Genomic DNA, 72089 nt, shown 5'->3' on the forward strand with positions numbered 1-72089 from the left:
GCAGATGGAGGACGTCGGTCGCTGCCGTAGAATAGGTTTAGGGTCGGGTTTTTTTATTTTTCTGTCCTATAAAGTTTGAAATGTAATGAAAATCTGCCGTGTTTGCATTAATCTCGGCCATTGTATATGAACTTTCACAATAATATACATATTGTAGGAGTATTAGCAAGATGCCCGTGCGTTGCACGGAAGATCAAGATCTTGTGGAGAAAAGGACGAACGAGGGCAAGCCTTATCTGCAAGTGTGGAGAGGAGTGCGGATAAATTGTCATAGTTTCCTTCCTATCCGTTAGATATAGATTGGACGGCCTATATTGCAGGATGACAGGCACACCATCATCACCAACTCTGCTTTTTATTGAACCGAGACAAATCTAACATGCGAAGTAAAATAAACACATAGGGTCTATACATACACAAATTATCTTAGGCACTCCAATAGTACGTCTACTACACATTCACGCATTTCACATCTTTCTACATCTACGGGAACCTACGAAAGGGTTAACGTAAATTGCCTCTCTCTCTCCTCCCCTGATTTTCATGGTGGTGGGCCCCTCCCTCCCCCAATCTACAATCAACAGCTCACACGTTTCACATTACTTTAATTACGTAACTGGGATTACGTAGGTGTAGCATTACTCGTCCTAAAAAACCCAACTAAGCCAACCTCCCAGCATATCGCGCGGGAAAAGACCCGGCCGCGCCGTTTTAGTCGGGATTACTGGATTACTAGTAGTAGTATCGATGGATCGCGCGAAGCAACACATTTTTTTTAGGGGGCAGAGCACCTAGTTTAAAAGGAAAAAGGCGGTACACTCACAGCACTCCTGTCGCGGTCACATTGCACCCCACACACGTTCGGTCCTGCACACGGCTTACGCAAACGGAACGTGCTTCGGCTTGCCTCTTCACTGAGACGTGGGACTGCACTTGGAGAAACCGACCATGCGCCAAACTCCCCCCGCCCACCGCGCGAAAATCCTCCCCCCCACACCAAAAAATTTCCCCCAAATCCGATTCAACCGCCCTTCGGCCAACTAGCCAATAATATTCCCCAAACCCCCCTCCCCCCTGTCCCCCTCCACTCCATTCGCTCCGCCAAAGCCGCCCTCCCCGCCGCGCCGATACGTCGGCGCCGCGGTTCGGCGATCCTCTCGCTCTGTAACACCCCAGATGTAACTTTCCATATTTGTAACTCCAACTCATGCCATTTTCGGCTATGTGTTATGATATTCCCTTCGTGGTCGGGTTTTGTTTTTCGTTTTGCATTTTTTTCATGTCATGCATCTCATATCATGTCATCATGTGCATCTCATTTGGAAACGTGTTCGTCTCATGCATCCGAGCATTTTCCCCGTTGTCCGTTTTGCAATCCGACACTCCCACATGCACTAGCGCACCCCCTCTTGTCTCTTTTCGTGAGCGGGTGTTAAACATTCTCGGAATGGACCGAGTCTGGCCAAGTGGCCTTGGTATACCACCTGTCAAGTTTCGTTCCATTTCGAGGTCGTTTGATGCTCCAACGGTTAACCGGGTAACCGCAAAGTCCTTTTGTGTGTTGTAGAAAAAGCCCTTCAAACAGCCCAATAACCCACCTAAGTCCCCTCCATGCTCTCGGTCGTTCGATAACGATCGTGTGGGCGAAAACCGCACTCCATTTGGAGTCTCCTAGCTCCCTCTAGCTATAAATAAGTGAGCCCCCAGATTTTTTCACGCAGATCAAACCCTACCCCTTCCCCTCTCCGCCGCCGGACGCGTCCGTCCCGCGCCGGACGAACCCGCGCCGCCGCCCGCAGCCAACCGGAGGGCGCCACGTCACCCGTGCCCGCGCCCACTTCGCCGCCCGCCGCCGCAGCCCGCAGGGCCCGCGGGAGGCCCTCCCGGCCAAGATCCCGCGCCCCCGCGCGCGCCTCCACCTCCGCCCGCCGGGCCCCGCGCCGCCGCCGCGTCCTCCAGCGCCTCTCCACCCCCGTGCGCCATCCCCGCCGACATGCCGGGCCCCGCGCCGCCGCCACCTTCTCCAGTGCCTCTCCGCCCCCGCGCGCCCGCCGGTGCCGTCCCCACCGCGCCGCCGCCCGTCTCCGCCGCGCCCCCGAGCCCGCCGTCTCCTCCCTCTCCGTCCGGCCGGCCGCCCTCTCCTTCCTCCGGCCTACTCTCGAACCCCGGCCAACTCCAACGATCCTCGTAGAGCGCGCCAGATCTGGATCGGGATAAGGTTGACCCGATTTTTCCTCCAAATCCTGAAGTTTTTCACATTATATGCTCCTGTTCATTGCATCATATTTCATGGCATGCTGCTCCGTTTTGTGTGCATGATATATCGAAGTGTTCGTCTCGAGATGCTCTTTATTTTGTTTTATTGTGACATGTTAGTTTGAGTCCATCTTGATGCCCAAATCTCTTGTGCAAGACTGCTATATGATGTTTACTGCTGTTATTTATCAGAACTTGGTGATTTGTTATTTTTGTTGCAGTTGATGTGTGCATCTTATGGGCATGAGCTCTACAGGTGTTTTGATCTATGCCATGCCATCTTTACAGAGGTGTATGCCATGTATTTTTGTGATCTATTTGGTGACTAGCACAAGCATGCAAACTAGGGTTCGTGATGTTTCTGTTTTCAGGGACTCAGGATTTTGCTGTCTGTTACTGCTGTTATTTTGTTGCCATGTATCCATGTGTCTACAGAGAGATCCATGCTCCTTTTGGTTATGTTCACTAAGGATGTTTTGTAGATATAGTTGTGCTCTATCCATGCATGCCCCTGTTTGGAATTATGGAGTGACCTAGAATGTCTTAATCTTGCTCTACTTTTGCTATAAAATATTCCTGGAAGATTGTTTACATGATATTCAATTTTGCCAAGGTTGTTGTAGTTGATCCATACATGCTATGAACTTGCTCTTGCCATGGTTAGCTTCATAAACATGTCTTCTTGCTGTAGGTGTGCTTGTGTTGTCATGAATTTCTTTTTGATGAGTGAATCAAGCTCACCAAGATGCCTTCATAATGCTGTTAATGCCATGCTCTGTTTTCTGCCAAGTCTGAAACCTGTTAACGAAACTTGCTATGTTTACATGGGTGCCATCATATCTTCTGATCCTTTTTGGCTCATGGTCAGTAAGGGACTTTTGTTCTGTGCATTTAGTAGATTCATGCCATGCCTTGTTTCACTATGTTAAGTTCCTGTAGCATGTTGATTGCTTGCTCTGAACATTGCTACCTGATGCTGTTTATGCCATGTCCAGTAATTTCACCAAGTCTGTGAACCTGATATCTTTTGCACTTTTGCCATGCGTGTTTGAGCCTGTTATGTTGTGATCTAGCCATAGCTCAGTGTTCATCTTTTGTCAAGCATCTCCGGTAGATAATTTCATATGCTTTGTTGCTATGTTGGGGTGCTGTAGCATAGTTACTTGATGTACTCTAAGTGCTATCATGCTGTTAATCGCAGAATCGTGTGATTCTTGTTTTGCTTGCCATTTGCAAACCGTGCATCCGTTTCCGGTGATCTTTATATCGATTTCGACCGAAATCATCTCATCTTTCCAGTGGCATACTTGGTTTGCCATGTTACTGCCTTGTTCATCCTGTTTCTTCCGGAGCACGCATATGCATCGCATATCATATCCCGCATATCATGCATGTTTTGCATCATGTTGCTTGTGCATTTCCCGTGATTGATTGTGGTTCCTTTGCTTGTGTTCTTGCTGTGGGTAAAGCCGGGAGACGAGTTCGTGAATGAGGAACCTGTTGAGTACGCGTACGAGGATCAAGCTTTCGACAACTTTGAGAACCTTGCATGCAAGATGACCATACCCTCGAAATCACTTCTATCATTCCTTTGCTAGTTGTTCCTTCTATTGCCATGCTGCGCTACCTACCACTTGCTATATCATGCCTCCCATATTGCCATGTCAAGCCTCTAACCATCCTTTCCTAGCAAACCGTTGTTTGGCTAAGTTACCGCTTTTGCTCAGCCCTTCTTAGAGCGTTGCTAGTTGCAGGTGAAGTTGAAATTGGTTCCATGTTGGAACATGGATATTTTGGAATATCACAATATCTCTTATTTAATTAATGCATGTATATATTTGGTAAAGGGTGGAAGGCTCGGCCTTATGCCTGGTATTTTGTTCCACTCTTGCCGCCCTAGTTTCCGTCATACCGGTATTATGTTCCTTGAGTTTGCGTTCCTTACGCGGTTGGGTGATTTATGGGACCCCCTTGACAGTTCGCCTTGAATAAAACTCCTCCAGCAAGGCCCAACATTGGTTTTACCATTTGCCACCTAAGCCTTTTCCCTTGGGTTTTCACGAGCCCGAGGGTCATCTTTATTTTAGACCCCCCGGGGCCAGTGCTCCTTCGAGTGTTGGTCCGAACCGAGCTTCCAGCGGGGCCACCTGGGGGAAACTTGAGGGCTGGTTTTACTCGTAGCTAGTCTCATCCGGTGTTGCCCTGAGAACGAGATATGTGCAACTCCTATCGGGATTTGTCGGCACATCGGGCGGCTTTGCTGGTCTTGTTTTACCATTGTCGAAATGTCTTGTAAACCGGGATTCCGAGACTCATCGGGTCTTCCCGGGAGAAGGTTTATCCTTCGTTGACCATGAGAGCTTATAATGGGCTAAGTTGGGACACCCCTGCAGGGTATTATCTTTCGAAAGCCATGCCCGTGGTTATGAGGCAGATGGGAATTTGTTAATGTCTGGTTGTAGAGAACTTGACACTTGACTTAATTAAAATACATCAACCGTGTGTGTAGCCGTGATGGTGTCTTTTCGGCGGAGTCCGGGAAGTGAACACGGTTTGAGTTATGCCTGAACGTAAGTAGTTTCAGGATCACTTCTTGATCATTTCTAGCTTCGCGACCGTTGCGTTGCTTCTCTTCTCGCTCTCATTTGCGTATGTTAGCCACCATATGCTTAGTGCTTGCTGCAGCTCCACCTCATTACACCATCCTTTCCTATAAGCATAAATAGTCTTTATCTCGCGGGTGTGAGATTGCTGAGTCCTCGTGACTCACAGATTCTACCAAAATAGTTGCAGGTGCCGACGATACCAGTGCAGTTGACGCAACCGAGCTCAAGTGGGAGTTCAACGAGGAACGTGGTCGTTACTATGTTTCTTTTCCTGATGATCAGTAGTGGAGCCCAGTTGGGACGATCGGGGATCTAGCATTTGGGGTTATCTTATTTTCATTTGGATTTGAACGTAGTCGGTCTATGTGTGGATTTTGGATGATGTATGATTTAATTTATCTATTGTGTTAAGTGGCAATTGTAAGCCAACTCTCGTTATCCCATTCTTGTTCATTACATGGGATTGTGTGAAGATGACCCTTCTTGCGACAATACCTACAATGCGGTTATGCCTCTAAGTCGTGCCTCGACACGTGGGAGATATAGCCGCATCGATGGGCGTTACAAGTTGGTAATCAGAGCCATCCCCGACTTAGGAGCCCCCTGCTTGATCGAATCGCTGGCGTTGTTGAGTCTAGAACAAAAAATGTTTTGAGTCTGAGGATTATATATATCGGAGAGTAGGATTCTTTCAACTCCTCAGTCCCTTCGTCGCTCTCGTGAGGCCTCCTGACGTAGAAGTTTTGACTCTTCTCTCCTCAAATTTCACTAATTTTTTTTTAGGATCACGCGGGTATCTTGGAATCGTTCCGATGGTTTTGTGACGAGAACATTGTTCTTGGTGCCTCCTGACATTTAGGGGTTGTGGCAGTGTCCCTGGGAGTTGAGCTCCGAGGTGTTGTCGTCACAATTTTATCGTTGGAGTTCTGGAATACCTGAGTTTCGCCGACATTGAAAATCTCTTTTATGCAGTTGTTGGTGAGATCACCTCGACGCCACCCAGTACTGGGGCGGGAGTTCGGGAGTATTGCGATAACTCGTATAACGGATGCTTTTCGAAGGTTGATGTACACGATTTCCGAAGGTTTCTTGGTTATGTGTTGACGGATGGATACAGCTGGATCTAGGGATTGCTAGTTTGGGTGATATATTTTGTGTCCCCTGTATCCCCAACACCAGATTGCATAACCAGAAAGTTTCGGGAGTTTATAGGTGGGATTCATGTAGCTCTTAGCATTTCTTCCCGCAGATATTTGGTTTGTGATTGGGTAATCCTTACCACTTATTTGTTCCAGTCGTACCATTTTATTTATTCATCAATCTCTTATCAAGTGGCTTCTCACCTTATGGAAGTGTGATGATTTACTATGGAATTCATTCGTTCATCCTCGTTCGAATGTTTATTGTGAATACTATATGTTGCAATTTCTATCCGTTGATTCAACTTGTCTATTTGTCTATCAAGATGCTAACGGATGTCACCCTCTCCAGGATGGCTCCGCCAACGCGTCAGAATCCGGAACGCAATGAGGGGAGTCAGGCGAACCCTCCGCCACCACCTCCGCCTCCGGAGGCATGGCAAGCTAGCATGGCAGCCACCAACGCCAATGCTCAGATGATTTTGCAGCTCTTGCAAGAACGCACCCAAGGGCAAGGCAATCAAGGAAATCAAGGCCAAGGCAACAATCAGCCTCACTTCGCTACCCTCAACCAGTTCCTTGCAAATCAGCCCAAGTCTTTCAGCTACTGTGCCGAGGCCACAGACTCCGATGATTGGCTCATGGACATCAACAAGAATTTTGAATGTAGCAATGTCAGGCCTGAGGACTTTGTCAAGTTCACTTCTTTTCAACTCAAGGATCAAGCTGCCGAGTGGTATCAACAATACAAAGATTCCAGAGGAGGTCGTGTGATTACCTGGGATGATTTCCGCCGAGACTTCAAAGCTCACCACATTCCACAAAGTGTTGTTGAGAGCAAGCGTGAGGAGTTCCGCAATCTCAAGCAAGGCAGCATGTCCGTGTATCAATACAATACTAAGTTTCAGCAACTCACTCGCTTCGCTAGGCAAGACGTTCCTGATGAGAAGAGCATGATCTATCACTTCAGAGGTGTCCTCAGAGAAGATCTGCAATTACCTCTCGTGCTTTTTGAGCCGACCAAGTATGATTATTTCTACAACATGGCACTGAAGCAAGAGGCTACTCAGCTCAAGTGTGAGGCTTCTAAGAAGAGAGTCAGGGACGCAGTTCAGTCTTCTTCTTCCTCAATAGTGGCTGCTAAGCAACAGAAGTTCTGGTTGCCTCCTCCTCCTCCGTTTCGTCAGCCTTTCCAGCAGAAGAACAAAGGTGGCCATGGATCTTCCCACTCATCCAACCCTGGCTATCAGAACAAGTCCCAGAATCAAGCTCCAAATTCGAATGCTCCTTATCATCGTCCACTCTCAGAGGTGACTTGCAACAAGTGTCAGCAGAAAGGTCACTATGCTAACAAGTGCTTCAACCAAAGGCGCCTTCCGCCTCCTCCTCCTGTGAGATCTTCCAGCAATGCAGTGGTCAAGCATAATCCCATGTCTACTAAGGTGAACATGATGAATGCAGCTCAAGCGGAGGATTCTACTGATGTGTGATAATGGGTAATCTCTCAGTTAATGATATTCCTGCAAAAGTTTTATTTGATACTGGTGCATCGCATTCTTTCATGTCATATCCATTTGCATCGAAGCACAATTTTGACACAGAGGAATTATCTAGAGCAATGCAAGTTATTTCTCTGGCTAAGCGTTTGAGCTCTAGCATGATGGTTCCGAATGTCGGTATCAAGATGGGCGACTATAAATTTCTGGCTAAACCAATTGTCCTTGGTGACTCGGATATTGATCTAATTCTCGGGATGGACTGGCTTTCTAAGCACAAGGCTCAACTTGATTGTGCTGCCAGGGAAATTCAATTGACACACTCTTCTGAGGATGTTATCATCTATGCCGCTCGTGATGAAACCATTCGGTTGTTTTCTCTCAATGAGAAGGGCGAGTTGGATGCTATTTCTCAAATTCCAGTCGTTTGTGAGTACCAAGATGTCTTTCCAGAAGAGCTTCCGGGTATGCCTCGTCACCGGCCAGTTGAGTTCGTTATCGATCTTGAGCCTGGCACTGAACCCGTTTGCAAGCGTCCTTACAAGCTTGGACCCAAGGAGCTGAAGGAATTGAAGAAACAACTCGATGAACAAGGGCGTCTGGGTTTGATCAGACCGAGTTCATCTCCATGGGGTTGTGGTGTTCTTTTTGTCCAGAAGAAGGATGGCACGGACCGACTTTGTGTTGACTACCGTCCATTGAACAAGAAGACAATCAAGAACAAGTATCCACTTCCCAACATCAATGAGCTATTCAAGCAACTCAAGCATGCTAAAGTATTCTCCAAGCTTGACCTTCGTATGGGTTATCATCAGATTCGCATTCGTGAAGAAGATATTCCCAAGACAGCATTCAGAACAAGCTTTGGTTCTTATGAATATACTGTCATGTCTTTCGGCCTTGTCAATGCTCCTCCAACATTCTCTCGAATGATGAATTTCATCTTCAACCCCTATACCAATGAATTCGTCCTGGTGTATCTCGATGATATCTTGGTCTTCTCCAAGAATAAGAAGGATCATGCCAAACATTTGCGATTGGTGCTCGACAAGCTCAGAGAGTATCAATTCTATGCGAAGTTTTCCAAATGTGAGTTTTGGCTTGATGAAGTTCTTTACCTTGGTCATATCATCTCTGCCAAGGGCATCGCTGTTAATCTCGAGAATGTGTCTACAATTGTGAATTGGGAACCTCCTCAGAATGTCAAGCAGCTCCGTAGTTTTCTTGGTCTTGCAAGCTATTGCCGAAGATTCGTTGAGAATTTCTCTAAGATTGCAAAACCTCTTTCCAACCTCCTCTAGAAGCATGTGAAGTATGTCTGGTCTCCTGAGTGTGACATTGCTTTCAACACTCTCAAAGAGAAACTCGTCACAGCTCCTGTCTTAACTCCTCCTGACGAATCCAAGCCATTCGAAGTTTTCTGTGATGCTTCTCTTCAAGGTCTTGGTGCTGTGTTAATGCAAGAGAAGAAAGTTGTGGCCTATACCTCTCGTCAGTTGAAGCCCAATGAAAAGAACTACCCCACTCACGATCTTGAGTTGGCGGCAGTTGTCCAGGCATTAATAACATGGAGACATCTCATGTTGGGAAGAAAAGTGGACATATTCACCGATCACAAGAGTCTCAAGTACATCTTCACTCAGCCCAACCTCAACCTTAGGCAAACTCGATGGGTCGAGATGATTCAGGAGTACAATCCGAGTATTGAATATACTCCAGGCAAAGCCAATGTCATTGCAGATGCTTTGAGCAGGAAGGCTTATTGCAACAGCTTAATTCTCAGCCATTTCAACCGGATCTTTGTGAAGCTTTCCGCAAACTGAATCTCCAAGTTGTTCCTCAAGGCTTTCTTGCCAACCTCATAGTCTCTCCTACTTTGGAAGATCAAATTCGTGAGGCACAACTCCTGGATACAATGGTGAAGAAGGTCAAACGTGGTATTGATAAGGGTCTTTCCAAATACAAGTGCTATCGCATTGATGACAGAGACACTTTATTCTTCGAGGACCGGGTTGTGGTTCCTAAAGGTGATCTAAGGAAAGTCATTATGAACGAGGCACACAATTCTCTTCTTTCCATTCATCCTGGAAGTACGAAGATGTACCATGATCTCAAGCAGTCATATTGGTGGACTCGAATGAAGCGAGAAATCGCTCAGTTCGTGAATGAATGTGATGTATGTCGAAGGGTGAAAGCAGAACACCAACGACCAGCTGGTCTCCTCCAACCTCTTGCTATCCCAGAATGGAAGTTTGATCATATCGAAATGGACTTCGTGACTGGATTTCCTAAGTCCAAGCGCGGAAATGATGCTATCTTCGTGGTCATCGACAAGCTTACTAAAGTGGCTCATTTTCTTCCAATCAAAGAATCTATCACAGCAGCTCAGTTGGCAGAGCTATACACCTCCAGGATTGTCTCCTTGCATGGCATTCCACAACTGATTTCTTCAGATCGTGGAAGCATCTTCACTTCTAAGTTCTGGGACTCCTTCCAGAAGGCCATGGGTACCAACATTCGCTTCAGCACAGCTTTCCATCCTCAAACTAGTGGCCAAGTCGAGCGAGTCAATCAAATTCTTGAAGATATGCTCAGGGCTTGTGTCATTTCCTTTGGCATGAAATGGGAAGATTGTCTTCCATATGCCGAATTCTCCTACAACAACAGCTTCCAAGCGAGTTCGGGAAGGCCCCATTCGAGATTCTCTATGGCAGAAAGTGCCGTACTCCTCTCAATTGGTCAGAGACTGGTGAACGCCAACTTCTTGGCAATGACTTAATCACAGAGGTTGAAGAAATGTGTAAAGTCATCCATGAAAATCTCAAAGCCGCGCAATCGTGCCAGAAGAGTTACTATGATAGCAAGCACCGTGATGTGGCTTTCGAGATCGGAGGCCATGTCTACCTCCACGTCTCTCCAATGAAGGGCACTCGTCGCTTCGGTATCAAAGGGAAGCTTGCCCCTAGATACGTGGGTCCTTTCAAGATCATTGGCAAAAGAGGCGACCTTGCCTATCAACTTGAGCTTCCCTCCAACTTCGCGAACGTGCACGATGTGTTCCATGTGTCACAGCTTCGCAAGTGCTTCAAGACTCCTGAGCGCACCATCAACTTCGAAGAGATTGATCTCAAAGAAGATCTGTCTTATCATGAGCACCCCGTTGCTATTCTTGAAGAAACCGAGCGCAAGACTCGCAACAAGTCAATCCAATTCCTGAAAGTGAAGTGGTCACACTATTCCGACCGAGAAGCCACCTGGGAGCGCGAGGACCACCTCCGTTCCGAATATCCGGAGTTCTTTCAGTCCTAGATCTCGGGACGAGATCCTCTAGTAGTGGTGGAGTGTTGTAACACCCCGGATGTAACTTTCCATATTTGTAACTCCAACTCTTGCCATTTGCGGCTATGTGTTATGATATTCCCTTCGTGGTCGGGTTTTGTTTTCCGTTTTGCATTTTGTTCATGTCATGCATCTCATATCATGTCATCATGTGCATCTCATTTGCAAACGTCTTCGTCTCATGCATCCGAGCATTTTCCCCGTTGTCCGTTTTGCAATCTGACACTCCCACATGCACCGGCGCACCCCCTCTTGTCTCTTTTCGTGAGCGCGTGTTAAACGTTCTTGGAATGGACCGAGTCTGGCCAAGTGGCCTTGGTATACCACCGGTAGACCACCTGTCAAGTTTCGTTCCATTTGGAGGTCGTTTGATGCTCCAACGGTTAACCGGGTAACCGCAAAGTCGTTTTGTGTGTTGCAGCGAAACCCCCCTTCAAACAGCCCAATAACCCACCTAAGTCCCCTCCATGCTCTCGGTCATTCGATCACGATCGTGTGGGCAAAAACCGCACTCCATTTGGAGTCTCCTAGCTCCCTCTAGCTATAAATAAGTGAGCCCGGGATTTTTTCGCGCAGATCAAACCCTACCCCTTCCCCTCTCCGCCGCCGGACGCGTCCGTCCCGCGCCGCCGCCCGTAGCCAACCGGAGGGCGCCACGTCACCCGTGCCCGCGCCCACTTCGCCGCCCGCCGCCGCAGCCCGCAGGGCCCGCGGGAGGCCCTCCCGGCCCAGATCGCGCGCCCCCGCGCGCGCCTCCACCTCCGCCCACCGGGCCCCGCGCCGCCGCCGCCTCCTCCAGCGCCTCTCCGCCCCCGCGCGCCATCCCCGCCGCCACGCCGGGCCCCGCGCCGCCGCCGCCTCCTCCAGCGCCTCTCCGCCCCCGCGCGCCCGCCGGCGCCGTCCCCACCGCGCCGCCGCCCGTCTCCGCCGGGCCCCCGAGCCCGCCGTCTCCTCCCTCTCCCTCCGGCCGGCCGCCCTCTCCTTCCTCCGGCCTCCTCTCCAAACCCGGCCAACTCCGACGATCCTCGTAGAGCGCGCCAGATCTGGATCGGGATAAGGTTGACCCGATTTTTCCTCCAAGTCCCGAAGTTTTTCACATTATATGCTCCTGTTCATTGCATCATATCTCATGGCATACTGCTCCGTTTTGTGTGCATGATATATCGAAGTGTTCGTCTCGAGATGCTCTTTATTTTGTTTTATTGTGAAATGTTAGTTTGAGTCCATCTTGATGCCCAAATCTCTTGTGCAAGTGTGCTATATGATGTTTACTGTTGTTATTTATCAGAACTTGGTGATTTGTTATTTTTGTTGCAATTGATGTGTGCATCTTATGGGCATGAGCTCTACAGGTGTTTTGATCTATGCCATGCCATCTTTACAGAGGTGTATGCCATGTATTTTTATGATCTATTTGGTGACTAGCACAAGCATGCAAACTAGGGTTCGTGATGTTTCTGTTTTCAGGGACTTAGGATTTTGCTAAGTCTGTTACTGCTGTTATTTTGTTGCCATGTATCCATGTGTCTACAGAGTGATCCATGCTCCTTTTGGTTATGTTCAGTAAGGATGTTTTGTAGATATTGTTGTACTCTTTCCATGCATGCCCCTGTTTGGAATTATGGAGTGACATAGAATGTCTTAATCTTGCTCTACTTTTGCTATAAAATATTCCTGGAAGATTGTTTACATGATATTCAATTTTGCCAAGGTTGTTGTAGTTGATCCATACATGCTATGAACTTGATCTTGCCATGGTTAGCTTCATAAACATGTCTTCTTGCTGTAAGAGTGCTTGTTTTGTCTTGCATTTCTTTTTGATGAGTGAATCAAGCTCACCAAGATGCCTTCATAATGCTGTTAATGCCATGCTCTGTTTTCTGCCAAGTCTGAAACCTGTTAACGAAACTTGCTATGTTTACATGGGTGCCATCATATCTTCTGATCCTTTTAGGCTCATGGTCAGTAAGGGACTTTTGTTCTGTGCATTTAGTAGATTCATGCCATGCCTTGTTTCACTATGTTAAGTTCCTGTAGCATGTTGATTGCTTGCTCTGAACATTGCTACCTGATGCTGTTTATGCCATGTCCAGTAATTTCACCAAGTCTGTGAACCTGATATCTTTTGCACTTTTGCCATGCGTGTTTGAGCCTGTTATGTTGTGATCTAGCCATAGCTCAGTGTTCATCTTTTGTCAAGCATCTCCGGTAGATAATTTCATATGCTTTGTTGCTATGTTGGGGTGCTGTAGCATAGTTACTTGATGTACTCTAAGTGCTATCATGCTGTTAATCGCAGAATCGTGTGATTCTTGTTTTGCTTGCCATTTGCAAACCGTGCATCCGTTTCCGGTGATCTTTATATCGATTTCGACCGAAATCATCTCATCTTTCGAGTGGCATACTTGGTTTGCCATGTTACTGCCTTGTTCATCCTGTTTCTTCCGGAGCACGCATATGCATCGCATATCATATCCCGCATATCATGCATGTTTTGCATCATGTTGCTTGTGCATTTCCCGTGATTGATTGTGGTTCCTTTGCTTGTGTTCTTGCTGTGGGTAAAGCCGGGAGACGAGTTCGTGAATGAGGAACCTGTTGAGTACGCGTACGAGGATCAAGCTTTCGACAACTTTGAGAACCTTGCATGCAAGATGACCATACCCTCGAAATCACTTCTATCTTTCCTTTGCTAGTTGTTCATTCTATTGCCATGCTGCGCTACCTACCACTTGCTATATCATGCCTCCCATATTGCCATGTCAAGCCTCTAACCATCCTTTCCTAGCAAACCGTTGTTTGGCTAAGTTACCGCTTTTGCTCAGCCCTTCTTAGAGCGTTGCTAGTTGCAGGTGAAGTTGAAGTTGGTTCCATGTTGGAAGATGGATATTTTGGAATATTACAATATCTCTTATTTAATTAACGCATCTATATATTTGGTAAAGGGTGGAAGGCTCGGCCTTATGCCTGGTGTTTTGTTCCACTCTTGCCGCCCTAGTTTCCGTCATACCGGTATTATGTTCCTTGAGTTTGCGTTCCTTACGCGGTTGGGTGATTTATGGGACCCCCTTGACAGTTCGCCTTGAATAATACTCCTCCAGCAAGGCCCAACCTTTGTTTTACCATTTGCCACCAAAGCCTTTTCCCTTGGGTTTTCGCCAGCCCGAGGGTCATCTTTATTTTAGACCCCCCCGGGCCAGTGCTCCTTCGAGTGTTTTCGCGAGCCCGAGGGTCATCTTTATTTGCGTATGTTAGCCACCATATGCTTAGTGCTTGCTGCAGCTCCACCTCATTACACCATCCTTTCCTATAAGCTTAAATAGTCTTGATCTCGCGGGTGTGAGATTGCTAAGTCCTCGTGACTCACAGATTCTACCAAAACAGTTGCAGGTGCCGACGATACCAGTGCAGTTGACGCAACCGAGCTCAAGTGGGAGTTCGACGAGGAACGTGGTTGTTACTAGGTTTCTTTTCCTGATGATCAGTAGTGGAGCCCAGTTGGGACGATCGGGGATCCAACATTTGGGGTTATCTTATTTTCATTTGGATTTGACCGTAGTCGGTCTATGTGTGGATTTTGGATGATGTATGATTTAATTTATGTATTGTGTGAAGTGGCGATTGTAAGCCAACTCTCGTTATCCCATTCTTGTTCATTACATGGGATTGTGTGAAGATGACCCATCTTGCGACAATACCTACAATGCGGTTATGCCTCTGAGTCGTGCCTCGACACGTGGGAGATATAGCCGCATCGATGGGCGTTACACACTCCCACAGTGCGATCTCGTAGACTGCCATCCTCTAGCCGCGCCGCCACCTCTGGCTACGTTCTTGTGGAGGCGCACGGCGGTCAGCGCTGCCACCGCTGGTGACGTTCATGTGGAGACGCACGGCGGTCAGCTTCTCCCACGGTACGCACATTCTAGACTGAGGCCCCATTCATGTCGGTGTAGCGCTGAATGTTAGCTGATAGGCGCTGTTAATCTCACTGTTTGCCGAAGTAGTTTACTGTCAATATGCTCTGCTTAAGAAGCTTCCTTGCCATGTTCTGCACTCAATCTGCTTAGCTGAGATGGCATGCCAAGGCCGATTAGTTGCTAAAATATCCTGCCATATATTTATTGTGACGTAGATTGCCATGGTCTAGTAGCCAATCTGTTAGGTGAAATAGCTCTACACCGTTTTATACCCGGTCTTTGTTGCTGTGATGGCCTTCGATAGTTCGATGGCTGTGTGTTCGGCCTCATTGACTGCTGAAACAACTGCCATAATTTGGCACTCAAATCTGTTTGCTGAATTAGCTTTACATATATTTCGTTACTTAGATCTGCTCGTCCAAATATCTTGCCATAGCTTTAGACATCGACCTAGGTATTTTTTCTGGACTTCATAAAAAAGCATATATGTTTTTCCTGTAATATCTAGTAGAAGAACTAATTTGTATGTCTAACAGATGGACAGGACTTGGATAACTTCTGCTCGAAGGTTCTCCACTGCATATGTCGAGGGGGTTGAAAACTTCATGAACTTTATCAGAGCTGAGTACGGTGGTCCAAAATCAGATGTGCTCTGCCCGTGTAGCAGTTGTATGAATTCAGTTACAAGACCCCAGTCAACTATGCAAAATCATCTACACTTGTATGGGATGTCGGTCACATATACTAGGTGGGTTCATCATGGTGAAGCTGTGAACGTCAATGTTATTGACTATGTGGAAGCAGCAGATCACCATCTTGATCTGCCTGATGCTCAGGTGGAAGAGGAGGAGGAGGTGGTGGTGGCGGAGCCAGTGAGTTTGACCAACATTGAAACAATGCTACGAAATGCTCGTGCATTCCGTGAACTTTCACCTGCAGAAGAAAAATGGTGGGCCCGCATGTTGGAACAATGCAACGTTGCTGTCACCCCAGGAAATAAGCTGTCAGTATTCTCAGCTATGGTCACCTTTCTTCAGGTGAAGACATCTGAGCGGATGACCAACAAATCATTTGATGCGATGTTGGCTGCTTTTCGCGAATCTTTCCCAGATGCGTTTGAGCTGCCACACACCTACAGTAAAATGAAGAATTTCCTTCGCGCAGTTGGAATTGGATATGATATGATCCATGTTTCTAAGAATAATTGTGTTCTGTTCCGGAAGGATTATGCCAACTTAAGTGAATGCCCGAAATGCAAATCATCAAGATGGAAAGATGGCGATGCTGTGAAGAGGATTCCTCATAATGTTCTGAGACATTTTTCAATTATACCAAGATTGCAGAGGTTGTTTCATGATGCTGAAACAGGAGAGGATGTACTGTGGCATTCTAGGAACCAGGAGTACATAGATCAGAATGTAATGAGCCATCCATCTCATGGTAGTGAGTGGAAAAGCTTCAATGATAAACACAAAGAGTTTGCTGCTGACCCGAGACACATTAGACTTGGCTTAGCTTCAGATGGATTTAACCCATTTGGCCACCAGAGCGCCACATATAGCATGTGGCCAATGCTTGTTATCCCTTACAACATGCCTCCAAATGTCTGCACCAAAGAATCAAACTACATGATGGCCTTGCTCATCCCAGGTCCAAAAAGTCCTGGAAAGGATTTTGATTTGTTCATGGAGCCTCTTGTGGAGGAACTTCAACAGCTATGGAAGGGTGTTCTCACTCGAGACCTATATAGCAGCCCACCAGCTGATTTCTTTCTGCGTGCTGTTATAATTTGGTGCATCCATGATTATCCGGCTTTGGGCACTATGTCAGGGCGAACGACACATGGTTACAATGCATGTGTTCGCTGTGACAGGAATCCGCTGTCATACGCAATACTTAGCAAGATCTGTTACATTGGACACCGCCGTTTCCTTGCCAAGGACAAGCCGCATCCTAGAAAATACCGAAGACATGTGTTCAATGCAAAACATGAAAACCGTGATGCGCCAAAGAGGCTCACCGCCGATGAGTTGCAAGTTGAATTAGAGAAGGTCAGCATATTACACCAGGAAACCATCCTGGTAACGGTAGCGGGAAAGGAAGCATGGCAGGGTAGAAGAGAGATTATTGTTTACCCGCAGGTCCACTTTGTGGGACTTGGAGTATGGAAAGATTTGGATCTGCGGCATAATCTTGATGTGATGCACATTGAGAAAAATATATGTGACAGCATTATCGGCACACTTCTTAATATTGAAGGCAAGACAAAAGATACCTTAAAATCTAGGATTGATTTGACACCCCTGGGTATCAGAAAGGATTTACAGGTGCAAGATGAAGGTAAACCACGGGATATGGCACCAGCTGTGTACGTCTTGGACAAGGTAAAAAGAAAAGAATTCTGCGAGGTCCTGTCACGTGTGAGATTCCCACATGGATTTGCTTCCAACCCTAAAAGCAGAGTCAGTGCAGATGGAAACAAGGTACAAGGGTTGAAAACTCATGACTGCCACGTCCTACTTCAAAGGGTTTTACCTGTTATCCTTAGAGGATTGGGCCGCCCTGACTTATACAGAGCAGTTGCGGAGTTGGGACAATTCTTCAGGGAACTCTGCAGTAGGAATATCAGGATAGATGCTTTGGAGCGTCTTAGAGACAAGATACCAACTATCCTATGCGACCTTGAGAAGATATATCCTCCAGCCTTCTTTGATGTGATGGTGCATTTGGCTGTTCATCTACCTGATGAGGCACTACTTAGAGGTCCAGTACAGTATGGCTGGATGTACCCTATTGAAAGACGGCTAGGCACTTTTTAGGAACAGAGCTAGACCCGAGGGTTCCATTGCAGAGGCCTACATTGCTACAGAAGCGTTGACATTCTGCTCAAAATACATTGAAACAGCTGATCAACTTAGCAAAGAGGTGGGTGAAGACAATCCCGGGCTCAATGTTTTTGATTATTCTGTTCGAGTTACAGGGAAGAGTCAACAAGAGGACAAACCTAAAGATTTGGACAAAATGGTTTGGTATGTGTTGAATAACTGTCGTGAGGTACTACCTTATATCAAGTAAGTGCAGTACTACAGCTTATACATCGTAATCTACTAAACTTGCAGCACATTCTTATATATTTAGATGTTCGACGCGATCACTATGTTGTGCAGCATCTACAAAGAGGAGTTACTACCGCAAAATCCAAGAAACATTGACAAACTGGTTATGGCAGGATTTGCGAAATGGTTCAAGAACCATGTAAGCTTTTGAAGTGCACTGTCAGTTTTTTTAATATATTGAGTACATAAGATGATCAGCTTGTCTATTTTCTAACCATAGGTTAAGAAGATGCGGGAGGATGGGCAGACAGTTGATGATGCCCTTTACTCACTAGCAATGGGTCCTGATACTCGGGTAAGACATTATGAATCTTGCGTTGTTGGAGATGTGCGCTACAACACCCTTGCACGAGACGAAGGCAGGATGACACAAAACAGTGCCATCATGAGCACGGATACGTATGACAAAGAGACAACTGAAATGTATGCTAACATAACAGACATTGTTCAGTTGCAGTACATCTCCAGTTTCGAGGATCATCGGTGTGTGGTTCTGTTGTGCTGTCGTTGGTATAACCTGTTTTCCAGTATCGCAAAACCCATAGCTGATGATTATTTCAAATCCATCAATGTCAAGGCGGCATACTAGACCAACGAGCCTTTTATTTTGGCAAATCAAGCAACACAGATATTTTTCTTGGAAGACACATTTGCATGTAGCGATGACTGGAGAGTATTGCAAAGGTTTGAGCAGAGGAATTCGTTTAATGAAGTTGCACAACAAGATGATGCTTACACTGCTCCTGATGTACACCATAACACAGATGTTCCTAATATCTTTGAGAACCATCACGTCAATGACGCCGGCAAAAAGATTCCCTGTCGTGCTGTGGACATACAAGAGTTGATCAAGAAGAAGCCAACGTTCGAGGACGTTGAGGACGAAGAAGAAGATGACACCGTGGGGAATTACGATTCAGACTGATACACATGGCGAAGATGTTGACGCTGCTGCTGCGGATGATGATTACATTGTTTTTGTCGTATTTGCCTATCAGAAGACGTTTTTTTATCTACTATGTGAAATTGTGTTTGCTATGACAACTGAAACCTGATGAACATGTTGTTTAGTATTTTGCTGTGAGAACATCACTTGTTATGTATGTTGATTTGTGTTTGGTGATTGTATGACAACTAAAACATGATGACATTGTTGTTTAGTTGTACTCATATTTGGCTATGAAACTTGAATTTGATGACATAGTTTGCTGTTGAACTGCAATTTGCTCGACGTCTTCGAATGAGAACAAAGCTGACCCGACAGGGCCTCTGCTATTTATTTATTTATATGAGCAAAAGGGGATACCCCCTGATTTCCGTTAATAGAAATCATTAGATGTTCACAACACTACGCCCAGCCTACTACACAGGTTCTATTCATTACTAGTTTCAGCAAAGTGCTCATGTCATAGCCACTGAATACATCACGAGTGCTACATACACTGCAAATAAAGAGACAATCATCCTATAGAGCACATCGATTTTTCCCATTATCTTCACTAGCTCTTTCATCTCCTCATTGCTGTCAAGGCCGTTCAGCAGCTGTTGCTTGGCCATGATCAGAGGAACTGCATCTTTAACCTTCTGCTCTGCATCTTCCTCTTCTGCCGTTCCTTCAGTTACTTGTCCAACACCCCAACCTGCTGGTATTGGGATTCCTCGGCTAACCAAATAATCAGCGTAGTTGCATTCCCCCACATCAGCAACTTCCCAGAAATAAAAATCACACAAATCTTCCCTTTTCTACACGAATCAAATTGGAAGATCATCAACCAAACTATTAAAAAAATCAGCAACTGAAAGCAGCAGAACAACACTTAAACATATTATTACCCCATGATTCGGGCATTTGTAGAAGACTCGGCCAGGGCTGCGGATTGTGGTTGAGACGCGATGGATGACTTTGCGTGATTTGCAGCAGTGGCACCACACCAACGGCAGCGGGTTGCGATGAGCAATCGGCTGCGCTGCGCGTTCCGGTGGGGGTGTGATGAGACCCACAGGCGATGGTACGGGTGGCGACTTGGCGCATATCTGGTTGTTGCCTGCTGAAGAGCAGGTGGATGAGCAGCCAGCGGACATGGTTGCTGCGGCTAGAGCTTCTGATGCTAGGCAGAGTAAGTAGAGAAGAGGAGAAGCGAATGTTGGATATGTCAGTTTCATTACTTGCAGAGTAGCATAGCACCATATATAGTCATAGTCTAGGTTTGGATTCGAACCAGCTACAGGAGGGACCTCCTTGTTTTGCGAAAAAAATTATTTCTCCACCTGACAGCTGGGACCCACCAGCTGTATCTTCGCACGGAAGGAAGTGCCTCCTTGTTTTGCGAAAAAAATTATTCATCCCATTGACAGCTGGGACCCGTCAGATTTGGTGACTGACTTGTGGGCCTACTAAGCGGACGTGTACACACGGCTTTGTCAACTTAATCAACAAATGATTCTAGCAGCTGGACCGCTGGATGTTAATGCAACAGCCGTGCTCCTTCTTCAACCTCTGTTCTTGCTCCTGTCTCCCGTGGGCGGCACCGCGGCTGTGCTGCCGCGCACCCGAACCAGTGAAGTTTCCCACTCCTCTCCATCTGCGACTCCACTACCCCGTCTTCCCCATCTCCGGGTCGTTCTAGTCTGGGTGCGCTCGGCACGGTGTGGTCAACGTGGTCAACAACTGAGAGTCATCGGAAGATGACTGTACGTTAGAGGCTGACAGTGGGGACGCACCACGCCCATGGACGCATGCATGCAACGGAACGCGGCGAGGTCAACATGGTCAAGGAACGACTTCCATCGGAAGTATATTGTACGTGGAGAGTCTCAGCTGGGTCCACGGCCGCAGCAAGTAAGTGCCTCCTTATTACACGGAAAATAATGATTCCTCCAACTGACAACAGGGACCCACTGGACGGGCCACCGTATTTTGCAAAAAAACGTTTGCCCCCTGACTGCTGGGACCCACCTGACGGGCCACCGTATTTCGCGAAAAAAACGTTCCCCCCGCTGTCAGCTCGGACCCACCGGAAGTGCCTCCTTATTACGCACAAAAAAATGAATACTCCCCCGGCTAGCTGGGACCCACCTTGGTGGGAGGCTGACTTGTGGGCCTACTAAGTTGACGGGGGCGAAGGGCTTTGTCATCTTAGTCAATATGAACGATTCCAGCTCCAGTGACCGTATGATGTCCATCCAACGGCCGTAGTGCTTCTTCAACCTCTGGTCTTCTTGCTCCAGCCGCCCAAAGCAGCGCCGGTCGTGCCGCATGCTCCTGCCTCCCGTGGCCGGCTGTGCTACCGCGGAGGCCTCACCGCCCCTACTCTTCCCACTGCTGGCCAGGCCCTGCGGCGACGGCAGCCTCACACCGCAGCCGAACCAGTGAACCCTCGTACTCCTCTCCGCGCGGGCTTCCACTGCCGCGTCTTCCCCAGCTCCGCGTCGTCCCCTTCCTAGGCCTCGCCGTCGTCCACCGCCGTGGTGCTCTCCGCGCGGCGTGGTCAACGTGGTCAAGGAACGACTTCCATCGGAAGAGTACTGTACGTGGAGAGGCTGACAGCTGGGTCCACGGCCACAGCCTAGTTTTTTTGTGATTTGCCAAGTAAGTCGCTTTGTCAGGCCTATTGGGCTGCAAATCTTTCAAGACGAGGAGAGCTTTCATTCGGTTGGCCGAGAAAATGGCCCATCAGTAATGAGAAATGAGCTGTACATTTTTAAAACACATCAAACTGGCAATTAGTTTCAAATATCTTTTTTTCATTTCGAGATTTTAAATTACATTAATTTTTATGCGTGGAGAATTTGTTGGATTTTATATTGATATACATTTATTTTTAAAATCAGTTTGACTGTGAGTCGAAATTTCGGGATTAAAAACAGTTCGGACTGCACCGAAATATGCAAAATTTCGTATAATTTTTTAACCGTGGCCACAATATGGGCTGTAATGCTAACAAAAAGAATACGGGCTCCAAAAAAACCTTAATAATTAGCAAATGGGCTGTAAATTATTAGAAATAATGGCAGATGGGCTGTATGCAGTTTTCCACAGATTTGAGGCTTTCCTAAAAAAAAGGTTGACGCACAAGCAGTGACTATTGGATGGCCATCCAACGGCCGTCGTGCTTCTTCAATCTCTGCTCTTCCTGCTCCAGCCGCTCAAACAAGCGCCGGCGGGACTGCCTGCTCCCTCCTCCCCGCGGCCGGCTCTGCTGCCGCGCAGGCCTCACCGCCCCACCATACTCCCATCGCTGGCCTAGCCATCCCTCTACTCACCCACACCTGCTGTTATTCTCCGGCGACGGTAGACGAACCAGTAAACCCTCGTACAGTCGTACTCCCCTCCGCGTGGGAAACAACTGTCGAGTCTTCCCTGCCTCCGTGTCGTTCCCTTCCTAGGCCTCGCCGTCGTCCACCGCCCTGGTGCTCTCGGCGTGGCCTGGTCAACGTGGTCAACGACCGACATGCATCTGAAGTGGACTGTACGTGGAGAGGCCGACAGGTGGGTCCATGGCCGCACGCAAGGAAATGCCTCCTTATTATGCGCAAAATAATGATTCCTCCACCTGACATCAGGGACCCACCGAAAGGGCCTCTGTATTTCGCGAAAAAAACGTTACCGCCGCTTGCAGCTCGGACCCACCAGCTATATCTTCGCACACAAGGAAGTGCCTCCTTATTACGCACAAAAAAATGAATACTCCCCCTGTTAGCTGGGACCCAGTATAGTGCCAGGCTAACTTGTGGGCCTCCTATGTTGACGGGGACGGAGAGCTTTGTCAACTTAGTCAATATGCACGATTCTAGCTCCAGTGACCGTACGATGTCCATCCAACGGCCGTAGTGCTTCTGCAACCTCTGGTCTTCTTGCTCCAGCCGCCCAAACCAGCGCCGGTCGTGCCTCGTGCTCCTGCCTCCCATGGCCGGCTACGATGCGGCGGAGGCCTCACCGCCCCCTACTACTCCCACCGCTGGCCAGGACATCCCTCTACTCACCCACACCCCATGTTATTCTGCAGTGACGGCAGCCTCACACCGCAGCGAACCAGTGAACCCTCGTACTCCTCTACGCGTGGGCATCCACTGCCGCGTCTTCCTCGGCTCCGCGTCGTCCCCTACCTAGGCCTCGGCGTCGTCCACCGCCCTGGTGCTCTCGGCGCGGCGTGGTCAACGTGGTCAAGGAACGGCTTCCATCGGACGTGGACTGTACGTGGAGAGGCTGACAGCTGGGTCCACGGCTGCAGCAAGGAAGTGCCTCCTTATTACGTGCAAAATAATTATTCCTCCGCCTGACAGCGGGGACCCACTGGACGGGCCACCGTATTTCACGAAAAAAACGTTTGCCCCTGACTGCTGGGACCCAGCAGCTACATCTTCGCACGCAAGGAAGTGCGTCCGGGCAAAAAAACAATTTGCCCCCCTGACTGCTGGGACCCACAAGCTACATCTTCGTAGGCAAGGAAGTGCCTGATAGTCGGGACCCACCTGGTCGAAGCGTACGTAGCGTTGTCATTCTGGTCGCGAACGTGTACGTACATATATACTATTGGATGTAGAGGCGCGCACGTGTCATAGTAGAGGCGCGTACGTGTCGTAGTAGAGGCGCGCACGTAGCATGTACACGTACGTACAGCGGCCAGGGTGCAAGAAAGAAAATACGGCCACGTATGTGTACATACGGGCGGGGTCTCGAACGCCTACTCGCGCATACGTACGGCCAGGGCTCATATACATGGCTGGGTCAGAACGGAGAAACAGCGTCGCCGTCGTGTTCATGGGGAGGCAACGGAATGCGTCGTGTTCATGTGGAGGGGTGTGGCGTACCGCAAAATGGAGGAAACGGACCTCCTACGGTCGAAACAGGGGTCCTGTTGATCGGGAGGAGTGTGGCGTACCGCAAAACGGAGGAAACGGACCTCCTACGGTCGAAACGGGGGTTCTGTTGATCGGGAGGGGTGTGGCGTACCGCAAAATGGAGGAAACGGACCTCCTACGGTCGAAACGGGGGTCCTGTTGATCGGGAGGGGTGTGGCGTACCGCAAAACGGACGAAACGGACCTCCTACGGTCGAAACGGGGGTCCTGTTGATCGGGAGGGGTGTGGCGTACCGCAAAATGGACGAAACGGACCTCCTACGGTCGAAACGGGGTCCTGTTCATCGGGAGGGGTGTGGCGTACCGCAACACAGGACTCCACGGGATACTGTTCATCTCCACCGTCGACCTCCTCCAGCCTCGACGGGCTACCTTCGACCTCCTCCAGCCTCCACGGGCTCCTGTTCATCCAGCCTCCACCGCGCGCTACTCCACCGGCTACTGTTCAACCACCCCTCCACGGGCACCCCTCCACCGTCTACTGTTCATCCAGCCCTCCACACCACGGGGTCCTGTTCAACCACCCCTCCACGGGCACCCCTCCACCGTCTACTGTTCATCCAGCCCACCACCACACCACGGGGTCCTGTTCATCCAGAGGCAACGCCACCGCCTACTGTTCATCCAAACCCCCCGCAACGCTCACTGTTCATCCCAGAGGCAGCATCGAGCGGCTTTAGTTAGCAGCAGTAGCGAAGGAATCGCTCGATCGGGTTCAGTTAATAGCGATCGATCGATCGCTCGGGTTCAGTAACGCGTAGCCTGCAGTGCAATCGCTCGGGTTCAGTTAGAGCCCAACGCCTCGCTCGGGTTCAGTTAGAGCCAACGCCTCGCACACATGCGCGTACGTGTACGAGAGAAACACGCACCGCTCGGCCCCTGACCTCCCACCGTAACCGGGACTCCCCGAAATTTTCCTCGCCCTCGCTTCTACCACGGTTTTTTTCGTCATGGACGGCCCAAAGAATGTCATGCAGCTGCGTCTCTGGCCCACCCAGGACGAAAAGCCCATTTTCTGTCATGGTTTTTTGTCATAGAAGTAGGAGCCCACCACATCTATGATGATACCGGGTTTTGTCACAATTATCGTCATAGAAGTGTCATTGACAGAATTCTTCAATCACTGCCACCAAGCTACAAGAGCTTTGTGATGAACTATAATATGCAAGGGATGGATAAGACAATTCCCGAACTCTTCGCAATGCTAAAGGCTGCGGAGCTAGAAATCAAGAAGGAGCATCAAGTGTTGATGGTCAACAAGACCACCAGTTTCAAGAAAAAGGGCAAAGGGAAAAAGAAGGGGAACTTCAAAAAGAACGGCAAACAAGTTGCTGCTCAAGAGAAGAAACCCAAGTCTGGACCTAAGCCTGAGACTGAGTGCTTCTACTGCAAGCAAACTGGTCATTGGAAGCGGAACTGCCCCAGGTATTTGGCGGATAAGGATGACAAGGTGAACAAAGGTATATGTGATATACATGTTATTGATGTGTACCTTACTAGAGCTCGCAGTAGCACCTGGGTATTTGATACTAGTTCTGTTGCTCATATTTGCAACTCGAAACAGGGACTACGGATTAAGCGAAGACTAGCTAAGGACGAGGTGACGATGCGCGTGGGAAATGGTTCCAAAGTCGATGTGATCGCCGTCGGCACGCTACCTCTACATCTACCTTCGGGATTAGTTTTAGACCTAAATAATTGTTACTTGGTGCCACCGTTGAGCATGAACATTATATCTGGATCTTGTTTGATGCGAGACGGTTATTCATTTATAACAGAGAATAATGGTTGTTCTATTTATATGAGTAATATCTTTTATGGTCATGCACCCTTGAAGAGTTGTATATTTTTGTTGAATCTCGATAGTAGTGATACACATATTCATAATGTTGAAGCCAAAAGATGCAGAGTTGACAATGATAGCGCAACTTATTTATGGCACTGCCGTTTGGGTCATATTGGTGTAAAGCGCATGAAGAAACTCCATACTGATGGACTTTTGGAATCACTTGATTATGAATCACTTGGTACTTGCGAACCATGCCTTATGGGTAAGATGACTAAGACGCCGTTCTCTGGAACAATGGAGCGAGCAACAGATTTGTTGGAGATCATACATACTGATGTATGTGGTCTGATGAATGTTGAGGCTCGCGGCGGGTATCGTTATTTTCTCACCTTCACAGATGATTTGAGCAGATATGGGTATATCTACTTAATGAAACATAAGTCTGAAACATTTGAAAAGTTCAAAGAATTTCAGAGTGAAGTGGAAAATCATCGTAACAAGAAAATAAAGTTTCTACGATCTGATCGTGGAGGAGAATATTTGAGTTACGAGTTTGGTCTACATTTGAAACAATGCGGAATATTTCGCAACTCATGCCACCCGGAACACCACAGCGTAATGGTGTGTCCGAACGTCGTAATCGTACTTTACTAGATATGGTGCGATCTATGATGTCTCTTACTGATTTACCGCTATCGTTTTGGGGTTATGCTTTAGAGACGGCTGCATTCACGTTAAATAGGGCACCATCAAAATCCGTTGAGACGACACCTTATGAACTGTGGTTTGGCAAGAAACGAAAGTTGTTGTTTCTTAAAGTTTGGGGCTGCGATGCTTATGTGAAAAAGCTTCAACCTGATAAGCTCGAACCCAAATTGAAGAAATGTGTCTTCATAGGATACCCAAAGGAAACTGTTGGGTACACCTTCTATCACAGATCCGAAGGCAAGACATTCGTTGCTAGAATGGATCATTTCTAGAGAAGGAGTTTCTCTCGAAAGAAGTGAGTGGGAGGAAAGTAGAACTTGATGAGGTAACTGTACCTGCTCCCTTATTGGAAAGTAGTTCATCACAGAAATCTGTTTCTGTGACTCCTACACCAATTAGTGAGGAAGGTAATGATGATGATCATATAACTTCAGATCAAGTTACTACCGAACCTCGTAGGTCAACCAGAGTAAGATCCGCACCAGAGTGGTACGGTAATCCTATTCTGGAGGTCATGTTGCTAGACCATGATGAACCTACAAACTATGAGGAAGCGTTGATGAGCCCAGATTCTACAAAATGGCTCGAGGCCATGAAATCTGAGATGGGATCCATGTATGAGAACAAAGTGTGGAGTTTGGCTGACTTGCCCGATGATCGGCAAGCCATTGAGAATAAATAGATCTTCAAGAAGAAGACTGACGCTGACAGTAATGTTACTGTCTATAAAGCTCAACTTGTTGCGAAAGGTTTTCGACATGTTCAATGGATTGACTACGATGAGCCTTTCTCACCCGTAGCGATGCTTAAGTCTGTCCGAATCATGTTAGCAATTGTCGCATTTTATGATTATGAAATTTGGCAAATGTATGTCAAAACTGCATTCCTGAATGGATTTCTAGAAGAAGAGTTGTATATGATGCAACCAGAAGGTTTTGTCGATCCAAAGGGAGCTAACAAACTGTGCAAGCTCCAGCGATCCATTTATGGACTGGTGCAAGCCTCTCGGAGTTGGAATAAACGTTTTGATAATGCGATCAAAGCATATGGTTTTATACAGACTTTTGGACAAGCCTGTATTTACAAGAAAGTGAGTGGGAGCTCTGTAGCATTTCTAATATTATATGTGGATGACATATTGCTGATTGGAAATGATATAGAATTTCTGGATAGTATAAAAGGATACTTGAATAAGAGTTTTTCAATGAAGGACCTCGGTGAAGCTTCTTACATATTGGGCATCAAGATCTATAGAGATAGATCAAGATGCTTAATTGTACTTTCACAAAGCACATACCTTGACAAAGTTTTGAAGAAGTTCAAAATGAATCAGGCAATGAAAGGGTTCTTGCCTATGTTACAAGGTGTGAAGTTGAGTAAGACTCAATGCCTGACCACTACAGAAGATAGAGAGAAAATGAAAGATGTTCCCTATGCTTCAGCCATAGGCTCTATCATGTATGCAATGCTGTGTACCAGACCTGATGTGTGCCTTGCTATTAGTTTAGCAGGGAGGTACCAAAGTAATCCAGGAGTGGATCACTGGACAGCGGTCAAGAACATCCTGAAATACCTGAAAAGGACTAAGGATATGTTTCTCGTTTATGGAGGTGACAAAGAGCTAGTCGTAAATGGTTACGTCGATGCAAGCTTTGACACTGATCCGGACGATTCTAAATCGCAAACCAGATACGTGTTTATATTAAATGGTGGAGCTGTCAGTTGGAGAAGTTCTAAACAAAGCGTCGTGGCGGGATCTACGTGTGAAGCGGAGTACATTGCTGCTTCGGAAGCAGCAAATGAAGGAGTCTGGATGAAGGAGTTCATATCCGATCTAGGTGACATACCTAGTGCATCGGGTCCCATGAAAATCTTTTGTGACAATACTGGTGCAATTGCCATGGCAAAGGAATCCAGATTTCACAAGAGAACCAAGCACATCAAAAGATGCTTCAACTCCATCCGGGATCAAGTCCAGGTGGGAGACATAGAGATTTGCAAGATACATACGGATCTGAATGTAGCAGACCTGTTGACTAAGCCTCTTCCACGAGCAAAACATGATCAGCACCAAGGCTCCATGGGTGTTAGAATCATTACTGTGTAATCTAGATTATTGACTCTAGTGCAAGTGGGAGACTGAAGGAAATATGCCCTAGAGGCAATAATAAAGTTATTATTTATTTCCTCATATCATGATAAATGTTTATGGTTCATGCTAGAATTGTATTAACCGGAAACATGATACATGTGTGAATACATAGACAAACAGAATGTCACTAGTATGCCTCTACTTGACTAGCTCGTTTATCAAAGATGGTTATGTTTCCTAGTCATAGACATGAGTTGTCATTTGATTAACAGGATCACATCATTAGGAGAATGATGTGATTGACTTGACCCATTCCGTTAGCTTAGCACTTCATCGTTTAGTATGTTGCTATTTCTTTCTTCATGACTTATACATCTTCCTATGACTATGAGATTATGCAACTCCCGTTTACCGGAGGAACACTTTGTGTGCTACCAAACATCACAACATAACTGGGTGATTATAAAGGTGCTCTACAGGTGTCTCCGAAGGTACTTGTTGAGTTGGCGTATTTCGAGATTAGGATTTGTCACTCCGATTGTCGGAGAGGTATCTCTGGGCCCACTCGGTAATGCACATCACTATAAGTCTTGCAAGCATTGCAACTAATGACCTAGTTGCGGGATGATGTATTACGGAACGAGTAAAGAGACTTGCCGGTAACGAGATTGAACTAGGTATTGAGATACTGACGATCGAATCTCGGGCAAGTAACATACCGATGACAAAGGGAACAACGTATGTTGTTATGCGGTTTGACCGATAAAGATCTTCGTAGAATATGTGGGAGCCAATATGAGCATCCAGGTTCCGCTATTGGTTATTGACCGGAGACGTGTCTCGGTCATGTCTACATAGTTCTCGAACCCGTAGGGTCCGCACACTTAAAGTTAGATGACGGTTATATTATGAGTTTATGTGTTTAGATGTACCGAAGGAGTTCGGATTCCCGGATGAGGTCGGGGACATGACGAGGAGTCTCGAAATGGCCGAGACGTAAAGATCGGTATATTGGATGACTATATTCGGACTTCGGAAAGGTTCCGAGTGATTCGGGTATTTTTCGGAGTACCGGAGAGTTACGGGAATTCGTATTGGGCCTTAATGGGCCATACGGGAAAGGAGAGAAAGGCCCCAAAGGGTGGCCGCACCCCTCCCCATGGACTAGTCTGAATTGGACTAGGGAGGGGGGGCGCCCCCTTCCTTCTTTCTCCTTCTCCCTTCCCTTTTCCTACTCCAACAAGGAAAGGAGGAGTCCTACTCCCGGTGGGAGTAGGACTCCCCCCTTGGCGCTCCCTCCTCCTAGGCCGGCCGCCTCCCCCCTTCCTCCTTTATATACGGGGGCAGGGGGGCACCCCATAGGGACAACAATTGATCATTGATCTCTTAGCCGTGTGCGGTGCCCCCCCTCCACCATATTACACCTCGATAATATCGTATCGGTGCTTAGGCGAAGCCCTGCGTCGGTAGAACATCATCATTGTCACCACGCCGTCGTGCTGACGAAACTCTCCCTCAACACTCGGCTGGATCGGAGTTCGAGGGACGTCATCGAGCTGAACGTGTGCTGAACTCGGAGGTGCGGTGCGTTCGGTACTTGATCGGTCGGATCGTGAAGACGTACGACTACATCAACCGCGTTGTGTTAACGCTTCCGCTTTCGGTCTACGAGGGTACGTGGACAACACTCTCCCCTCTCATTGCTATGCATCACCATGATCTTGCGTGTGCGTAGGAAATTTTTGAAATTACTACGTTCCCCAACAGTGGCATCCGAGCCAGGTTTTATGCGTTGATGTTATATGCACGAGTAGAACACAAGTGAGTTGTGGGCGATATAAGTCATACTGCTTACCAGCATGTCATATTTTGGTTCAGCGGTATTGTGAGATGAAGCGGCCCGGACCGTCATTACGCGTACGCTTACGCGAGACTGGTTCTACCGACGTGCTTTGCACACAGGTGGCTGGCGGGTGTCAGTTTCTCCAAATTTAGTTGAACCGAGTGTGGCTACGCCCGGTCCTTGCGAAGGTTAAAACGACACCAACTTGACAAACTATCGTTGTGGTTTTGATGCGTAGGTAAGAACGGTTCTTGCTTAGCCCGTAGCAGCCACGTAAAACTTGCAACAACAAAAGTAGAGGACGTCTAACTTGTTTTTGCAGGGCATGTTGTGATGTGATATGGTCAAGACATGATGCTGAATTTTATTGTATGAGATGATTATGTTTTGTAACTGGGTTATCGGCAACTGGCAGGAGCCATATGGTTGTCGCTTTATTGTATGCAATGCAATCGCCATGTAATTGTTTTACTTTATCACTAAGCGGTAGCGGTAGTCGTAGAAGCAATAGTTGGTGAGACGATAACGATGCTACGATGGAGATCAAGGTGTCACGCCGGTGACGATGGTGATCATGACGGTGCTTCGGAGATGGAGATCACAAGCACAAGATGATGATGGCCATATCATATCACTTATATTGATTGCATGTGATGTTTATCTTTTATGCATCTTATCTTGCTTTGATTGACGGTAGCATTATAAGATGATCCCTCACTAAATTATCAAAGTATAAGTGTTCACCCTGAGTATGCACCGTTGCGAAAGTTCTTCGTGCTGAGACACCACGTGATGATCGGGTGTGATAGGCTCTACGTTCAAATACAACGGGTGCAAAACGTTGCACACGCGGAATACTCAGGTTAAACTTGACGAGCCTAGCATATAACAGATATGGCCTCGGAACACGGAGACCGAAAGGTCGAGCATGAATCATATAGTAGATATGATCAACATAGTGATGTTCACCGTTGAAACTACTCCATCTCACGTGATGATCGGTTATGGTTTAGTTGATATGGATCACGTGATCACTTAGAGGATTAGAGGGATGTCTATCTAAGTGGGAGTTCTTAAGTAATATGATTAAATGAACTTAAATTTATCATGAACTTAGTCCTGATAGTATTTTGCAAATTATGTTGTAGATCAATAGCTCGCGTTGTTGCTTCCCTATGTTTATTTTGATATGTTCCTAGAGAAAAATTATGTTAAAGGATGTTAGTAGCAATGATGCGGATTGGATCCGTGATCTGAGGATTATCCTCATTGCTGCACAGAAGAATTATGTCCTTAATGCACCGCTAGGTGACAGACCTATTGCAGGAGCAGATGCAGACGTTATGAACGTTTGACTAGCTCAATATGATGACTACTTGATAGTTTAGTGCACCATGCTTAACGACTTAGAATCGGGACTTCAAAGACATTTTGAACGTCATGGACCATATGAGATGTTCCAAGAGTTGAAGTTAATATTTCAAGCAAATACCCGAGTTGAGAGATATGAAGTCTCCAACAAGTTCTATAGCTAAAAGATAGAGGAGAATAGCTCAAGCAGTGAGCATGTGCTCAGATTGTCTGGGTACTACAATCGCTTGAATCAAGTGGGAGTTAATCTTCCAGATAAAATAGTGATTGACAAAATTCTCTAGTCACCATCGCCAAGTTAGTAGAACTTCGTGATGAACTATAGTATGCAAGGGATGACGAAAGTAATTCCCGAGCTCTTCGCGATGCTGAAGTCGACGAAGGTAGAAATCAAAGCAAGAGCATCAAGTGTTGATGGTTAACAAGACCACTAGTTTCAAGAAAAGGGCAAAGGGATAGAAGGGGAACTTCAAGAAGAACGGCAAGCAAGTAGCTGCTCAAGTGAAGAAGCCCAAGTCTGGACCTAAGCCTAAGACTAAGTGCTTCTACTGCAAAGGGACTGGTCACTGGAAGCAGAACTGCCCCAAGTATTTGGTGGATAAGAAGGATGGCAAAGTGAACAAAGGTATATTTGATATACAGATTATTGATGTGTATTTTACTAGTGTTCATAGCAACCCCTCGGTATTTGATACTGGTTCAGTTGCTAAAGAGTAGTAACTCGAAACGGGAGTTGCATAATGAACAAAAACTACTTAAGGATGAAGTGACGATGTGCATTGGAAGTGGTTCCAAGATTGATATGATCATCATTGCACACTCCCTATACTTTCGGGATTAGTGTTGAACCTAAATAAGTGTTATTTGGTGTTTGTGTTAAGCATGAATATGATTTAATCATGTTTATTGTAATACGGTTATTCATTTAAGTTAGAGAATAATTGTTGTTCTGTTTACATGAATAAAACCTTACATGGTTACACACCCAATGAAAATGGTTCGTTGGATCTCGATCGTAGTGATACACATATTCATAAAATTGAAGCCTAAAGATGCAAAGTTAATAATGATAGTGCAACTTATTTGTGGCACTGCCGTTTAGGTCATATTGGTGTAAAGCGCATGAAGAAACTCCATGCTGATGGGCTTTGGAATCACTTGATTATGAATCACTTGATGCTTGCGAACCATGCCTTATGGGCAAGATGACTAAGACTCCGTTCTCCGGAACAATGGAGTGAGCAACTGACTTATTGGAAATAATACATACTGATGTATGCGATCCGATGAGTGTTGAGGCTCGCAGCGGGTATCGTTATTTTTCTGACCTTCACAGATGATTTGAGCAGATATGGGTATATCTACTTGATGAAACATAAGTCTGAAACATTTGAAAAGTTCAACGAATTTCAGAGTGAAGTGGAAAATCATCGTGACAAGAAAATAAAGTTTCTAAGATCTGATCACAGAGAAAAATATTTGAGTTAGGAGTTTGGTCTTCAATTAAAACAATGTGGAATAGTTTCACAAACTCATGCCGCCTGGAACACCACAGCATAATGGTGTGTCCGAACATCATAAACGTACTTTATTGGATATAGTGCAATCTATGATGTTTCTTACCGATTTACCACTATAGTTTTGGGGTTATGCATTAGAGACAGCTGCATTCACGTTAAAACGACACCATCTAAATCCGTTGAGGCGACACCATATGAACTGTGGTTTGGCAAGAAACCAAAGTTGTCGTTTCTTAAAGTTTGGGGTTGTGATGCTTATATGAAAAGTTTCATCCTGATAAGCTCAAACCTAAATCGGAGAAATATGTCTTCATAGGATACCTAAAGGAGACAGTTGGGTACACCTTCTATCACAGATCCGAAGGAAAGACATTCGTTGCTAAGAATGGATCCTTTCTAGAGAAGGAGTTTCTCTTGAAAGAAGTGAGTGGGAGGAAAGTAGAACTTGATGAGGTAATTGTACCTGCTCCCTTATTGGAAAGTAGTTCATCACTAAAATCAGTTCCAGTGATGCTTACACCAAATAGTGAGGAAGTTAATGATGATGATCATGAAGATTCGGATCAATTTACTACCGAACCTCGTAGGTCAACCAGAGTGAGATCCGCACCAAAGTGGTACGGTAATCCTGTTCTGGAGGTTATGTTACTAGACCATGACAAACCTACGAACTATGAAGAAGCGATGGTGAGCCCAGATTCCACAAAATGGCTTGAGACCATGAAATCTGAGATGAGATCCATGTATGAGAACAAAGTATGGACTTTGATTGACTTATGATTGGCGAGCCATTGAGATTAAATGGATCTTCAAGAGGAAGACGGACGCTGATAGTAGCGTTACTATCTACAAAGCTAGAATTGTTGCAAAAGGTTTTCGACAAGTTCAAGGTGTTGACTACGATGAGAGTTTCTCACTCGTATCCATGCTTAAGTCTGTCCGAATCATGTTAGGAATTGCTGCATTTTATGAAATCTGGCAAATGGATAAACAAAACTGCATTCCTTAATGGATTTATTAAAGAAGAGTTGTATATGATGCAACCATAAGGTTTCGTCAATCCTAAAGGTGCTAACAAAATATGCAAGCTCTAGCGATCCATCTATGGACTGGTGCAAGCATCTCGGAGTTGGAATATACGCTTTGATAAGTTGATCAAAGCATATAGTTTTATACAGACTTGTGGTGAAGCCTGTATTTACAAGAAAGTGAGTGGGAGCACTACAACATTTCTGATAAGTATATGTGAATGACATATTGTTGATCGGAAATAATGTAGAATTATTCTGCAAAGCATAAAGAAGTGTTTGAAAGGAGTTTTTCAAAGAAAGACCTCGGTGAAGCTGCTTACATATTGAGCATCAAGATCTATAGAGATAGATCAAGACGCTTGATAAGTTTTTTCAATGAGTACATACCTTAACAAGATTTTGAAGTGGTTCAAAATGGAACAGTCAAAGAAAGAGTTTCTTGCCTGTGTTACAAGGTGTGAAATTGAGTAAGACTCAAAGCCCGACCACGGTAGAAGATAGAAAAAGAATGAAAGTCATTCCCTATGCCTCGGCCATAGGTTCTATAAAGTATGCCATGCTGTGTACCAGATCTATTGTATACCCTACACTGATTTTAGCAAGGGAGTACAATAGTGATCTAGGAGTAGATCACTGGACAGCGGTCAAAATTATCCTTAGGAATAAGGATATGTTTCTCGATTATGGACGTGACAAAAGGTTCGTCGTAATGGGTTACGTCGATGCAAGTTTTGACACTAATCTAGATGACTCTAAGTCTCGGTCTAGATACATATTGAAAGTGGGAGCAATTAGCTAGAGTAGCTCCGTGCAGAGCATTGTAGACATAGAAATTTGCAAAATACTTACGGATATGAATGTGACAGACCCGTTGACTAAAATTATCTCACAAGCAAAACATGATCACACCTTAGTACTCTTTGGGTGTTAATCACATAGCGATGTGAACTAGATTACTAACTCTAGTAAACCCTTTGGGTGTTGGTCACATGACGATGTGAACTATGGGTGTTAATCACATGGTGATGTGAACTATTGATGTTAAATCACATGGCGATGTGAACCTGATTATTGACTCTAGTGCAAGTGGGAGACTGAAAGAAATATGCCCTAGAGCCAATAATAAAGTTATTATTTATTTCCTTATATCATGATAAATGTTTATTATTCATGCTAGAATTGTATTAACCGGAAACTTGATACATGTGTGAATACATAGACAAACAGAGTGTCACTAGTATGCCTCTACTTGACTAGCTCGTTGATCAAAGATGGTTATGTTTCCTAGCCATTGACATGAGTTGTCATTTGATTAATGAGATCACATCATTAGGAGAATGATGTGATTGACTTGACCCATTCCCTTAGCTTAGCACTCGATCGTTTAGTATGTTGCTATTGCTTTCTTCATGACTTATACATGTTCCTATGACTATGAGATTATGCAACTCCCATTTACCGGAGGAACACTTTGTGTGCTACCAAACGTCACAACGTAACTGGGTGATTATAAAGGTGCTCTACAGGTGTCTCCAAAGGTACTTGTTGGGTTGGCGTATTTCGAGATTAGGATTTGTCACTCCGATTGTCGGAGAGATATCTCTGGGACCACTCGATAATGCACATCGCTATAACCCTTGCAAGCATTGCAACTAATGAGCTAGTTGCGGGATGAGGTATTACGGAACGAGTAAAGAGACTTGCCGGTAACGAGATTGAACTAGGTATTGAGATACCGACGATCGAATCTCGGGCAAGTAACATACCGATGACAAAGGGAACAACGTATGTTGTTATGCGGTTTGACCGATAAAGATATCCGTAGAATATGTGGGAGCCAATATGAGCATCCAGGTTCCGCTATTGGTTATTGACCGGAGACGTGTCTCGGTCATGTCTACATAGTTCTCGAACCCGTAGGGTCCGCACGCTTAAAGTTAGATGACGGTTATATTATGAGTTTATGTGTTTTGATGTACCGAAGGAGTTCGGAGTCCCGGATGAGATCGGGGACATGACGAGGAGTCTCGAAATGGCCGAGACGTAAAGATCGATATATTGGACGACTATATTCGGGCTTCGGAAAGGTTCCGACTGATTCGGGTATTTTTCTGAGTACCGGAGAGTTACGGGAATTCGTATTGGGCCTTAATGGGCCATACAGGAAAGGAGAGAAAGGCCCCAAAGGGTGGCCGCACCCCTCCCCATGGACTAGTCCGAATTGGACTAGGGAGGGGGGGGCGCCCCCTTCCTTCTTTCTCCTTCTTCCTTCCCTTTTCCTACTCCAACAAGGAAAGGAGGAGTCCTACTCCCCCTTGGCGCGCCCTCCTCCTAGGCCGGCCGCCTCCCCCCTTGCTCCTTTATATACGGGGGCAGGGGGCACCCCATAGGGACAACAATTGATCATTGATCTCTTAGCCGTGTGCGGTGCCCCCCTCCACCATATTACACCTCGATAATATTGTATCGGTGCTTAGGCGAAGCCCTGCGTCGGTAGAACATCATCATTGTCACCACGCCGTCGTGCTGACGAAACTCTCCCTCAACACTCGGCTGGATCGGAGTTCGAGGGACGTCATCGAGATGAACGTGTGCTGAACTCGGAGGTGCCGTGCGTTCGGTACTTGATCGGTCGGATCGTGAAGACGTACGACTACATAAACCGCGTTGTGTTAACGCTTCCGCTTTCGGTCTATGAGGGTACGTGGACAACACTCTCCCCTCTCGTTGCTATGCATCACCATGATCTTGCGTGTGCGTAGGAAATTTTTGAAATTACTACGTTCCCCAACACTAGGACAAAGAGTTGATAAGAAAGTTAAATGTTATCCAATATGCTAGCAAAACTCTAGACAGTGCCCAGAGAAATTATGCTACTACTGAAAAGGAATTTTTAGCGGTTGTATTCGCCTGTGATAAGTTCAGACCCTATATTGTTGATTCTAAAGTAACTGTTCACACTGATCATGCTGCTATTAACTATCTTATGGAAAATAAAGATGGTAAACCTAGACTTATTAGGTGGATTCTCCTACTACAAGAATTTAATTTGCATATTATTGATAGAAAGGGAGCTGAGAACCCCGTTGCAGACAACTTGTCTAGGTTGGAGAATATTCTTGATGACCCACTACCTATTGATGATAGCTTCCCTGATGAACAATTAGCTGTCATAAATGCTTCTCGTACTACTCCATGGTATGCTGATTATGCTAATTACATTGTTGCCAAATTTATACCACCTAGCTTCACATACCAACAAAAGAAAAAGTTTTTCTATGATTTAAGACATTACTTCTGGGATGACCCATACCTTTATAAAGAAGGAGTAGATGGTGTTATTAGATGTTGTGTACCTGAGCATGAACAGGAACATATCCTACGCAAGTGTCACTCCGAGGCTTATGGAGGACACTACGCTGGAGATAGAACTGCACATAAGGTATTGCAATCCGGTTTTTATTGGCCTACTCTCTTCAAAGATGCCCATAAGTTTGTCTTGTCTTGTGATGAATGCCAAAGAATTGGTAATATTAGTAGACGTCAAGAAATGCCTATGAACTATTCACTTGTTATTGAACCATTTGATGTTTGGGGCTTTGATTATATGGGACCGCTTCCTTCCTCTAATGGGTACACACATATTTTTAGTTGCTGTTGATTATGTTACTAAGTGGGTAGAAGCTATTCCAACTAGTAGTGTTGATCATAACACCTCTATTAAGATGCTTAAAGAAGTTATTTTTCCGAGGTTTGGAGTCCCTAGATACTTAATGACTGATGGTGGTTCACATTTTATTCATGGTGCTTTTCGTAAAATGCTTGCTAAGTATGGCGTTAATCATAGAATTGCATCTCCTTACCACCCACAATCTAGTGGTCAGGTAGAATTGAGTAATAGAGAGATCAAATTAATTTTGCAAAAGACTGTTAATAGATCTAGAAAGAATTGGTCCAAGAAACTTGATGATGCATTATGGGCTTATAGAACTGCATATAAAAATCCTATGGGTATGTCTCCGTATAAAATGTTTTATGGAAAAGCATGTCACTTACCTCTCGAACTAGAACATAAGGCATATTGGGCCATTAAAGAGCTCAATTATGATTTCAAACTTGCCGGTGAGAAGAGACTATTTGACATTAGCTCACTTGATGAGTGGAGAACCCAAGCCTATGAGAATGCCAAACTGTTTAAAGAAAAATTTAAAAAATGGCATGACAAAAGGATACAAAAGCGTGAGTTTAATGTAGGTGATTATGTGTTGCTATTCAACTCTCGTTTAAGATTTTTTGCAGGAAAATTTCTCTCTAAAGGGAAGGGCCTTACGTTATCGAGGAGGTCTATTGTTCCGGTGCCATAAAAATCCAACTTCGAAGGCACAAATCCGAAGGTGGTGAACGGTCAAAGAATCAATCATTATATCTCAGGTAATCCCATAAATGTTGAAACTAATGTTATTGAAACCGTAACCCCGGAGGAATACATAAGGGACACCTTTCAGAATGTTTCAGACTTCAAAAAGGAATAGGTATGAGGTACGGTAAGTAAACCGACTCCGAAATAGTTCTAATGGTAATTTTTCTCCATTTTGGAATATTTAAGAAAATAGGAAAATAAGAAGTAGTCTGGGAAGGACACGAGGCATCCACGAGGGTGGAGGGCGCGCCCTACCCCCTGGGCGCGCCCCCCTGCCTCGTGGGCACCTCGTGTGCTCTCCGGACTCCGTTTTCTTGCACGATACTTCTTTTGGTCGATAAAAATTCATTATATAATCTCCCGAAGGTTTTGACCCTCGTATCACGCAAATATCCTCTATTTTTGTTTCGAGCTGTTTTTCTGACAGATCTAGATCACCATGACGTCTCCAAGTGCCCCCAAGGACAAGTTCTTCGAGAAGGTCATCAACCCCTACCTCGCGGAAGTGCTGCAACATCCTCAAACCATTGAGATGCATGAGGGGTTGCTGCACATCCGCGATGTTGAGGGACCAAGGAGGACCAGAAACGCGGAGACAAGGCTCGAAGCAATGGAGCAACAAGTTTTCAAGTGCCAGGAGATGGTGGAACGTGGACTCGACGCCAATCATATAATGATCACGGAGTTCACCAACAACCATAAGCTAGATGCCAAGAACATTGGGGAGGCCATCTTCAAGCTTCACGAGAAAATTGAGCGGCTCCAAGCCCAGATCTATGACCTGCAAAACCAAAACTATGAGTATGAATATAGATTCAAGAGGATGAGTTTGGCTGCAGATTTGAGGGTCCCGAAGACTCAATCATCCTTCTACGATGGTGAGCCTATGCCTTGGAAGATGGACGACAAGCCTACATCATGAACAACTCCATCATCACCACCCTCGAGGAAAGAGACATAATCACATGGGTATGGGCACTCCCCTTGGCAACTGCCAAGCTTGGGGGAGGTGCCCCGGTATCGTATCACCATTACACTCCTATCTTTACCATTTTTCTTAGTTCGATCCTTTAGTAATATCTTGATCTAGTAGAATAAAAGTTTTAGTATGATTTAGTTTTGAGTTTTGCTTTATGATCCCTCTATGTAATCGAGTCCGGGAGCTATATATATAATAAAGATTAGTTTTGAGTCAAGGGCTTGATTATCTTGCTATGATCCTGAGGGAATAAAAGAAAAAGAAAGAATAAAAAGAAATTAAGAGATCATATTGATCTTATGGAGAGTAATGACTTCACATATAAAGAGTATGATGAATAAAAGATGTTGAGTGTTGACAAACATAGTTTTGGTCATCGTTGCAATTAATAGGAAGTAATAAAGAAAGAGAGGTTTTCACATATAAATATACTATCTTGGACATCTTTTATGATCGTGAGCACTCATTAAAATATGACATGCTAAAGAGTTTATGTTGGACAAGGAAGACAACGTAATGGGTTATGTTTTCTTATATCTGAAATAAAGTATATTGTCATGGATCATCCAACATGTTGAGCTTGCCTTTCCCCCTCATTCTAGCCAAATTCTTTGCACCAAGTAGAGAACTACTTGTGATTCCGAATACCCTTAAACCCAGTTTTTGCCATGAGAGTCCACCATATCTACCTATGGATTGAGTAAGATCCTTCAAGTAAGTTTTCATTCTTGCATGCAATAAAAAGTGCTCTCTAAATATGTATGATTTATTAGTGTGGAGAAAATAAGCTTTATACGATCTTGTGATGTGGAAGAAATAAAAGTGACGAACTGCATAATAAAGGTCCATATCACAAGTGGCAATATAAAGTGACGTTCTTTCGCATTAAGATTTTGTGCATCCAACCATAAAAGCACATGACAACCTCGGCTTCCTTGTGCGAAGGGCCTATCTTTTTCTTCTCTTATACCGTATACAAGAGTCATGGTGATCTTCACCTTTCCTTTTTACATTTTATCCTTTGGCAAGCACATTGTGTTGGAAAGATCCTGATATATATATCTAATTGGATGTAAGCTATCATGAACTATTATTGTTGACATTACCTTTGAGGTAAAAGGTTGGGAGGCAACACTATAAGCTCATATCTTTCTCTGTGTCCGATTGAAACTCCATACCCATAAGTATTGCGTGAGTGTTAGCAATTGTGAAAGACTAAATGATAGTTGAGTATGTGAACTTGCTGAAAAGCTCTTATATTGACTCTTTCCGATGTTATGATAAATTGCAATTGCTTCAATGATCGAGATTATAGTTTTTTAGTTTTCAATGAAGCTTTTGATTCATACTTTACATTGTGAATAGATTGTTACTTTAGCATAAGAAATCATATGACAATATATATATATATATATATGTTGCTGTTATAAGAATGATCATGATGCCCTCATGTCCGTATTTTATTTTATCGACACCTCTATCTCTAAACATGTGGACATATTTTTCGTTATCGGCTTCCGCTTGAGGACAAGCGAGGTCTAAGCTTGGGGGAGTTGATACGTCCATTTTGCATCATGCTTTTATATCGATATTTATTACATTTTGGGTTGTTATTACACATTATGTCACAATACTTATGCCTATTCTCTCTTATTTTACAAGGTTTACATGAAGAGGGAGAATGCCGGCAGCTGGAATTCTGGGCTGGAAAAGGATCAAATATTAGAGACCTATTCTGCACAACTCCAAAAGTCCTGAAACTTCATGGAGGCATGTTTTGGAATATATATAAAATATGGGCGAAACAATCAACCAGAGGGGGCCCACACCCTGGCCATGAGGGTGGGGGCGCGCCCTACCCCCCTGGGCGCGCCCCCCTGTCTTGTGGGCCCCCTGGCCGGCCTCCGGTGCCCATCTTCGGCTATATGAAGTCTTTTGTCCTAGAAAAAATAAGGAGAAAGCTTTCGAGACGAAGCGCCGCCGTCTCGAGGCGGAACCTGGGCAGAACCAATCTAGGGCTCCGGCGGAGCTGTTCTGCCAGGGAAACATCCCTCCGGGAGGGGGAAATCATCACCATCGTCATCACCATCGATCCTCTCAGCGGGAGGGGGTCAATCTCCATCAACATCTTCACCAGCACCATCTCATCTCAAACCCTAGTTCATCTCTTGTATCCAATCTTTGTCTCAAAGCCTCCGATTGGTACCTGTAGGTTGCTAGTAGTGTTGATTACTCGTTGTAGTTGATGCTAGTTGGTTTATTTGGTGGAAGATCATATGTTCAGATCCTTTATGCATATTAATACCCCTCTGATTATGAACATGAATATGATTTGTGAGTAGTTACATTTGTTCCTGAGGACATGGGAGAAGTCTTGCTATAAGTAGTCATGTGAATTTGGTATTCGTTCGATATTTTGATGAGATGTATGTTGTATTTCCTCTAGTGGTGTTATGTGAACATCAACTACATGACACTTCACCATTATTTGGGCCTAGGGGAAGGCATTGGGAAGTAATAAATAGATGATGGGTTGCTAGAGTGACAGAAGTTTAAACCCTAGTTTATGCGTTGCTTCGTAAGGGGCTGATTTGGATCCATATGTTTCATGCTATGGTTAGGTTTACCTTAATACTTCTTTTGTAGTTGCGGATGCTTGCAATAGGAGTTAATCATAAGTGGGATGCTTGTCCAAGGAAGGGCAGTACCCAAGCACCGGTCCACCCACATATCAAATTATCAAAGTAACAAACGCGAATCATATGAGCGTGATGAAAACTGGCTTGACGATAATTCCCATGTGTCATCGAGAGCGCTTTCCTTTATATAAGAGTTTGTCCAGGCTTGTCCTTTGCTACAAAAAGGATTGGGCCACCTTGCTGCACTTTATTTACTCTTGTTACTTGTTACCCGTTACCAATTACCTTATCACAAAACTATCTGTTACCGATAATTTCATTGCTTGCAGAGAATACCTTACTAAAATCGCTTGTCATTTCCTTCTGCTCCTCGTTGGGTTCGACACTCTTACTTATCGAAAGGACTACGATAGATCCTCTATACTTGTGGGTCATCATGCCTCTTCATGTACCGTGGCAACCGTCCACCGCCTCTTCGCCTTTCCCTCTTGATTTGGAACTGCTGTCGCACGCTCTTCCTCCCTCCATTTGCCTTCACCCTTCCTTCTGCCATTGTTCGATCATCTTCTCCATGGAGGGAACAGGCCAGAAACGACCCCATTATTCTTGCCCCGATCTGAAAGATGACCTGGTGGAGGAACTCATTGATCGGTGCGACGTCATCACCTCGGCTAGCATGGCAGGTTCGTTCAAGACCATTCTCGACTCAACTAATAACATCATTACAAGGAACCCAAGGGTCCAGGAGCGGTTTGATCTCCCCTATCTTCTTCGCCGTGACCCTGCTGACTGGCGTGGGGACGAGGAAGCCTCGCCTTGTGCAAGTTGATTCCGCTTGATAATGATACGTATGATGTTAAGATGCCATCGCTTGAGGGCAAGGCTTGGGCAGGCGCAAATGGAGAATTGGGTTGTTTATACTGGGTACAACTTCGAGTGGGAACTTGTGAATGTGTACACTCGTCACCAGGTTCCACTTCCAAAAATCTCAGACGACTGCCGAGAGGTTGTGTACACCGGTATTCCACATGAGTTCAAATATGATCATGGTGATGTTGGGGAACGTAGTAATTTCAAAAAATTTCCTATGCACACGCAAGATCATGGTGATGCATAGCAACGAGAGGGGAGACTGTTGTCCACGTACCCTCGTAGACCAAAAGCGGAAGCGTTAACACAATGCGGTTGATGTAGTCGTACGTCTTCACGATCCGACCGATCAAGTACCGAACGCACGGCACCTCCGAGTTCAGCACACGTTCAGCTCGATGACGTCCCTCGAACTCCGATCCAGCTGAGTGTTGAGGGAGAGTTTCGTCAGCACGACGGCGTGGTGATGATGATGATGTTCCACCGACGTAGGGCTTCGTCTAAGCTCCGCAACGGTATTATCGAGGTGTAATATGTTGGAGGGGGGCACCGCACACGGCTAAAATATCGTATATCAAGTGTGTTTAGAGGTGCTCCCCTGCCCCCGTATATAAAGGAGCAAGGGGGAGGCCGGCTGCCCTAGGCGCGCCAAGGAGAGGGGGGAGTCCTCCTCCTAGTAGGAGTAGGACTCCCCTTGCCTAGTCCAACTAGGAAAAGAGGGGGGGAAGGAAAGAGAGGGAGAGGGAGAGGGAAAGAGGGGCTGCGCCCCCCACTCCTAGTCCAACTAGGATTCCTCATGGGAGGGGGCGCGCCACCTCCTGGCTGCTGCCCTCTCTCTCCCCTCAAGGCCCACTAAGGCCCAATACTTCCCCGGGGGGTTCCGGTAACCCTCCGGCACTCCGGTTTAATCTGAAACTTCTCCGGAACACTTCTGGTGTCCGAATATAGTCGTCCAATATATCAATCTTTATGTCTCGACCATTTCGAGACTCCTCGTCATGTCCGTGATCAATCCGGGACTCCGAACAACCTTCGGTACATCAAAAAATACAAACTCATAATATAACTGTCATCGTAACGTTAAGCGTGCGGACCCTACGAGTTCGAGAACTATGTAGACATGACCGAGACACCTCTCCGGTCAATAACCAATAGCGGAACCTGGATGCTCATATTGGTTCCCACATATTCTACGAAGATCTTTATCAGTCAAACCGCATAACAACATACGTTGTTCCCTTTGTCATCGGTATGTTACTTGCCCGAGATTCGATCGTCGGTATCTCGATACCTAGTTCAATCTCGTTACCGGCAAGTCTCTTTACTCGTTCCGTAATACATCATCCCGCAACTAACTCATTAGTCACAATGCTTGCAAGGCTTATAGTGATGTGCATTACCGAGTGGGCCGAGAGATACCTCTCCGACAATCGGAGTGACAAATCCTAATCTCGAAATACGCCAACCCAACAAGTACCTTTGGAGACACTTGTAGAGCACCTTTATAATCACCCATTTACGTTGTGACGTTTGGTAGCACACAAAGTGTTCCTCCGGTAAACGGGAGTTGCATAATCTCATAGTCATAGGAACATGTATAAGTCATGAAGAAAGCAATAGCAACATACTAAACGATCGGGTGCTAAGCTAACGGAATGGGTCATGCCAATCACGTCATTCTCCTAATGAGATGATCTCATTAATCAAATGACAACTCATGTCTATGGCTAGGAAACATAACCATCTTTGATTAACGAGCTAGTCAAGTAGAGGCATACTAGTGACACACTGTTTGTCTATGTATTCACACATGTATTATGTTTCCGGTTAATACAATTCTAGCATGAATAATAAACATTTATCATGATATAAGGAAATAAATAATACTTTATTATTGCCTCTAGGGCATATTTCCTTCAGTCTCCCACTTGCACTAGAGTCAATAATCTAGATTACATAGTAATGATTCTTACACCCATGGAGTCTTGGTGCTGATCATGTTTTGCTCGTGGAAGAGGCTTAGTCAACGGGTCTGCAACATTCAGATCCGTATGTATCTTGCAAATTTCTATGTCTCCCACCTGGACTAAATCCCGGATGGAATTGAAGCGTCTTTTGATGTGCTTGGTTCTCTTGTGAAATCTGGATTCCTTTGCTAAGGCAATTGCACCAGTATTGTCACAAAAGATTTTCATTGGTCCCGATGCACTAGGTATGACACCTAGATCGGATATGAACTCCTTCATCCAGACTCCTTCATTTGCTGCTTCCGAAGCAGCTATGTATTCCGCTTCACACGTAGATCCCGCCACGACACTTTGCTTAGAACTGCACCAACTGACAGCTCCACCGTTCAATGTAAATACGTATCCGGTTTGCGATTTAGAATCGTCCGGATCAGTGTCAAAGCTTGCATCAACGTAACCACTTACGATGAGCTCTTTGTCACCTCCATAAACGAGAAACATATCCTTAGTCCTTTTCAGGTATTTCAGGATGTTCTTGACCGCTGTCCAGTGATCCACTCCTGGATTACTTTGGTACCTCCCTGCTAAACTTATAGCAAGGCACACATCAGGTCTGGTACACAACATTGCATACATGATAGAGCCTATGGCTGAAGCATAGGGAACATCTTTCATCTTCTCTCTATCTTCTGCAGTGGTTGGGCATTGAGTCTTACTCAATCTCACACCTTGTAGTACAGGCAAGAACCCTTTCTTTGCTTGATCCATTTTGAACTTCTTCAAAACTTTGTCAAGGTATGTGCTTTGTGAAAGTCCTATTAAGCATCTTGATCTATCTCTATAGATCTTAATGCCTAATATATATGCAGCTTCACCGAGGTCATTCATTGAAAAACTCTTATTCAAGTATCCCTTTATGCTATCCAGAAATTCTAGATCATTTCCAATCAGTAATATGTCATCCACATATAATATCAGAAATGCTACTGAGCTCCCACTCACTTTCTTGTAAATACAGGCTTCTCCAAAAGTCTGTATAAAACCAAATGCTTTGATCACACTATCAAAGCATTTATTCCAACTCCGAGAGGCTTGCACCAGTCCATAAATGGATCGCTCGAGCTTGCACACTTTGTTAGTTCCCTTTGGATCGACAAAACCTTCCGGTTGCATCATATACAACTCTTCTTCCAAAAATCCATTCAGGAATGCAGTTTTGACATCCATTTGCCAAATTTCATAATCATAAAATGCGGCAATTGCTAACATGATTCGGACAGACTTAAGCATCGCTACGGGTGAGAAGGTCTCATCGTAGTCAATCCCTTGAACTTGTCGAAAACCTTTCACAACAAGTCGAGCTTCATAGACAGTAACATTACCATCAGTGTCAGTCTTCTTCTTGAAGATCCATTTATTTTCAATGGCTTGCCGACCATCGGGCAAGTCAACCAAAGTCCATACTTTGTTCTCATACATGGATCCCATCTCGGATTTCATGGCTTCAAGCCATTTTGCGGAATCTGGGCTCACCATCGCTTCTTCATAGTTCGTAGGTTCGTCATGGTCTAGTAACATAACCTCCAGAACAGGATTACCGTACCACTCTGGTGCGGATCTTGATCTACTTGACCTACGAGGTTCTGTAATAACTTGATCTGAAGTTTCATGATCATTATCATTAACTTCCTCACTAATTGGTGTAGGTGTCGCAGAAACTGATTTCTGTGATGATCTAGTTTCCAATAAGGGAGCAGGTACAGTTACCTCATCAAGTTCTACTTTCCTCCCACTCATTTCTTTCGAGAGAAACTCCTTCTCTAGAAAGGATCCATTCTTAGCAACGAATATCTTGCCTTCGGATCTGTGATAGAAGGTGTACCCAACAGTCTCCTTTGGGTATCCTATGAAGACACATTTCTCCGATTTAGGTTCGAGCTTATCAGGTTGAAGTTTCTTCACATAAGCATCGCAACCCCAAACTTTAAGATACGACAACTTTGGTTTCTTGCAAAACCATAGTTCATAAGGTGTCATTTCAACGGATTTCGATGGTGCCCTATTTAGAGTGAATGCAGCCGTCTCTAAAGCATAACCCCAAAACGATAGCGGTAAATTAGTAAGAGACAGCATAGATCGCACCATATCTAATAAAGTACGATTACGACGTTCGGACACACCATTACGCTGTGGTGTTCCGGGTGGCGTGAGTTGCGAAACTATTCCGCGTTGTTTTAAATGTAGGCCAAACTCGTAACTCAAATATTGTCCTCCACGATCAGATCGTAGGAATTTTATTTTCTTGTTACGATGATTTTCAACTTCACTCTGAAATTCTTTGAACTTTTCAAATGTTTCAGACTTATGTTTCATTAAGTAGATATACCCATATCTGCTCAAATCATCTGTGAAGGTGAGAAAATAACGATATCCGCCACGAGCCTCAATATTCATCGGACCACATACATCTGTATGTATGATTTCCAACAAATCTGTTGCTGTCTCCATGGTTCCGGAGAACGGTGTTTTTGTCATCTTGCCCATGAGGCACGGTTCGCAAGTACCAAGTGATTCATAATCAAGTGATTCCAAAAGTCCATCAGCATGGAGTTTCTTCATGCGCTTTACACCGATATGACCTAAACGGCAGTGCCACAAATAAGTTGCACTGTCATTATCAACTCTGCATCTTTTGGCTTCGACATTATGAATATGTGTGTCTCTACTATCGAGATTCATTAAAAATAGACCACTGTTCAAGGGTGCATGACCATAAAAGATATTATTCATATAAATAGAACAACCATTATTCTTTGATTTAAATGAATAACCGTCTCGCATTAAACAAGATCCAGATATAATGTTCATGCTTAACGCTGGCACCAAATAACAATTATTTAGGTCTAAAACTAATCCCGAAGGTAGATGTAGAGATAGCGTGCCGACGGCGATCACATCGACTTTGGAACCATTTCCCACGCGCATCGTCACCTCGTCCTTAGCCAATCTTCGCTTAATCCGTAGCCCCTGTTTCGAGTTGCAAATATTAGCAACAGAACCAGTATCAAATACCCAGGTGCTACTGCGAGCATTAGTAAGGTACACATCAATAACATGTATATCACATATACCTTTGTTAACCTTGCCATCCTTCTTATCCGCCAAATACTTGGGGCAGTTCCGTTTCCAGTGACCAGTCTGCTTGCAGTAGAAGCACTCAGTTTCAGGCTTAGGTCCAGACTTGGGTTTCTTCTCCTGAACAGCAACTTGCTTGCTTTTCTTCTTGAAGTTCCCCTTCTTCTTCCCTTTGCCCTTTTTCTTGAAACTAGTGGTTTTACTGACCATCAACACTTGAAGCTCCTTTTTGATTTCTACCTCCGCTGCCTTTAGCATTGCGAAGAGCTCGGGAATTGTCTTATTCATCCCTTGCATGTTATAGTTCATCACGAAGCTCTTGTAGCTTGGTGGCAGTGATTGAAGAATTCTGTCAATGACGCTATCATCCGGAAGATTAACTCCCAGTTGAATCAACTGATTATTATACCCAGACATTTTGAGTATATGCTCACTGACAGAACTATTCTCTTCCATCTTGCAGCTGTAGAACTTATTGGAGACTTCATATCTCTCAATCCGGGCATTTGCTTGAAATATTAACTTCAACTCTTGGAACATCTCATATGCTCCATGACGTTCAAAACGTCGTAGAAGACCCGGTTCTAAGCCGTAAAGCATGGCACACTGAACTATCGAGTAGTCATCAGCTTTGCTCTGCCAGACGTTCATAACTACTGGTGTTGCTCTTGCAGGAGGCCTGGCACCTAGCGGTGCTTCCAGGACGTAATTCTTCTGTGCAAAAATGAGGATAATCCTCAAGTTACGGACCCAGTCCGTGTAATTGCTACCATCATCTTTCAACTTAGCTTTCTCAAGGAACGACAGCACGGGCCATTTATCTACAATTAACATAGACAAGCAAGATACTATCAGGTACTAAGTTCATAATAATTTTAAGTTCAATTAATCATATTACTTAAGAACTCCCACTTAGATAGATATCCCTCTAATCATCTAAGTGATTACGTGATCCAAATCAACTAAACCATGTCCGATCATCACGTGATATGGAGTAGTTTCAATGGTGAACATCACTATGTTGATCATATCTACTATATGATTCACGCTTGACCTTTCGGTCTCTGTGTTCCGAGGCCATATCTGCATATGCTAGGCTCGTCAAGTTTAACCTGAGTATTCCGCGTGTGCAACTGTTTTGCACCCGTTGTATTTGAACGTAGAGCCTATCACACCCGATCATCACGTGGTGTCTCAGCACGAAGAACTTTCGCAACGGTGCATACTCAGGGAGAACACTTTTATCTTGAAATTTTAGTGAGAGATCATCTTATAATGCTACCGTCAATCAAAGCAAGATAAGATGCATAAAGGATTAACATCACATGTAATCAATATAAGTGATATGATATGGCCATCATCATCTTGTGCTTGTGATCTCCATCTCCGAAGCACCGTGCTTGTGATCTCCATCTCCGAAGCACCGTCATGATCACCATCGTCACCGGCGCGACACCTTGATCTCCATCGTAGTATCGTTGTCGTCTCGCCAACTTATTGCTTTTACGACTATCGCTACCGCTTAGTGATAAAGTAAAACTATTACATGGCGATTGCATTTCATACAATAAAGCGACAACCATATGGCTCCTGCCAGTTGCCGATAACTCGGTTACAAAACATGATCATCTCATACAACAAATTATATCACATCATGTCTTGACCATATCACATCACAACATGCCCTGCAAAAACAAGTTAGACGTCCTGTATTTTGTTGTTGCAAGTTTTACGTGGCTGCTACGGGCTTAGCAAGAACTGTTCTTACCTACGCATCAAAACCACAACGATAGTTTGTCAAGTTGGTGCTATTTTAACCTTCGCAAGGACCGGGCGTAGCCACACTCGGTTCAACTAAAGTGAGAGAGACAGACACCCGCCGGTCACCTTTAAGCAATGAGTGCTCGCAATGGTGAAACCAGTCTCACGTAAGCGTACGCGTAATGTCGGTCCGGGCCGCTTCATCTCACAATACCGCTGAACCAAAGTATGACATGCTGGTAAGCAGTATGACTTATATTGCCCACAACTCACTTGTGTTCTACTCGTGCATAGAATCAACGCATAAAACCAGGCTCGGATGCCACTGTTGGGGAACGTAGTAATTTCAAAAAAGTTCCTATGCACACGCAAGATCATGGTGATGCATAGCAACGAGAGGGAGAGTGTTGTCCACGTACCCTCGTAGACCGAAAGCGGAAGCGTTAACACAACGCGGTTGATGTAGTCGTACGTCTTCATGATCCGACCGATCAAGTACCGAACGCACGGCACCTCCGAGTTCAGCACACGTTCAGCTCGATGACGTCCCTCGAACTCCGATCTAGCTGAGTGTTGAGGGAGAGTTTCGTCAGCACGACGGCGTGGTGACGATGATGATGTTCCACCGACGCAGGGCTTCGCCTAAGCTCCGCAACGGTATTATCGAGGTGTAATATGGTGGAGGGGGGCACCGCACACGGCTAAAATATCGTATATCATGTGTGTTTAGAGGTGCTCCCCTGCCCCCGTATATAAAGGAGCAAGGGGGAGGCCGGCTGCCCTAGGCGCGCCAAGGAGAGGGGGGGAGTCCTCCTCCTAGTAGGAGTAGGACTCCCCTTTCCTAGTCCAACTAGGAAAAGAGGGGGGGAAGGAAAGAGAGGGAGAGGGAGAGGGAAAGAGGGGCTGCGCCCCCTCTCCTAGTCCAAGTAGGATACCTCATGGGAGGGGGGGCGCCACCTCTTGGCTGCTGCCCTCTCTCTCCCCACAAGGCCCACTAAGGCCCAATACTTCCCCGGGGGGTTCCGGTAACCCTCCGGCACTCCGGTTTAATCCGAAACTTCTCCGGAACACTTCCGGTGTCCGAATATAGTCGTCCAATATATCAATCTTTATGTCTCGACCATTTCGAGACTCCTCGTCATGTCCGTGATCACATCCGGGACTCCGAACAACATTCGGTACATCAAAACATACATACTCATAATATAACTGTCATCGTAACGTTAAGCGTGCGGACCCTACGGGTTCGAGAACTATGTAGACATGACCGAGACACCTCTCCGGTCAATAACCAATAGAGGAACCTGGATGCTCATATTGGTTCCCACATATTCTACGAAGATCTTTATCGGTCAAACCGCATAACAACATACGTTGTTCCCTTTGTCATCGGTATGTTACTTGCCCGAGATTCGATCGTCGGTATCTCGATACCTAGTTCAATCTCGTTACCGACAAATCTCTTTACTCGTTCCGTAATACATCATCCCGCAACTAACTCATTAGTCACAAAGCTTGCAAGGCTTATAGTGATGTGCATTACCGAGTGGGCCTAGAGATACCTCTCCGACAATCGGAGTGACAAATCCTAATCTCGAAATACGCCAACCCAACAAGTACCTTTGGAGACACCTGTAGAGATCCTTTATAATCACCCATTTACGTTGTGACGTTTGGTAGCACACAAAGTGTTCCTCCGGTAAACGGGAGTTGCATAATCTCATAGTCATAGGAACATGTATAAGTCATGAAGAAAGCAATAGCAACATACTAAACGATCGGGTGCTAAGCTAATGGAATGGGTCATGTCAATCACGTCATGCTCCTAATGAGGTGATCTCGTTAATCAAATGACAACTGATGTCTATGGCTAGGAAACATAACCATCTTTGATTAACGAGCTAGTCAAGTAGAGGCATACTAGTGACACACTGTTTGTCTATGTATTCACACATGTATTATGTTTCCGGTTAATACAATTCTAGCATGAATAATAAACATTTATCATGATATAAGGAAATAAATAATACTTTATTATTGCCTCTAGGGCATATTTCCTTCAGGTGACTGTCATCTATGGAAGATAGCAATTTGTCGAGTTCCCAACCGCTATTCGGATTACTCGAACTATGAAGTTGTTGCGATCTTCGACAAGCTTGTTGCCTTCCTTACTTCCACGCCTCGATGGATATTGCTCAAAAATCAATTTCTGTACATGGATGAGTACTGTGATGCAATTCAATATGAGGGTCTTGTGTTTGCTGCCACCACTCATGGCACTATTTTTGCATGGAATCATCATGCTTTCGGTATGTTTGTCTTCCACCGTAATTATAATTGTTTCATCCACATGCATGCGGGTTAGCTAGTTTCCCTTTACTAATTAATTAACCTTCTTGTGTTTCCAAGGTCCTGTGAACATTCCACCACCTATACTTGAAATTTTTTATAACAATGGGGAGATGACAATGCTGATGATCACGAGCATGAGGACGAGCTGGACCCATATACTCTGTGGCGCCTGGCAACTTATTCCGATGGATCACGTCTTCTTGTCTGTATACAGGGCACTGCTCATGTTACTAAGGAAGCCGGTGTTGTCTCACATGGTCGCACTCTCCGGACCTATTCCAACATTCGTTGCAGGGTATTCGGGATGGATACTAGTGTACTAGCGCCAACACCTTCTCCCTGGTTCAGTATTGAAAGTCTTGGAGGAAACTCGCTCTTCCTTGGACAAAACTATCCAATGATGGTGGAAGGCGATCCAGCTGCTGTTGACACAACGTTACTACCATTTATGAGAAGCAACTGTATCTATACCTCGGACATTGCTATGCTACCCTACCGTCCCAATATGGGTCCTGACATAGGCCGCTTCAGCCTGGATGATCAGTCCTGCGTTGGTCTCGAGATTGACAATAGTTGGCCCTTCCCAGAGAATCACTTCTGGTTCAAAGCAAGCGTTTCCAACGCCGACGAGTGGTTGAGCTGAAGTTCATTTCATCGCTTTGTTATTTGTTGTGTGAGAAAAACTTTACTAGAATGTTTTGTTGGAAATGATCTATAATCCAACGTGTATCCTCGTTGTCGTTGTGGGCTGATGACTTGTTGTATGTAATCAATGGTACATTTGCATATGCGTCCATCAACTCACGCCTGCTAGTGGTGTCCATATGAACAGTGATAGTGATTTTAGTTGCAAAATTTAGATAGTGCTAGTTATTTTTAGCTGCATATTTTGACAAATCGCAGTGTTACAAGGTTGACAAATGGCAATGTTACTAGATAAACAAATGCCAATCTTTCCAGTTTGACAAATGGCAACATACCCAAAATGACAGATATGCAAATCTTACCCAATTGTTTGTATGTGGTTGCACACGGGTCATGCAAAACAACCGTTTGCAATGAAGGGATGCACAAATCCTGCTCGGCACATTTTCCCTTGGCTTCCTGGGGAAGCTGTCGGTTTGCATCCGGGTGTTCTAACTAAAACGTTTGCGATGAGTGTTTTATATTTAAAATCCATTTACGTTTTTTTCAAAACAAAATCGTTAGATAAGTCTGTACATTAAGAGAGAAAAATGCAAGTTCGTTCAAACCATATCTTTCATTCAGTCACACTGCGAATTTATATTCATATGATCAAGAATTTGAGATACAGTATTAAACCCCAAAAAAACTATTTCCAGCGGCGGTGGAGGCGGCGTGCCACCGTCGTTGTCGTTGTCATCCTCCGAGACGCCGTTGTTGAAGTCTTCAAGGCAGCACAAAATGTTCTTCACTTGTAAATCAAACATCATGTCGTCGCGCAATCGATGGGCGGGGCACGGGAGGACGGCAATTGGCGCCGCTGAGAGGTAGCGGTCGACGGCAGCGTCCCATGCCGCTGAGGGGGGCGCACGCACGGGCACGGGCGCGGCGGGTGCAGCCAAACGCACGGGGGCCGGTGCCACGGTGGGTGGAGGGGCGCGCACGGGCACGGGCGCTGGTGCTGGCATGTACATGAGCTCGCGCGGATCTGCGGAGACCTCGCTGACAATTGAGGCTTCCAGCTCTGCGATAGTGCTCGGCGACCAGCCCGTCAATACTACGGGGATGGTCGCTGATGCGGGCGCGGGGATGGGAGCTGGGACGGGAACGGGGGCAGCAACCGCCGCGACCAGCTTGTTCTGGGCCATGTCCATGAGGCCCCATTCCTCCTTATTTTCTATCTCCTCCGGCTCGGAGTTGACTTCACCAAACTTGAAGACTAGTGGCAGATGATCGTTCCGCGCCATGGCGTTGGTGGAGGTCTCAGGGAGGGAGGGGAACGGGAGGCGAACAGTAAGGCCGCCCGTATTAAACAGCGGCTCGGGCACCAGTAATGGAGAGGAAGGCGGGCGGCCATGGAAGTCAAAGCGCTCGCTTCCCAGTGAGCCTACGCAGCGTACAACTCGCGCGCTTCCCGGTGAGCCTGCGCATTGGAGGACAACTTGCACGCCTCTCAGTCAGCCTGCGCACCGGACTGCGCTCGCACACCTCCCGTTCAGTCAAGGTCAAGCAGCTATCCGCACGGCACCTCCTACAGCCATTAAAACCACGACACGTGGCATCACGTGAATGGTTAAAAGAACGCACACGGTTTGAATTCTACAAACGTTTGAGATATTAAAGTGGCAGCTATTTTTTCAAAATGCCTTTATTGGCTGTCATTATTCGAGTGTGCCTTCTCTCAAAATGGACACGAAAAATGCCACAGCATGTCGGGTGCCATTCCATGATAGCATGCCAAGTTTCATGAATTTCAGACGAGTTTTGGATTTACTAGAATTTAAAACCAGGCATCTCAATGTTTTGCCAGCAATCAACGGTACCCTGGTGTTTGAAATTCATTCCCATTTCTTGCATGGGACCTAAGCATGCACCCAAGGACACATATTTGATTTTTCAACCAATTTATATGCACTGGAGCATGTGCATGTAGTTCAAATTTCAATTATGCACCTAAATGCATTGAAAACTCAGTTAATGCATAAAAATATCCAAACGAACCCCGGAAAATCCCAAAAGTTGACACAACATTCCTGTTGATCTATCTTGACACAAGACATTTTTTGAAAGCAATAAGAGGCAATGGATATCGTTTCGTACCCAAAGGTGGGACGTTCCCAACCGAAACCATCATGCTTGTTGTGAGAAGCTCTGGTTTGTGAGAAGCGTATACCCGAACCTGCCCCGAATGGGACAATTTTTTTGCCACGGCATGTTGATGCCGCTCCATGATAGCATGCCAAGTTTCATGAATTTTAGACGAGTTTTGGATTTACTAGAACTTAAAAACCAGGCATCTCAACGTTTTGCCGCCAATCAACAGTGCCCTGGAGTTTGAATTTCATTCTCATCTCTTGCATGTGACCTAGAAATTCACCCAAGGACACATATTTGATTTTTCAACCAGCTTTAGTGCATTGGAGCATGTGCTTGTAGTTCTTTGAATTATGCACATAAAATGCCTAGAAAATCCAATTAATGCATAAAAATGTCCAAACGAACCCCAAAAAATCACAAAAATTGACACAACACTCCTATTGTTCTATGTTGACACTAGAAATTTTTTGAAAGCAATAAGAGGCAATGGATATTGATACGTCTCCGTCGTATCTACTTTGCCAAACACTTTTGCCCTTGTTTTGGACTCTAACTTGCATGATTTGAATGGAACTAAACCGGACTGACGCTGTTTTCAGCAAAATTGCCATGGTGTTATTTTTGTGCAGAAATAAAAGTTCTTGGAATGACGTGAAACTTCATGGAGAATATTTTTGGAATTAATAAAAAATACTGGCCAAAGAATCAAGGCCAGGGGGCCCACACCCTGTCCACGAGGGTGGGGGCGCGCCTACTGTAACACCCCAAAATTTTGACCTTGTTTTATTAATTAAATTTTTTTGCCAGGAAATTAAATTTTTGTTTTCTGGGTTTATCCTTTGATTTCAGAACCCCTCTTCTCTTTAATATTGTTGGTTTTTACCTCAAGTGGAAACTATCCAAAAGTATTATTGGACTTGTATGCTCTCTCAATAAAACAATTCTTTATCAGTGGATTTATTTGCATAATTGTTTTACTGAGCTTTATTCTTTTAAAACGATTTTTCATAAATTTGGAGCCTCTTTTGCACTACAACCATTTGATAATTGCATTTAAAATTTTCACCAAAATTTGGGGATGCAATGTGATGTTTCCACATCACTTTTATGCAAAAATATCTTTTGGTCATTGGAGATTTTGAGCTCTACACCAAATTTTCAAATCTGGTCCAGTAGGTATTTTTGCACTACAACCTATTTAAATATTCATTTAAAAATTCTTCCAAGTGTTTGGAGATGTCAGTAGATGCATACAATTCAACTTTATGCAAAAAACCATTGGTGTTCTTTGAAAAAGTTGAGAAAATCATCCTCATCTTCATTCTGGTCCAGTTTGGTGATTTGTACTACAACCCTAATTGATTTTGCTCTAGTGCCCATGAGCTTTTTCCTGCTCGTAGTCCTCCCTACAAAACCCTTAAGCCCAAGAGAGTGGACCCATTGGAGGATTCTTAGTGCATGCAATGAAGCTTTGTTCTTGCTGCCCAAAACTGAAGTTTTGCAAAACTTGCACTAGCAAGTTTCTGGTTTTGTCCAAATGATCTTGCCATCATCACCTACATCTAGGGAGACCCTGATCTGGAGTTTTTGGCCACTCCAAGAGTTGCCTAGATGCACTTAGAAATCTGTCGAGCACCTTGTGTGCATGGTCAGTTTTGACATGATTTTTGCCTTTGCACTGTGACCTTGCACCTCTGGACAAAATAGCATGTCCACTAAGCTCCTAGAAGACTCTAACCTAAACCTGCTACTTGCCAGCCTCACCCAAGCCCTGTGGCATGCATTGGCATTTCATCGAGCAGCTAGCGTGCGTGCACTAGGCGCACCCAGAGCGCATGTTTTGCACGCGCGCGCACCGAGTCGCCGCGTCCCTCTGCCGTCGCCTCGCGCTCGTTCTGGCCCTTGGCCACCCGCAGCCAGCACGCCCGCCCCTTCCCTCGCCGCAGAACCGCCCCTGGAGCCCCACAGTGCCGCCGCCAGGTCGGCCACGGCGGCTAGCGGCCGGCCACAGCAGGCTCTGCCATGGACGGCGCCGCCCGAGCCGCAGCAGCGCGCCAGCTGCCCCCTTGTACAGCCCGAGCCTATCCTCAAGCCCGTTTGCTAGTGCTCGTCGCCGCCACGTCGCCCTGGCCACTATAGAACAACGATTCACCGTCGTTCTTATCCACCACCGTGGAACCAGCCTCGTTGTGCTATAAAAGGAGGCCCCCGAGCTCGTCCGAGCGCTCAGGCGACCCCAGGCCACCCCCGTAGCACTCCCTCAGCCAGCAATCGGCGGATGGTAGCCGTCTTCCTCGACTCCGGTCGGTTCGGCCGCCGCCACCTTCCGGTGCCGTTCATCGCAACCAGACCCTCCCCCCGTCCATCCAACACCACCACCCGTTTCCCCTCGACCTCACGGAGCCGCCCAGCCTCTCAAACGCGACCAAGAACCACCATAGCTCGAAACCCCAAATCCTCCCGAGACGCCGTCCGCCGCAAAGCTCGCCGCCGGCGACTCCCTTCGTCCCCGCCACCCTCTCGACCACCGGGAGGACCACCCTGGAACCACGGACCCATCCCCGCCCTCGAATGCCATCGAGGAGCACCATTCGCCGGCGAGGATCGCCGGAGCCCCCGGCTCGGCTCGGACAGAGGAGGAAGGAGGCGGGGGACTAGTTAAACCTGACCAGTGGGCCCGCTGGACCCACTGTCAGTGATCCAGCCCCGCCACCACGTGTTTAAGTGGACGCGTAAACCCCTGAATTACGTCTCCTCTGCTTCGAAAACGTATTTTCCCCCGAAACGTTTTCTTTTTCTGATTTTATTAAAAACAGAACTTTGACTAAAAGTTTGACTGGCTATATCTTTTTAAATAAAACTCCAAATGAGTTGATTCTTCTTCCTACCTTTCTCAATTTCTGTCTAGTTTATTTTAGTATTTATATGAAAATTTTCCAAACAACTTTTTTGTACTGTTTTAAAATTATGTGTTAATTTAAATTTCCTCAAAATAGGATTTTTGAAGAAGGAAAGCAACTTTCAAAAAGTGCACCCCCTTGCATACTCTTTAAGGCAAGCATTCTGAACTCTGGCATAATATTTTTGTGTGTTGTTGATACCGTTACAACACCACCTTGACTTGGAGCATACGTTATTTTATGTGATGATAAAATCATACGCATGAGTGCATAATGGAGATGCTTTGCTGTTAGAAATGGATATGCTGGTGATGGTAATCATCCTCGTAAGCTTCTCATGCATACCGGAAGGAAGCCGGGAAAGTCGCGGTCTTGGGTAGACACGAGCTTGTCCCTAGTTCCTCGTCGAGACGAGTGTGTCCGGTATGGCATGATGAGGTATGATGAGCGGTGATTCTGTCTGGTAGTTGAAATATTTTTGTTATGCGAATCATACAGGGAATACTTGAACCTCCTGAGTCGGCCATAGATCGAATCTTGTGCCAGTAACCCCCATACTTGTTTCGGACTACCACTAGTCCCTACCGCAGGTAGGGTACGGTTCAGTAAGTTGTCAACCCCTCCAAGCACACACCGTACAGAGAGGCCATGGTGGAAGATACCGGAGGCATCCGGTAGGCATGCCACCTGGTCCGGGGGCATGGGTGTTTCCGGTTGTAGCTGAGAGGAGTGGCTTCCCTAGTTTGCGCGCGTGATCCCATGCTAATCGAGGTTGTAGCCTCCCCACTTAGAGTTTTACTTGACAGGTGTCGTGGGTGATTCCAGACACCGGTAAGTTAGGCTGGTGTGTGCGGACAGGTGTGTTTTCAATTAAAAGACCGTCGGCGGAATTAGTCCCGATGGACTAAAGAAATCCGTTACTCGTGGGTAAAGAGTACACCCTCTGCAGAGGTTAAATCTATTCGGATAGCCACGTCCATGGATGAGGACTACAGTCTGAGATGGGTCTAATGTCGGTCTTAGTGTTGATCTTAGTGTCGGTCATAGTGTCGGTCTTCGAAGGAGAAACGGCTAAACCAGAACATTGATTATGACCTGTGACATATGAGGATTATGATTATTATTATTGTGGACTAACCATTTACATTATTTGAATTATTGAGTATCCCTGGGACGGTTCTACCTCCTGGATACTCACTTCGATTATTCTCTTATAAGCCCTTTATGTGGTGTCGCATAGACGCCCGACTATGGCATGCTTGCTGTTTTATTTATATTATAAGCCCTTGATGTGGTGTCGCCCAGACGCCCGACTGTGGCATGCTTGTTATTTCTATTATTTATAAGCCCTTTATGTGGTGTCGCATAGACGCCCGACTGTGGCATGCTTGTTATTTCTATTATTTATAAGCCCTTTATGTGGTGTCGCTCAGACGCCCGACTGAGGCATGATTTATCTTGTATCCTTCCGAGGCGTCGCTTCAGACACTCGATCGGTGCATTCTATTTCTACTCCCGTATTGCATATTCATATTTTACCCGCATGCGTGCATCATGGATTTCGTTTATTTCGTGACAGACGTTATGATCATAGAATATTTCGGAGCATGATTATCCCTTGTTATATTATACCCGTGTTCATAATGTTTGCGAGTACATTCAAAATTACTCACTGGCTTGTCCCTGGCTATTGTCTTGGCCAGATTTCTTGCTTGGAGAGGAGCGTTGTGATGACAGCCCCGGAACCTACGCAATGTTGATAGCAGCCTCGAGAAGATAGGAGTTATCCTCGTCAGCTGTTCTTGTGGGAAATGGAGTCCCATAGACGCAGATGAACCACAAACCGCTTCCGTCTTCAACCACTAGAAACCATTTGTTGTACTCATAGGCCACAATGGTCTTGTACTACATATTTTGTACTTTGCTTGGAATTTCTGTATCAAGTTGGTGTCTCATCAGCTAACAGTAATCCTGGGGCTGGTGAGCACAAGGGCCATTTTCTGGAAAATTAATATCCCGAAAAACCGGTCCTGACAAACTTGGTATCAGAGCCAGGCTGACCATTGGCTAATCCTATCTTAGCCAGGCCGATAAACCTAGGTTAACCAACCCACCAGGCCTTCGCCTAAACCCCAGCCGAGCTTCTTGTGTAAGATAGCTACACAGTGACCCCGACGCTTTTGGCAGTCGGTGCCCAACCTATCAGCCTAGCCTGTCGATCGCGCGCCAGTGACCGGCACCCAAATAGTCTCTTTCGCAACCGTGCGTAGGAAGGCTCCGTCCCCTTTTCTATAAAAAGGGCACGCTAGCCTCAACACAGCACAGCACATCCTCTTCTGCCAAACGAAGCCACGATGCCTGGACCCATTGTTCACAATGAGTCCACAGCAACCAACCTTGGAGGTTTTGTGACCGTGCTCACAAACCTCACCCGTCGTGCCTATGCATTAGAAGAGCCCCCTGAATATGTTGTGTACTAAGGACTCATGAGCGGTGAGAGCCGTCAATTTTGGGCCACTGTACACATCTATGGTAGGGGTCTGTCGCCAGAACGCCCCTACAGGTTCACTAGAAGGACAACTTCCTTTGAGCCACAAGCCATCCAACTGGCAGCTCGAGAAGCTATAGTTCAACTCCGGCACTTGTCGCCCAGAGTTAATTGTCGCTCGTTCTACTACTACCCCAGCCGTGACGGGTATGGTAGGCCGCCCCAGGTTGCCAACGGAGATCACGAGACGGATCCTGCACTATTGCATCTGGTGCGCTATGTAGGTGCACTAGAGGAACTGTTCGATCAAATCACCCTTGATCTGATCGCAGCTCGTGGAGAACTGGTTCGCCGAGCCCCGGCTAGAGGAGAAGAGGGCCCGACGTCGACAACCCAGTCGTGCTGTTCGGACACCCGATCGAGTCCTTAAGGTCTGCCCCAGCCATCGACCAAAATGCTTTGGTGTCCCCAGAAGTACTTCGTCGCCTTTTGGGAACACGCTCCAACAGGATTGTGGCCAACAACCCCCGCGATGGTCATCATCGCTACCCCGACCCTGCAGCCCCTCAACCTCATCCGGCTAATCCCGACGGTGAAACCCGTGGAGAAGCCTCGACGTCCACAAGGCCAGCCCGCTTAGACATTAACGAAGTAGACTAAGTCACTCGAGTAGTACCGAGCCTTAGTATTCCTACGCCTTGTAATTGTGTGATCCTGTATCACCATTGTTAAATGTTGTCTGCTTGTGCGCCCCTATTTTTGAATAGTAGCCATGCATATGTACGTTAGCGTACAGTTGCATTTTTAAATTCCGGGCGCAGCTACCAAAACCACCCCGACGTCACCCACAGTAATGCGTCACATTTAAGAGATATGTGTATCTGTGGCATTGACCCCGACCCCAAGAGCAGGACCGACAACTAGTTACCCTTCATCGTGGTAAATAACCCAACCCCAAATGCTATATATAAGGCCACCTCGTGACCTTGCCAAATACCCTCACCTTGTGCACAACACTCACAGCCATTTATTTGCCATGCCGACCCCCAGTATTTATCTGAGAACTCCAGATGCCACCCCAGGCAGTTTTGTTAAAATATTGTGGGACTTTACCTGCAGTACCATGAGTGCCATCCATCCACCCCAGTACGAGTTGCTCAAATCGAGGATCACCCCATCCACCTCGAAATATTGGGCAGTGGTGCACATCCCTCCCGTAAACCCAAACCAAGACCCAACGGAAGTCTCCTTCGTGGGGAAATCCATGCCGACTCTGCATATGGCCATTGAAGCTGCTGCGTACGAAGTGCTTGCTCGTCTTCGATTCGCGGTACCCTATGCCAGCGAACGAGGATATTATTATTTTCCAAGTCGTACAGCACCCGGAGAAGTAGCATCTTTTCCCGGTGGACGAATTGAGAGAGACCCAGTACTGGCCAACCTTTCCCAGTATATTATCGCTCAAGAGCGTTTGACTCAGCGGGTAATGGGTTATCTCCAGAGCCTCGCTGATTTAAATCCTCAGATCGCCATCGGCAGACCACTGAGGCCCGACCAGGAGAGACGCGTTCATCGACTGGTCAACCCGCTTCCCCCAATAGAAGAAGAGTGCGCCCCAGTACCAGAGATGTTCTCTCGGGACCCTGTCCATTTGCCGTTTTCATTGTAAACGTCATAGTTATGTTTATTTGTGTGTTGCAGCTTATGATTGTACCCTAAGTTTGTGCTATGAGTAAACTCTTGGTTTCAACTAATGGGAGTATTATTTTTAAAACAACCCTTAGCAAATCTCGAGGATGAGACTTTTCTTAAGGGGGGTAGTGTTGTAACACCCCAGAATTTTGACCTTGTTTTATTAATTAATTTTTTTTGCCAGGAAATTAAATTTTTGTTTTCTGGGTTTATCCTTTGATTTCAGAACCCCTCTTCTCTTTAATATTGTGGGTTTTTACCTCAAGTGGAAACTTTCCAAAAGTATTATTGGACTTGTATGCTCTCTCAATAAAACAATTCTTTATCAGTGGATTTATTTGCATAATTGTTTTACTGAGCTTTATTCTTTTAAAATGATTTTTCATAAATTTGAAGCCTCTTTTGCACTACAACCATTTGATAATTGCATTTAAAATTTTCACCAAAATTTGGGGATGTCATGTGATGTTTCCACATCACTTTTATGCAAAAATATCTTTTGGTCATTGGAGATTTTGAGCTCTACACCAAATTTTCAAATCTGGTCCAGTAGGTATTTTTGCACTACGACCTATTTAAATATTCATTTAAAAATTCTTCCAAGTGTTTGGAGATGTCAGCAGATGCATATAATTCAACTTTATGCAAAAAACCATTGGTGTTCTTTGAAAAAGTTGAGAAAATCATCCTCATCTTCATTCTGGTCCAGTTTGGTGATTTGTACTGCAACCCTAATTTATTTTGCTCTAGTGCCCATGAGCTTTTTCCTGCTCGTAGTCCTCCCTACAAAACCCTTAAGCCCAGTAGAGTGGACCCATTGGAGGATTCTTAGTGCATGCAATGAAGGTTTGTTCTTGCTGCCCAAAACTGAAGTTTTGCAAAACTTGCACTAGCAAGTTTCTGGTTTTGTCCGAATGATCTTGCCATCATCAACTACATCTAGGGAGACCCTGATCTGGAGTTTTTGACCACTCCAAGAGTTGCCTAGATGCACTTAGCAATCTGTCGAGCACCTTGTGTGCATGGTCAGTTTTGACATGATTTTTGCCTTTGCACTGTGACCTTGCACCTCTGGACAAAATAGCATGTCCACTAAGCTCCTAGAAGACTCTAACCTAAACCTGCTACTTGCCAGCCTCACCCAAGCCCTGTGGCATGCATTGGCATTTCGTCGAGCAGCTAGCGTGCGTGCTCTGGGCGCGCCCAGAGCGCACGTTTTGCACGCGCGCGCACCGAGTCGCCGTGTCCCTTTGCCGTCGCCTCGCGCTCGTTCTGGCCCTTGGCCACCCGCAGCCAGCACGCCCGCCCCTTCCCTCGCCGCAGAACCGCCCCTGGAGCCCCACAATGCCGTCATCAGGTCGGCCATGGCGGCTAGCGGCCGGCCACCGCAGGCTCTGCCATGGACGGCGCCGCCCGAGCCGCAGCAGCGCGCCAGCTGCCCCCTTGTACAGCCCGAGCCTATCCTCAAGCCCGTCTGCTAGTGCTCGTCGCCGCCACGTCGCCCTGGCCACTACAGAACGGCGATTCGCAGTCGTTCTTATCCACCACCGCGGAACCAGCCTCGCTGCGCTATAAAAGGAGGCCCCCGAGCTCCTCCGAGCGCTCAGGCGACCCCAGGCCACCCCCGTAGCACTCCCTCAGTCAGCAATCGGCGGATGGTAGCCGTCTTCCTCGACTCCGGTCGGTTCGGCCGCTGCCACCTTCCGGTGCCGTTCATCGCAACTAGACCCTCCCCCGTCCATCCGACACCACCACCCGTTTCCCCTCGACCTCACGGAGCCGCCCAGCCTCTCAAACGCGACCAAGAACCACCATAGCTCGAAACCCCAAATCCTCCCGAGACGCCGTCCGCCGCAAAGCTCGCCGCCGGCGACTCCCTTCGTCCCCGCCGCCCTCTCGACCACCGGGAGGACCGCCCTGGAACCACGGACCCATCCCCGCCCTCGAATGCCATCGAGGAGCACCGTTCGCCGGCGAGGATCGCCGGAGCCCCCGCCTCGGCTCGGACAGAGGAGGAAGGAGGCGGGGGACTAGTCAAACCTGACCAGTGGGCCTACTGGACCCACTGTCAGTGATCCAACCCCGCCACCACGTGTTTAAGTGGACGCGTAAACCCCTGAAGTACATCTCCTCTGCTTCGAAAACGTATTTTCCCCCGAAACGTTTTCGTTTTCTGATTTTATTAAAAACAGAACTTTGACTAAAACTTTGACTGGCTATATCTTTTTAAATAAAACTCCAAATGAGTTGATTCTTCTTCCTACCTTTCTCAATTTCTGTCTAGTTTATTTTAGTATTTATTTGAAAATTTTGCAAACAACTTTTTTGTACTGTTTTAAAATTATGTGTTAATAGAAATTTCCTCAAAATAGGATTTTTGAAGAAGGAAAGCAACTTTCAAAAAGTGCACCCCCTTGCATACTCTTTAAGGCAAGCATTCTGAACTCTGGCATAATATTTTTATGTGTTGTTGATACGGTTACAACACCACCTTGACTTGGAGCATACGTTATTTTATGTGACGATAAAATCATACGCATGAGTGCATAATGGAGATGTTTTGCTGTTAGAAATGGATATGCTGGTGATGGTAATCATCCTCGTAAACTTCTCATGCATATCGGAAGGAAGCCGGGAAAGTCGCGGTCTTGGGTAGACACGAGCTTGTCCCTAGTTCCTCGTCGAGACGAGTGTGTCCGGTATGGCATGATGAGGTATGATGAGCGGTGATTCTGTCTGTTAGTTGAAATATTTTTGTTATGCGAATCATACAGGGAATACTTGAACCTCCTGAGTCGGCCGTAGATCGAATCTTGTGCCAGTAACCCCCATACTTGTTTTGTACTACCACTAGTCCCTGCAGCAGGTAGGGTACGGTTCAGTAAGTTGTCAACCCCTCCAAGCACACACCGTACAGAGAGGCCATGGTGGAAGATACCGGAGGCATCCGGTAGGCATGCCACCTGGTCCGGGGGCATGGGTGTTTCCGGTTGTAGCCGAGGGGAGTGGCTTCCCTAGTTTGCGTGCATGATCCCATGCTAATCGAGGTTGTAGCCTCCCCACTTAGACTTTTGCTTGACAGGTGTCGTGGGTGATTCCAGACACCGGTAAGTTAGGCTGGTGTGCGCGGACAGGTGTGTTTTCAATTAAAAGACCGTCGGCGGAATTAGTCCCGATGGACTAAAGAAATCCGTTACTCGTGGGTAAAGAGTACACCCTCTGCAGAGGTTAAATCTATTCGGATAGCCACGTCCATGGATGAGGACTACAGTCTGAGATGGGTCTAATGTCGGTCTTAGTGTTGATCTTAGTGTCGGTCATAGTGTCGGTCTTCGGAGGAGAAACGGCTAAACCAGAACATTGATTATGACCTGTGACATATGAGGATTATGACTATTATTATTGTGGACGAACCATTTACATTATTTGAATTATCGAGTATCCCTGGGATGGTTCTACCTCCTGGATACTCACTGCGATTATTCTCTTATAAGCCCTTTATGTGGTGTCACATAGACGCCCGACTGTGGCATGCTTGCTATTTTCTTTATATTATAAGCCCTTTATGTGGTGTCGCTCAGACGCCCAACTGTGGCATGCTTGTTATTTCTATTATTTATAAGCCATTTATGTGGTGTCGCGTAGACGCCCGACTGTGGCATGCTTGTTATTTCTATTATTTATAAGCCCTTTATGTGGTGTCACTCAGACGCCCGACTGAGGCATGATTTATCTTGTATCCTTCCGAGGCGTCGCTTCAGACACTCGATCGGTGCATTCTATTTCTACTCCCGTATTGCATATTCATATTTTACCCGCATGCGTGCATCATGGATTTCGTTTATTTCGTGACAGACGTTATGATCATAGAATATTTCGGAGCATGATTATCCCTTGTTATATTATACCCGTGTTCATAATGTTTGCGAGTACATTCAAAAGTACTCACTGGCTTGTCCCTGGCTATTGTCTTGGCCAGATTTCTTGCTTGGAGAGGAGCGTTGTGATGACAGCCCCGGAACCTACGCAATGTTGATAGCAGCCTCGAGAAGATAGGAGTTATCCTGGTCAACTGTTCTTGTGGGAAATGGAGTCCCATAGACGCAGATGAACCACAAACCGCTTCCGTCTTCAACCACTAGAAACCATTTGTTGTACTCATAGGCCACAATGGTCTTGTACTACATATTTTGTACTTTGCTTGGAATTTCTGTATCAAGTTGGTGCCTCATCAGCTAACAGTAATCCTGGGGCTGGTGAGCACAAGGGCCATTTTCTGGAAAATTAATATCCCGATAAACCGGTCCTGACACCTACCCCCCTGGGTGCGCCCCCTGCCTCGTGGGCCCCCTGGTGCTCCACCGACCTCAACTCCAACTCTATATATTCACGTTCGGGGAGAAAAAATCAGAGAGAAGGATTCATCGCGTTTTACGATACGGAGCCTCCTCCAAGCCCTAAACTCTCTCGGGAGGGCTGATCTTGAGTCCGTTCGGGCCTCCGGAGAGGGGAATCCGTTGCCATCGTCATCGTCAACCTTCGTCCATCACCAATTTCATGATGTTCACCGCCGTGCGTGAGTAATTCCATCTTAGTCTTGCTGGACGGTAATGGGTTGGATGAGATTTACCATGTAATCAAGTTAGTTTTGTTAGGGTTTGATCCCTAGTATCCAATATGTTCTGAGATTGATGTTGCTATGACTTTGCTATGCTTAATGCTTGTCACTAGGGCCCGAGTGCCATGATTTCAGATCTGAACCTATTATGTTTCCATGAATATATGTGAGTTTTTGATCCTATCTTGCAAGTCTATAGTCACCTATTATGTGTTATGATCCGTTAACCCCGAAGTGACAATAATCGGGACCATTACCGGTGATGACCGTAGTTTGAGGAGTTCATGTATTCACTAAGTGCTAATGCTTTGGTCCAGTACTCTATTAAAAAGAGGCCTTAACATCCTTTAGTTTCCAATAGGACCCCGCTGCCACGGGAGGGTAGGACAAAAGATGTCATGCAAGTTCTTTTCCATAAGCACGTATGACTATATTCGGAATACATGCCTACATTACATTGATGAATTGGAGCTAGTTCTGTGTCACCCTATGTTATAACTATTGCATGACGAATCGCATCCGGCATAATTCTCCATCACCGATCCAATACCTACGAGCTTTTCACATATTGCTCTTTGCTTAGTTACTTTTTTGTTGCCACTGTTACAATCACTACAAAACTGCTACTGTTACTTTTATCACTGTTACCGTTACTTCCATACTACTTTGCTACTAAATACTTTGCTGCAGATATTAAGTTATCCAGGTGTGGTTGCATTGACAACTCAACTGCTAATACTTGAGCATATTCTTTGGCTCCCCTTGTGTCGAATCAATAAATTTGGGTTGAATACTCTACCCTCAAAAACTGTTGCGATCCCCTATACTTGTGGGTTGTCAAGACTATTTTCTGGCGCCGTTGCCGGGGAGCATAGCTCTATTCTTTGAATCACTTGGGATTTATATCTGCTGATCACTATGAGGAACTTGAAAGATGAAAGAACTAAGATTTTTCCCTCAACTACGAGGGGGGGTAAGGAACTGCCATCTAGCTCTGCACTTGATTCACCTTCTGTTTTGAGTAAGCTTGCGACACCTAAACCTGCTCCTGCTATTAATTCTGACATGTCGCATGTTATTGATGATGCCACTTCTGCTATGCATGATACTTATGATGAAACTACTTCTATGCTTGATACTACTGTGCCATTAGGTGAATTTCTTGATGAACAACTTGCTAGGGCTAGAGAGAATGAAACTACTAAAACTGATAATATTGATGAAAGTGATGATGAAGATTCTCCCCCTAGATATGAATTGCCTGTTGTGCCTGAGGGTTATGTTATGGATGAGGAAACTGCTAGAGATTTTCTTGCTTGGAACGATAGGAGTGATCTTAAGAAATTATTAGCTAAGTTGAAAGAAAAATCTCTGAATGCTAGAATGAAATATGACCCTGCTTTTCCTACTTCACCTAGCTTTCTTACTGATAAGGATTATGATTTCTCTGTTGATACTGAGATAATTACTTTGGTTGAATCTGATCCTTTTTATGGCTATGAATCTGAAAGTGTTGTGGCACATCTTACTAAATTAAATGATATATCCACCCTATTCACTAATGATGAGAAAACTCGATACTACTATATCCTTAAATTGTTTCCGTTCTCATTAAAGGGTGATGCTAAAATATGGTTTAATTCTCTTGATCCTGGTTGTGTGCGTAGTCCCCAGGATATGATTTATTACTTCTCTGCTAAATATTTCCCCGCTCATAAGAAACAAGCTGCCTTAAGGGAAATATATAATTTTGTGCAAATTGAAGAAGAGAGTCTCCCACAAGCTTGGGGGAGGCTTCTCCAATTACTTAATGCTTTGCCTGACCATCCTCTCAAGAAAAATGAAATACTTGATATCTTTTATAATGGACTAACCGGTGCCTCCAAAGACCACCTGGATAGTTGTGCTGGTTGTGTTTTCAGGGAAAGAACAGTTGATCAAGCTGAATTGCTATTGAATAATATGTTTACTAATGAAAATAATTGGGCACTTCCTGAACCAACTCCTAAGCCAACTCCGAAGAAAAGGGGTATTCTATTTCTCAGTACTGAAGATATGCAAGAGGCAAAGAAATCTATGAAAGAAAAAGGTATTAAAGCTGAAGATGTTAAGAATTTACCTCCTATTGAAGAAATACGTGGTCTTAATTTGCCGCCTGTTGAAGAAATACATGGTCTTGATAACCCGACACAGGTAGTAAAGGTAAATTCTCTCTATAGATTTGATGAAGGTGATATTCCTCATTATAAGTCTGCTAGCCAATGCTTAGATGAGTTTGACAATTTTATTGTCAAACAAGAAAACTTCAATGCTTATTTTGGTAGACAATTGAAACGCAATGCTTATATGATTGAACACTTGAGTGATTATATGTCTAGTGCTAAGGGTGAACTTAAACTTATTAGTAAACATGCTTCTATGGTTACCACTCAGGTAGAACAAGTACTTAAAGCTCAAAATGATTTGCTCAATGAATTAAATTATAAGAAAAATGACTTTGTTGTTAGAGTTGCAACTAGAGGAGGTAAAATGACTCAGGAACCCTTGTATCCTGAGGGCCACCCTAAGAGAATTGAGCAAGATTCTCAGAGAACTAAAGTTGATGCACCTAGTCCTTCTAAAAGGAAGAAAAAGAAAAATGATAGGACTGCGCATGCTTCTAGTGAACCTGTTGTTGACATACCTGAGAATCCCAATGATATTTCTATTTCTGATGCTGAAACACAATCTGGTGATGAACATGAACCTAGTGATAATATTAATGATGATGTTCATGTTGATGCTCAACCTAGCAATGACAATGATGTAGACATTGAACCGGCTGTTGATCTTGATGAGCCACAAAATCAACGTTATGATAAGAGAGACTTTGTTGCTAGGAAGAACGGTAAAGAAAGAGAACCATGGGTTCAGAAACCCATGCCTTTTCCTCCTAAACCATCCAAGAAAAAGGATGATGAGGATTTTGAGCGCTTTGCTGAAATGATTAGACCTATCTTTTTGCGTATGCGTTTGACTAATATGCTTAAAATGAATCCTTATGCTAAGTATATGAAAGAAATTGTCACAAATAAGAGAAAGATACCGGAAGCTGAAATTTCCACCATGCTTGCTAATTATACTTTTAAGGGTGGAATACCTAAGAAACTAGGAGACCCAGGAGTACCAACTATACCATGCTCCATTAAAAGAAACTATGTTAGAACTACTTTATGTGATCTTGGAGCCGGTGTTAGTGTTATGCCTCTCTCTTTATATCATAGACTTGATTTGAATAAGTTGACACCTACTGAAATATCTTTGCAAATGGCCGATAAATCAACTGCTATACTTGTCGGTGTTCGTGAGGATGTGCACTACAAAAAAAATACACTTCCGTGATGATACGTGTTTGTCACAGTAGGTCGCATTTTTTGTCATGCATGTACATCCATGACAAATTTATGACAGAATCAAGATAGTCGTACCTGTGCTGTCGTAGAAGTGTTCCATGACATTACCAAAATTATCATCACGGAAGTGTCCACTTCCATGACGATAAATCGCGCGTCACAAAAGTGCTTTCGTCAAGGGTGACCGACACGTGGCATCCACCGTAACGGAACGCTGTTAAGCTATCGGGTCGGGTTTTGGATCCGATAACCCGTTAACAGCCCTGACTAATGGGGATTTTCCACGTGTAAAATCATCATTGGCTGGAAGAAACACGTGTCGGCTCACCGTTGGGACAGATGTCATCCGCTCATTGGACCGAAGGTGCCTATGATACGGCGACACATGGCACGGCCCAACAGAGGCCCATTCCTGTGAAAAGGCCGGCCCATTTGACTTGGTCAAAAGGTGGCGGGCCGGCCCATGGAAAGCCTGTTAACGGCATGTTCGCATATAGCCCATTTACAGCCCGCTAACTCAGGGCCCGTTACGCCCTATCCGAATTAGGCCCAGTAGCGTCATCTGGGCCGTCCAATATGATTCAACCCATTTTAACTTCCGGCCCATGTGTGGCCCATGACTTCTTTCGGCCCATATGAGGACCTTTATAACTCTTGGCCCATTAACGGCCCGTAGTGAAACTGGCCCGTAATGAACAGTGTATCACTTTATACCCATTAACGGCCCGTTATTCCATTGGGCCGTTTCCAGCCCAAGTTATCTTTCGGCCTTCTCAGGGCCCATTGATTCTTGGGCTCATTTGCAGCATTCGGTTACATACGACCCGTTACTGTCATTTTCTGCTTGTGGGCCAAATTCAGCCTGTCGTTACAGTTGGCCCGTTTGCGGACCGTTAATACGTTGGGCCATTTTCATGTCAAAAAAACCCGTTGGGCTGTTTTCATAGAGTTATCAAATACGGCCTATTAACGGCCCGTTATGGTCCACGAATAGTACGGCCCATGATTGGCGAAATGATGATACGCCCCGTAGAAGGCCCATGGATCCTACGGCCCGTATGAGGCCCATGGATAGTACGGCCCGTAGAAAGGCCCATGGATCGTACGGCCCGTAGAAGGCCCATGTACCCTACGGCCCGTAGAAGGCCCATCGACCCTACGGCCCGTAGAAGGCCCATGGACCCTAAGGCCCGTATAGAAGGCCGATGGATCCTACGGCCGGACGAAGGCCCATGGATCATACGGCCTGCAGGAGGCCCATGGTTACAACAGTCCGTGTGTTGCCACGATTATTTTGGCCTAGTTACCAAAAATAGGTTATTGTGGCCACTAGAAAAAAACAGAAAAAGAACTGCAGTGACTACAAGCAAACAACTAAACAAGACAATAAGGAAATAAATAAGCAAGCAATTAACACTAGCCTATTACCGCTATTACACATATTACATCCACTGGGCATCAAAGTTAGCCACCAGTGCAAATATAGGGAACAAAGCAGCACATTACATACACTGGCCGTCAAAATTGGCCACCAGTGCAAATAAACGCGGCAGCAAAACAAGAGCATAACTGAAACAACTTCAGAAGAGCTCAAGAAACGTTATCCTGGGTATCCACCATGCTGGCAATAAGCTTAGCAAGCTGATTAGCTTTGTCTTGTTTGGCGCTAAAATCCTCCAACGCTTGCTGTTGCACCAGAAAGTATGCATCTGAATGCTCCAGGGACTTCCGCAGTCCTTCCGCTTCTTGTCGCAGCACAGCTGATCGATGTCTTTCAGCTTGTAGTTGAGACTCAAGAAACCGAACTGATTCAGACAGTGAGTTTGAATAGCTTGTGCAAGCGGTAGTGGCCAGTAACTCGAACACTAAACCAAGACAGGACTTTGGGGTTGTCTTGCTGTCTTCAAGATAGTCTTCCTTAGCTGTTTTATCAGCTTTGTTGGGGACCAACAAGGATGTGTCACTATCCTGAATCTTATCTGCATTACTTCCTTTACCATTGCTTAAT

Source organism: Aegilops tauschii, chromosome 6 (assembly GCF_002575655.3).
Source record: "Aegilops tauschii subsp. strangulata cultivar AL8/78 chromosome 6, Aet v6.0, whole genome shotgun sequence".
In the NCBI taxonomy this organism is placed as follows: Eukaryota; Viridiplantae; Streptophyta; class Magnoliopsida; order Poales; family Poaceae; genus Aegilops; species Aegilops tauschii.